Raw genomic sequence first — 72,089 nt, 5'->3', positions numbered from 1 at the left:
GAGATTTTATGCAGTGTACGTAACCCAGTAAAAAGTCTTACTAGAGCTAGAAAGGGACTGAATATTTCTATTTAAAAAAAAAACCTGTTTATTTATACAAAAAGCGGAATTATAGAGACAGAGCTTATATCCATCAGTCTACGCAAATGGTCACAACAGGTGTTGACTGAGTCAAGCGTTAGGCAGGAGCTTTATCTGGATCTCTCACATGGGGACAGAGCCCTGAGCAGTCATGCCATCATACTCTCTTTCTCAGGTACATCAGAAGGGAGCTGCACAAGAAGTAGAGCAGCCAGCACATGAAGTGGTTCTACATTTCATGCCAGAAGCATACACGCACATTTAACACACTGTATCACAAAGCTGGACCCAGGACTGGATTTTTTTTTTAAACAAAATATTCACCAAGAGCAGAACAAGAAGTAGGTTGGTGTACACATGAGTTTACTATAGGCTGGTAGTTCTGCACCTACTAGCCCTGCCTGTGGAAAGAGCTGCCCTCAGGTCTGGGATGTGGGAATACGGAAGTGAGAAGAGCTCCAGTCAGTGTCTGCTGCACCCGTTCCTTCCCAGTCCCCCTGCCACCATGTGCCGACTGACCTGGGAAACCCTGGTTTAGGCATTCTTGCAAAATCCATGGATCTGCTCCTTGTTCCAGTTTGGAGATCAAGCCAGGTTTGGGAATACAGTGCCCTGTTCATGGGAAATAATGCAACATTATCAAATCACTAATTAAGCTTTTTTTTTTCAGATAAGAATTTGATGCAGGAGCTAAGCAATGAAATGTGCCCATGTGAATCTTGTACCAGAACAGATACTCAGATTTTTTTATGCACACAAATTACAAACCCATCCAGCATTAAACCACGTGACTTGTTCACTGGTTTGTATGTAAGAAGAAAATGTTCTCATTTGGAAAGTATGAGGAAAATCACTCACCCACGGATAGCAGGCTGCTGTACATCTCCAGCATCACATCCCTGTACAGGGCCCTCTGATCGTTATTCAGAATCTGCCACTCCTCCCTGGTGAAGTCCACAGCCAGGTCTTCAAATGACAACACCTGTAACAGCATATTGCTGCTCAACATATCATCACTGTTACAGAACAGAAAGACTGGAGTGCATCTTTTTGTGTGTATCTTATTTGCCAAAACATACAGGTAAGTTTATAAATTATGTGGTAACAGAAACCAAAATCATAATAAAATACTAGCTCTATGTTAACTTAAAGCTTCAACATTACTGCAAAGAGTTTTCATCTTTTAGAAGTAAACTTCCTCCTCACGATCCTGAGAGGAGTTTGCACTGTAATCTAGATAGAAGCATATGACTGAATGGAAATGCTGGATAAACAACGCAAGATACATTTTTTCAATATGAGACCAAAATGGAATTATTTTAAAATAATCTTTTTCTATATTATCAGGTTGCAGTTAACTAAAACACTTAGAATATTCACATCTGCTTAGATATGTTTTCATGAACACGATACAACACAAATTAGGCGATAAAAACATTTAAAAACACAGGCCAGATAATGGGGGCTACAAACTGTAACACCTCTAAATGAGTGGCTAGTAATCACGTTCAATGCTGATAATTAAGGTTTGTTTGACTCGCATTCCTGAAATAATTATAGCAATAACAATTTTATATGCTTACTCTTTTTGTGAATGTATCTGGAAAGTATCTGATAAGTAGTTTCATAAACATTTATATTTCCTTCACCAACAAAAATAATTGCTATTTTCACATACAAATAGATACCCATTTCTTAAAACACACAGTATAGATAACAGGAAACCAATGAAATACAGCTGTAGTAACTTGAAAGGTTTTCATTTTCAATGTGATTCATTGTGAGACAGATGGCTAAGAAATAATTGCATAGAGAGGAAAACATAGAAGGAGACATTGTAACTTATCAGAACGCAGGGAAGTAAGGAGACAGAAGAACTCACTGTAAATAAAAACAAAGGAACAGCAAACAAAGAATTCACTATAATTTTTTATATAGAGAGTGAAAATGCAGAACTTGGCTCCTTGCCACTGTACATGAGCTATGGGGTAAATACTGGCAATGCATGCTAAAAATGGGATAAAAGACAACGAATGTGGCAGGAAAGACACTGGCTTTGTTTGACATTTCTGCAAATGTATGCGGATCTCCAAATGCCAACGGCTATCTGATAAATAACTCAGCAGAAAGTGCCAAACCTTAAATGAGTATTTGGCAAGTGGCACCATTCCAGTGATGCCTGAGGCCATCACAGTGAATGCCAGACTCTAAGAGCAGTGAGGAGGCAGCATGCAGAAAATGGAGCAGCACAGATTCTGAGGAAAACCTGACATCCACTCACAGAGGAAAGGAAGGGAATAATATTGGAATGGGATAACAGAGAATGTGCTTTTAAAGCTTGAAGGACATAAGCGTTGGTAGTATAGTGGTGAGCACAGCTGCCTTCCAAAGCTTAAGGGACATGTAACATTTAATAGGCAGTAGTCTACTTGAGATAAGTAAAGGATTTTCTGAAAAAATAACTAACATAACTGAAGGTGCTGAGTGCATCAGTGGACAAGGGAGCTATTCACAAGCCCAGGTGTTCTGGCTTGGAACACTAAGTGGCAGTGCTACCTCCACAGTGCTACCTCTCCTTGGTGCCTCCCTCTGGTTAAAAATAACAGAAGAGAGCATCCCTGGCCTCAATACTATCTCTTCTGATGCCTTCCTTGAGTTGTAAATAACAGACCAAAGCATACCAAGATGCTGTGTTAATGTCTTCTCTCTTGCTTTTTTTAGTTTTACTAACGTAAGAATAATTAGTCTAAGAATTGCTAACTTCACATAAGATAAGAATTAATGAAAGCCCTTGTGTGACATCTACGTTCTTTTGGGGTGTAAAAGTCTTTACTCTCAAATAAATTGCATCATCCTGAAAGTGTTGATGATGGCTGCAGTGTAGAGTAATAGAATCCTTTCTCCGTTAAGCTTCTTCTTGTCTGTTCGATTAATCCTGACACATAATTAATGACATGGGATCTCCACTACAGAATGTTAAAAGAAGCTCTCCACGGTGGATTAAATTATGCAGGAGCATTATCTGTATGCAAAGTAAGGAATCAGAACCACTAAAAACAAACCTTGCCTATGGTCAAATTTGAAAGACTACACATTTTTTCTAATTAACTTCTTTAAAAGAGGAAAGATTTGAAAAAATAGCACATGGTATGCAATAGTCATATGCTGATTCCATATGTATAAGAGGGATAAACAATACAATACACAGGGATCAAAAATGGAACTACCCAACGTGAAAGTCCCTATATATGAGCAATACAACATGTAGCTCCATGTACATTATGACAAATTATTCACTTCATAATTTTTATAGCACCGAATAACAAATAAAAGCATATGATTTTATCAATAAAAGAAAAATGATAGAAAACCATAACACATTTCTTTGCTAATCACAAATAATGTTAGACGAATAATACTCCTTTTAAAGTCACTGATGAAATGAATGTTAAATATAAACATGAATAGTATAGTGACCTAATTCATATTTTAGATCATTCTGCAGAACATTCACCAACACAGAAGATGTGCTGAGCATAAATCAAGATACGACTAAAATTGTAAGATTATTTTTTCTTCTGACCAGATGGAATTAAATTAGAAATCAATAAAAAATCCCAAATCTCCAATATTTAGAAGTAATATATTTCTAAATAATGAGTCAAAGAAAAAAAATCTCAAGGTAAATTAGAAAATGGAAAAATTATTCTAAGAATTAAATTGCCTCCTTTTTCTTAGAGATGGAATCTAATGCACAGGAACTGGTTAACTATTGTACTTAGGACAAAAATAATAATACTAGGTTGAGATTAATATTGGAAATATATGGCATGTAACGAAATCTTGGAACTCAAAAGTAATAAAAATAGATTTCAAAAAAGCAATGAATGAAACACTTTTCCACATAGGCTGGTGTGGTGGCACAGTGGTTTAATCTGTGATTTGGATGCTGGCAACCCACACTGGAGTGACAGTTCAAGTTTTACTTAGTCTGCTTCTGAGCACACAAGCTGGGGCTGGAGGCTGGCCAGGCCAGGCAGGGATTTGGCACTCGTCAGCATCTGGGTGGGCCGGGTCTGGGGACAGACTGGGATGTTCTAGGTTGCATAACCTGCTGGTATGTGAAAGATTCAGGATAGAGTCGGGCTGTGCCTGGCTGGGCTGGGGTGCAAAACTAGCAAGAGCTGAGACTGTAGGTGAGCCATGCCAGACTGGGTTGAAGCACCAACTAGCACACCTAAGATGTGGGGTTGGGAACAGGACTGGTAGAGAAACTCTGGGAACTCCACTGCTAGGCTGCAGCTCCCACTAGTGAGTGACACAGCCAGAGCTGGTGGAAAGTAGGTTGGCCAAGGTTGTTGCACCCAATGACATGTGTAGGGTGGGTTTGGGAAAGGACCAAACTAGGGTAGGCCCCAGCACCTGTTGGTACTTATGAAAGCCAAAGGAGTATGGATGGTCAGGCTAGGTCACAGTACCCAGTTCACATGAGAGCCAGTTTTGGGGGTTGCCCAGGCTGGGCTAGGCTATAGCACCCATCAATGAGAGAGCCAGGAAGGGTATAAGCCAGTTGCGCTTGGCTGCAGCACCCACCAGAGTGCTAGGACTGGGGGCAGGCCATCTCACTCTGAGATGCAGCATCAGCAGGCACAAATCAGATCTGGGTTGGAGGGGACCTGGTAAGGGAACTTGTGGAACTCCCCCGCTAGGCTGCAGCTCCCTCCAGTAAGCACAAGATCTGGTGCTGAGGCAGACCAGATCAGGTTGGGCTGCAGCACCCACTGGTGTATGTGTGAGCTAGGTCTAGGGGCGAGCTGGACTGGGCCAGTCCACAGCACATATTGGCATGACCAAGAGCCAGGATGGGGTGCAGGCCAGGCTGGGTTGTACCACAACATCCGACAGTTCATTCATATGAGGGTTGGGGAAGGACCAGGCTGGGATAGGCTGCTGTTCCTGCTGGTGATAGTTGGAGCTTGGAGCTGGTAGAGGCTGGGTTGAGCCAGGTTGTCATATTTGCTGGTGAATAACTAGACTGGAGGTAGGCCATTTCAGAATGGGCCACACACCTACTGGCACCTGCAAGACCTGGCATGGGAATGAGCCTGGTAAAAGAACTTCATGCATTTCCTTATGTGGCTGCTGCTTTCATGGGTGAGCATGAGAGCTGGGATTGAGGGAGATGTCAGGGGTACGTTGCTGCACCTGTTGGCATGTGTATGAGCCAGAATGAGTGTGGGTCAGCTGGTCTAGCCCACAACACCTGCTAGCAAGTGCCAGGACTGGGTGTGATCATGTCAAGTTAGACCACAGTACCCCTGACAGGTGCAAGATCTGGGTCTGGGACTTCACCTGGTAGAGGAAATGTGGGCATCTCCCTATTGGGCTGCAATTTCCAGTGGTGATAATGAGAGCCAGGGCTGGGGGTGGGCCAAGCTGGAAAATGCAGCAGCACTCAGCATACCTTCTGGCAGAATGTGGGAACAGTTCAGGCTGAGCTAAACTGCAGCATTTATGACTTGTGAAAACTGGGCCAGAGGCGAGCTGCATTAAGCTGCAGGTATAATGAGAGATTGCACTGAGGTGAAACTGACCAGGCAGCTGCAACCACTGCTATGTGCTTTGGCTGGTGCATGTGACAGATGGAACCTGACCCTGCGGTAGCTGGTGCACATAGAGTAAAATCTAAGAATTCTCCAGGTGAGGTTTCTTGGGAGACTCCCCAACTAGACCACTAGACTGAAATCCCATCACAGGGAAAACCATAGGGTGTGTGACACATCCTAGGGAGCAAGTATCAGGATGGGGCTTCCTTGGTAGATGATGTATCTGCACTGGGAAGCATGCCCAGAAGCACAGGGGACATGACAGATCATCTAGGGCAGCAGAGGATGATGACCACTGCAACAAAGGATGGAAAGCAGAACAGGTCAGACCATTTTCCTGGCCACGCTTTGCACCATGTTCCTGGGCCTGGGAACACACCTAAGGTTGACCTAGTCAGCCACCAGACCTTTGGAAGATTTTCTCAACCCTGATGCAATGAAGTGGATGACATCTCAGAACAATCAAAAGCACTCAAATAACACCCTTGGAACAGAACACTCTTCCCCATATCAGAGTCTTTAAGGCGTAATCAAAGAACCATCCCCTATCCCAGGGTGCTGATATAATTTGACAGCATAGGAGTGGCCTCTATCCTTTCCTCAATTGGGGATATAAGAGGAAAAAAAATTGAGATATTTGCCCCATCTACCTCCACACCTTGACCCTCCCCAGCCTAATCAGAAATCCACATGGGCATGCATCCCTCAACTATGTAAATATTAAAAATAAAACTTAAAAGTACTCTGTGAAAAAGATGTACAAATGGCTGATTAGCACATGAAAAAATATTCAGCATTATTTATATTTGGGCAAATGCAAATGACAAATGACAATCACAATGTGATACCACTTTACAACCATTGCCATGTATATTACAGAAGACAATAACCACAGCTGTGAGCAACAACTTTGCCTTATACCTAGTTAAGTATTACTGCTGGGAGAAAACAGCTGGCTGGAATAATGGGCCTAGTTCATGCTAACTCAGCATGCCAGCATAGTTTCCACTTTGCTAACATTACATCTATGGCGGGGGAGAGGGTTAGAGTACCATTACTGCCTATAATCCAGGGTATTTGGGCTGGGCTGGGAGCTCAATGAGGGCTTTTGATGTGGGTAGGGCTGTGGCCAAAGGCCTCTCTGGGCTAGGCTGCACCACCTGCATATAGGAGAGTCACAGCTGGGGGGTGGGCCAGGCAGGGGTGCTTGGAGAACCTCCAGGGTCAGGCTGCCTCGCCCACCAAGGGAGGGCTAGGCAAGGCGCCCAAAGAGTCTGCATGCTGGTGATCTCTGGGCCAGGCCACAACACCTGCTTTGGTGGAGGCCCACCCATGTCTTTTCGCATTGGCAAGCAGCATATCCTTTCATCTCAGGATGGTTAGAAAGCTTGGAATCTCTGATTCAGACACCAGAACTAGCGTCTGTTCATAAGCTACATCATTAGACTACCTACATTGCTGACTCCTTTGCAAAGAAGGCAACAACATCTCAGAGTAATGATGAAGATGCAGAGGACTTAGCCATTAGCACTGAACAGAAATCCCCCTGAGAAGGATCCATTGGATGAGACTAAGATCTCCAAACCTTGAGATAAGCAAGCTCTAAACCCTTAATCTGTGGGAAGTAACCATGACGAATCCGCAACCTTTAGCAACCCTTAAATTAAAAGTCAGAAATCTCTGAGGGGAAAATGAATGCGACAGGCAGGTAGACAGCCTAGGGTCACAAGCTGGAAGCCACAATCGCCCCTCTCCTTGTAAATCCCACGAGTCAAATTATCAATCAAATGATCCCTCCCGCATGACATCCTTCCCCCATCAGAGACCTGGGATAGCATCATGAAAACTATCCTTCCCAAGATCACATAAAGATGGGCAGTTGGCAGGGGTGATATTTCTCTTCCCATGCACACAGGATGGAAGACATTTCCCCTTCTACCACCTCCCCCTGCCCCGACCTACTCCACTCCCGAACATATCCCATACATATCTGTGATCTCCTTTTTAATAAACTTACCCAACTCTAACACATGCTGATATGAATGTAAAATGACAGAATAAATATCGAAGAGTGCTGAGGGTCTATACCTGATGACAGACCCTCAGGCAGCACGGGGAAGCACACGACAAGAAACAAAGAGCCTCCAAACACTCCTGGTCAGTCTTATCTTTTAAAGTCAGTAGTATTTAATGAACCCTGAGGAGCCATCCTAATGACCCCATGCTTCCCTGCTTCTGAAAGCCTCACATCTAACAAACACAGAATGTTTCCATCCTTATCTGCTGCTTCCTGGTGTCTGCATCAACAGGAGGCTGCAATTAAGAGCACAGTTAAGACTCAATTCCATAAAAACCAATATCAGATGTAGGTGAGGTAAAATGAGAGTGAGAGAGAGAGAGGTTTTCTACCTACTGATTCACTTCCCAATTGGCCACAGCTGAGCTGTTCTAAAGCTGGGAACCAGCAACCTCCTCTGGGTCTCCAACTTGGTTGCAGGGTCTCAAGGACTTGGGCCATGCTCCACTGCTTTCCCAGGCCATAAGCAGACAGCAAGATTGAAAGTGGAGAAGCTAGGACAGGAACCAGTGATCACACGGGTGTGATCAAAGAGAAGCCTATTGAGCCATGACTCTGACCCCCATTTTAAAATTCTTAAGTTTGGGCCCGGTACGGTAGCCTAGTGGCTAAAGTCCTCGCCTTGAATGTGGCAGATCCCATATGGGTGCCAGTTCTAATCCTAGCAGCTCCACTTCCCATCCAGGTCCCTGCTTGTGGCCTGGGAAAGCAGTTGAGGACGGCCCAAAGCCTTGGAACCCTGCACCCGTGTGGGAGACCTGGAAGAAGTTCCTGGCTCCGGGCTTTGAATCAGCACAGCATGGGCCATTGTGGTCACTTGAGGAGTGAATCATTGGACAAAAGATCTTTCTCTCTGTCTCTCCTCCTCTCTCTATATCTGAGTTTCCAATAAAAATAAATAAATCTTTAAAAAAATGTCTTAAGTTTTAGATGAGATTTGGACAGCTACCAAAAATATTCAACAGGGAGTAGAAGTGTGGTCTGCAGACTGTGGAGGAGACCGTAACTAGAACAAAATCCGAGTGTCAGCCCACTGGTGGTCAGGTCTGCCAAGGATAACAGAAGGGAAGGATGAATGAGAAAGCACATGGAATACTTGAACGTCTGATATTAAGGACCGGAAACCTTCAGTGAGGTCAGGATAGAATCAATTTTCAGAAGCTCAAAATACTACTTTCAAACACGTAAGAGAAGCTGAAAAGTAGGGAAAGACATTTAACTTTGTGATTTTGACATCATTTATGATTCCTTAACCCAACTTCAAGGTGCAAGGGCTGGATTTTCAACTCCAGCTGTTGAGTCCAGCGTCTTACTAACGCAGACCCCACAAGGCAACAGTGATGACTGGAGCAACCAGGCTTCTGTCGGCCATGTGGAAGATCAGAACTGCATCCTTGTTCCTCAGCTGTGATCCAGTCCTGGATGCTGTGGTTATGTGGGGAGTGAGTCGGTGGATAAGGGCTTTCTCTTCATCTCCGAATCTAAGTATGTGTCTCTCACTATGTTTCTCTCTTTCACATAAATACATATTTTATGGCAAAAGATTCTGGTAAGGTAAATATTAGAAAACAAAACTTGTTTTTGACTATAGATGTTATTGCTAAATGCTTAAGGAAGTGAATTAAGACAACTTTAAGTAAGTTAAGGTTCAAATGATGAATGGAATTATTTGAGTCTACAAATATACATTGAGCTGGAGAGACGTAAGGCTGTTTAAAAACCTGAAGAAAATTCCATATACTTCTTGTCCAATCCATGAATACAATATAGCTCCCCAAAGATATTGAGGGCCACACTATTTAAGCAACTCCAAATAAAATTCATAGTAACTAACTCTGTACTTTAGCACTAGGTAAATTCCATCACTGTTGAATGTTAAGTTTACTTACAAATTGGTGTTAGCCATTGTCTATTACATCATCCACATGATCAATAACAAACTGTTTTGAACTTCATAACCCACAGGAATTCAGCACAGTATCCTCTTAGATTCAGTTTGAATTATGGAACAAATATGTCTTTCTTGTTACAGCATAAGAAAGACCAGAGACTAATTTTCAGCAACCTCAGGTAGTTATCATGTCATGTAATTGTCACAATTTTACTTTGTCTATATATATTCTTTGATGCTGAATTACACTTTTTCATTTTAATTGACAAACTCTCACAAAGCCCCTAAAAACAATATAAAACAAGGTGAGAAATAAATAAGCAACTTACGAGAGATGTACTCATTTTTTTTGTTCTTGCAAAGGTGTAAGGTTCTCTAGAATGAAGTCTGGAAGAAAAGATGAACAGGAGTAGTGAGAAAATAATCTAGTTTGCACCTACATTCTTCTGCGGTAAGAACACAGTGGAAATGAATACCAAATAACAGATTAGCTGGACAACCTGTGCAGGAATAGAGCTTTATATGTGGGAAGGGGCAGAGAAGTCCTAGCAAAGCCCAGCGCTCCCCAGGCCTGTAATATGCTTCTCTACCTCTGGATCCAGGCTTCAAGATTACAGAATCTGTTTGAAGTCCATTGGATAGCACCAGGAGAGCGCCACACTTTGAAATTTTGGGGGAAAAGAGGGAAGGCACATGCTCAGAAAAGGCCCTTCCCCTGATTATGTGTGACGATATCAGGGGAGGAAGACACACCATTTCCACAAGATGTTATACACTTCAAACAGGAAATCAGAATGACATGGGGATTGTGTATTCTAGCCGCATTACCTGGATGTGATACATTAGTGTGATACATTAGACTTGCTCTGTACCCATGGGCAAACTATGTAGAATTCTGATGATAAATCTGAGCTTGACAAATCCACACTTTTAAATAAATATTCTGATACTGGAGAACTTGAAATGTGGACAGAGAATTTTACAAAAATTTTAAGTAATTTATTTTCAATTTCAGTTCGGATCATTACATTGTAGTTATACACATGCTTACTTAAAGGAAAGAGCAATTACTATTTTTCTTTAAAACACTTAAGCTTGAAAGCAATATATTTATGGCAACTCAGGTCCAAACCGTTTTTAAAAATTTACTGTTTTCCATGATACACTATAGAGGTTCATCTCCCCCTGACCCTTTAAAAAACTGCTTGCTCAAAACAATTGGTAATACATTCATGGATCACATTCCATGACAGAAAACAATTTTCTAATGCATACATTGAAATTATATATGTACTAGACACAGGTCTTAAGGTATTTGTACACAAACATAACACTTCCATCGCCTGGAAACCCAAGTGGAGTTAACCGGTTCCTAGTTCCTGCAGCTATTTCCGAAATGCACCAGCAGACACATAAACCCTCTTTGGTGCCTGGTCTTTCAAATAAGTCTCTAAAAAGACTAACCTCACCGAGTAATCCTGCGAGTCTTCGTCAGTCCTATTCTCTGGCGCCTCTCCCTTCATATGAACACATGGATGATTTACTTCTACAAATCCCTGCCATTTGTTCCTTTATTCGTTGCAGTTCAATTACTAGATCTTCCATCACTGAGTCAGTGTTCAAAATCATGCTCTCTAATAATTATATGAACGTATTTCGAAGAAACAGAGAAATGATTTAAGAACAGGCAAGTATCACTAGTGTGATTTTCCCACTTCAACAAGGAATCAAAAGCTTCCGAACAAAAGGTCAACAGCAGATGTCTAAATGACTAAATCCTACCAAACTTTCCAAAACAATCAACACCAATCCTTTTCAAACTATGTCACAAACTTAGAGGAAACTTCCAAAATCATTGTGAGTTGTCCCTGTGTTACCATAAACTTTAGCAAACAGTAAGGCCATCATTAGTGCTGCCCCTCATCCAAGTCCTTGGCCACGATGTCTTTTTATTATTATTGTTGTTCACTCAGTCTATGATACTGCGTTATTAGAAACAGAAGAACGATGATGAGGTCTGGGACATGGGCATGAGTCCATGCTTCACAACTGAGGGGAACCCAGAGCTACTGAGTCACTGACGCCCAACAGGTCAGAGCTTCTTTGCTCATCAAAGCCATATGGATGATTCTCCCTGAGCCCTGTTTAGTCTCTGCACAGATTTGGTGAGACCTGAGGTCCCAGGGCTGAATCAAAATCACTAACCAGAAAAATGAGGTAAGAAGTCCAGAATCCCCACGCCTGACCAGCTCTCATCCTGTAGGGTGTCGATGACGACTGGCCCCACACTCAACCCCTTCCAGCCTCCACAAACGTCTGCATGCACCTGAGGGCTCCTGTGTTGAAGAAAACTCCTGCTGAACCACAAGGCTCCCTTAGAAGAGAGACAGGCTTGGTAACAGCAAAGATCCCACATGCTTCCTCTGAATGGATGGTCCTTGTTGGCTTATGACACTTTGCACAGCCCATAAGCATATGACACCAGAGAATATGCAAACAAGAATCAACACTAGCGTGGGGATGGTAACGTGGGGTTGCGACACGTTGAGAAAATAAGGGTCAAAAATGTAGGCTCAGGTCTGAGGCTGCCTCATTTTCTTGGGGTTTGACTCTTCTGACAGCAGGGGGTGCGGTTGCCTGCTTGATGTCTTCTTCCCAGGATGTCTGTTTCAGCTAGGATCCTATCAGGTGGAACTTGCAATTATCTTCCTTAAATTTACCAAATGCTAATGGATTTTGAGACTTATCTCCATATTCCTCAGTTACTTTTCTGTTTATGTCACTTGACTTCTTAGATTTGAAGACACCACATAGCTTAATATTTATTACAGGTATGCATTTACTAGTCTACATTTTATTCTTTAAAACTTTTTGTTTTTGCTGATAGAGCAACCTCTTGATGGTATTATTTGCTCTTGTATTTGGACATCTTGCTTAATTCTCTCAACAGCTTTTGATTTGGGATTGTTAAATTATCACTGAGTGTGCTAAATTCCTTCCTATTTATTGAATTTTGCTGCATCAAAGTTTATTCTTCTACCAATATTTACTGTCTGTTGTTCAATTTCTGTGGATACAACTCCAGAACAATGTTGAAGATACATAGTAACAGGAGGTACCACTCAGCAGGCCTGTTCCCAGGAAAACAAACTTTGAATACTCTGCGCTAATTATACCATTTGTTGCAAACAGGCTTAAGTATAATAAAGTAATTGTTCGTTTGCATTCTACTAAGTTTATCATTTATGATCTCATTTTTTATTAAATGCTTTAAAACACCTAAACAATTTAGTTTTCTTGTATTGAAATCCACATGAATGATGTACATAATTTTTCTTGGAATATTAACGATATCGTGCTATACTCATTGTATCTACAGTGTTTTTATACTTGGATTACCAATATTTTGCTTAAAATATTTCATTTCTCATTAATAAAAGAGTTGTTCCTTGCATTTCTGCTTATTTCATATCGTGGTCTGGTATCATCAATATAATGTTGGACTGGGCCTGGCTGCGTGGCCTAGCAGCTAAAGTCCTCGCCTTGAACACTCCGGGATCCCATATGGGCGCCGGTTCTAATCCCGGCAGCTCCACTTCCCATCCAGCTCCCTGCTTGTGGCCTGGGAGGGCAGTTCGAGGACGGCCCAATGCATTGGGACCCTGCAACCACGTGGGAGACCTGGAAGAGGTTCCAGGTTTCCGGCTTCAGATCGGCGCACACCAGCCCGTTGCGGCTCACTTGGGGAGTGAATCATCGGACGGAAGATCTTCCTCTGTCTCTCCTCCTCTGTGTATATCTGGCTTTGTAATAAAATGAATAAATCTTTAAAAAAATATATAATGTTGGACTAAGAAAAGAAATTCAAGTGCCCAGCACGATGGCTCAATGGGATAAATCCTTACGATGAATTCATTGAGATCCCATATGGGCATCCTGTCCCAGCTCCTGTCCCAGCTGCTCCACTTCCTATTCAGCTCCCTGCTGATGGCCTGGGAAAAGCAGCAGAAGATGGCCCAAATCCTTGGGCCCTAGGCTATGGCTCCTGTTTCAGCTCTGGCCACTGGAGCCATTTGCGAAGTGAGCCAGCGGATGGCAGATCTTTCTGTATGTCCTTCTTTCTATAAACTTGATCTGCCTTCCCAATGAAAATAAATAAATCTTTTTTAAAAAAAATTCAAACATATTATTTGTTTATTGACACTCTTAAGTCTGGGAAACTTTTTTAGCGTTTTTTTTTTTTTTTTCCTTTAAAATTTGGGATGCATGTTTGGACCTGAACTTCTTTACGTGGAATTTATTTGTCCATTGGCTCTTTTGATTTTTAAAATATTAGTTCAATTTACTAATACTTTACATTAGGTTTCATAAGTTACCATATATTTGTGTTTTGACAAGTTGATTTGCATAATTGTGTGCTTTTGTTCTATCTTTTAACCATTTCCATTTCATTCCTAAAATATCTTGGAGATTTCTGTTCATACCTCATCAAAATTTACAAGCTTTGTAAAAAATTGGTTAAATTTCTGAATCTATTACATAACTTTTTTTTCTTTAATGAATCTTACTGGATTCTATTAATTGTTATAATTGCACAAAATTTTTTTCCTTGTTTTCTTCTTTGGTATAGTTCTGAGTTATTTCATTGGTATCTATTATTATTTTTTTAAAATCTATTTAATTGTTAAGGCGGATCTACAGACAGAAGGAGCTACAAGGAAAAACATCTGTCCGCAGATTCACTCAAGTGGTCACAACAGCCAGAACTGAGCCGATCCAAAGCCAGGATCCAAGAACCTGCTCTAGGTTTCCCACGTGAGCGCAGATCCCCAAGGCTTTGGCCATCCTCTACCGCCCTCCCAGGCCACAAGAGCGGATCTGCCCGGGATCTAGAGCAACAGGGACAGCACATGGGATCATGCAACGTGAGGACTTTAGGCACTAGTCTATTGCACTGGGCCCACCTGCCATTATTTTACCTGCATATTTTATTGCCGATTCTATTTTATAATTCATTTTAGTTCCTAAGAGTAAGGCAAAATCGACTGCATTTCAGTCTTCTAAAATATCCACTGAGACCATGTTTTTGCTAAGCACTGGCTGCATTCTTTCCCTTCAGAAAATCCTGTTACCTCCACACCCTATCTGCTTTCAGTGTGTCCCACACCCTGGCCAGGCTGGGACAGATCTTGTCTCTCTCAAATGTTACTTGTGCTGGCAATCCAAGCATCACCTCTGATTTTACCATCTCATGTGACCCATGTTTATCCTCATACTTATGTTAAAAAAATCTTCCGTGATCCATCCATAGCCACTCTTCAAAGCTATTCCTGTGCCAGCAGATGAGTCTCCATTCATTCAATTTACAGCACATTTCACCTTCAGTAACTCCTTCCCCTCTGCCTGCATCCCATGCTAATCCCAGGTCACGATCTCTTCTCTCTTCAGTGACTTTGCCCACAATCTAGGTTGGCTTTGTTCTGCGAGTTTTAAGCTCAGCACAGCATTTGGTCACCACGATGCCCTTTGCCTAAAGCCATGGATTCCCTTAGCTGCTTCTGTGCTGTTTACCTGTAGCCAACATCTCTTTTCCTCTGGAATCCCTGACTCTACACCATGCCTTTTTTTCTTGTTTCCCTGTGTCCAATTTCTGCACTTCAAGGGCCTCCGTGTCCTCATCTGTCCTGCCTCAAGGTTCCCTACCACTGTGACAGTAGCTATCCAGTCACCTACTACAGGACACCTTGGGTTCACACAGGTTTTAGCCAGAAATGCATAAATACATTGTGTATACTTTAATACAGGATTTATGTGCATATGTGATTTCATGCCAGTTAGATAAATACATAAAGACTCTTGCAGAATGAAATTATTGTAGACTTTATAATAATCTATTCAGATGCTTTGTAAAATGCCACTAAACATTCTGAGAAAACAATGAGACTTATAATAATCATAAATGCATTGTGCATCTATATCATTGCTGCTTTAATCTACATTTCATTAGTGTACAATTCATTCATCTCATAATTCCCAATGTTTGCCATATTTGTAAGCTTATTTCTAATGTGCCTTATACTCATGTAAAAATTATTCTGCATTTAAGTTATTCAGTTTTACGTTAGGGAACTTATCACCTTATGTTGAGTCTTACAAATTATTGAGAAATTCTGTATTTAATTTCTGTAGATAAATGTTTCGTATATAATATCTTTGAGTAAAGGATGTATCTTCTATTGTTTGAACAATGTGTTTTGAACATAGGGCATTTTTATCAAAGTCCACATTATGCATTTTATCAGTCATACATTACGTAAAAGTAATCAAATTTTTAGAACTTTTCTCCTATGCATTCTACTAGAATTGATACTTATTAAAATTTACATAGATGTCTAGTCAGTATTTTAAGAAAGACTGTATGTCAAATAAAGAGAGCCTTTTTTTAAAATATATTTATCAATTTGTACCATCACCATTTGTTGGGAAAACTGTACATTCTGTGAGGAATTACCTGTTGCAGAAAAAAAAAAAAAACAGCTAAATAATTACCTAAATCTATTCATGCCATTCCATTTACCTCCATATGTATTCTTAATTAGCTTAATTATTACAGCTTTATAATAACACATGAAATAAATTCCCCATTTGATCTTAACCCAATATGCGTGTGCAGCATACTTTGCTGAGATTTTATCGGGACTGTACTGAATCCATTGGTCCAGCCTGGAAACCTGATGTCTCCATAGTTTTGTGCTTTTCACTCATTAAAAAGAAAACACATATGTACTTTGAGTTGGGATTCCTTTAGACAGCATGTCATCATTTGCTTCACACACAAGTATATAGATTTTTTTGATACGCACTTCAGTCTTTGCTTCTTCTCCCAACCTTTCGTCTTTCCATTTTATGTATCCCACATTGTTTTAATTTCAAGTTTCAACTGATTTTGCTAGTTTTGCAATAGATTACTTTGCATATGGACATTTTTACTTAGTCTATTATTTTATTGATGTTCATCATGAGGATTCCTTTAATCTTAAAAATGACAACAAAATATCTAAACTTTAATGATTTAATGCAGAGTGTAACATGCCTGTTACTTAACCAGATCCTTTTGTAGTGCTGTGTCGTATGCCGGCACAGGGAGTGCTAGTCCACTCTTTCTGCCTACTGCTGCCTGCGTTGCAGGCACTTGGCATAGAACACTCACCTCTTCTGTAACCTTTGCCAGTTTTCTCTAAGTGGACTAAAGATTTGCATCTGGTTTGCAATTATCATCTCCTTCAGAACTACGTAACAGCAGCAACTGTGAAATTCAGTTTCAGTTTAAGGGCAGGTGCTGTCTTCTTTCCAATTATCAAAAATAAAAACCTAGTAATATGCACAAACTATATCACTATGAATCTACCACTGTGTGGCAAAACTGTGTAAAAGTTAAACCATGGAATTTTGAATGTAAATTTCCATTAGAATGTGCTTTGTAAAGTAACAAATTGTCAGCAGACATGGTAGTTGCGTAGTTAAGTTGTGCATATACACTTAGGTATGAAAATGAACATGACTTTCATAACCCTCATTACTTTCATATTCACAATACTGAAGAATAAAAATAGAAATAAAAATAGCAGAATAAAGTTGGTAATCAGTTATTCCTGTGTCTTTCTGCCATAAAGAGATCTTACATTATCTGGTACATTCTTAAAGTAGCTAAAATAGCCAGAACTGGGCCAGGTCAAAACCAGGAATCACAGGGGATTAAACATTTGAGCCATCAGCACCAGGACAGAGGCCTAACAGGCTGATTCCAGGCCTGAAACATCAGCATTCAAACTGGTGCTGGTTTGTGCCCTGGCTGCTCCACTTCCACTCTGCTGATAATCTGGGAAAGCAGTGGAGGACAGCTGAAGGCCTTGAAACCCTATACTCATGTGGGAGATCCAGAAGCTTCCTGCTTCAGATCAGTTCAGTTCTGGCTGTTGTATAAATCTGCATTTCAAACAAAAATAAATAAATATTTTAAAAAATTACTTGAGACACCATCCACTGCCTTCCTAGATGCATTAGCCGAAGCCTGAATGAAAATAACTTGTTTTGGAACCAGTCTTTTCAACCTCCTGAGTCGTGAGCAGGCAGTCTCAGTTGGGTGTGAGGCTTGCTCAGAACTGTGCCTGCTACTGCACCGTAAGGACCAGAGCCTTGCTGCAGCGAGCTGCCTCTGTGGCGTCGAGGAGACCTGGGGCCCTGTCTGCTGCCCAGAGCGGTGGGACGGCTACTGCACTCTAAGGACCAGAGCCTTGCTGCAGCGAGCTGCCTCTGTGGTGTCGAGGAGACTTGGGGCCATGTCTGCTGGCCAAGGGCCTACTCACAGCTTCTCCTAAATGTTTTTCTTAGGTGGTGAAAAAGGTTCCACTCTCCGGCACATTCATAGATGCAATATTATTACATCTTCACAGGGTGCATCAGCAACACTTACTTTATAAATACACCCAATGTAAGCACAAGAAGCATGATAGGAAACAGCCCAGAATAGGCCATGGAAAGTTTCCCACTGGCATACATTTGGCGTGGGTCGGGAGAAGACCAGGCTGAATCAGTCCACGTCATCCACTGGCAAATCCGAGCACCAGAACAGAGTGTGGGTTGGGCCGGGTTAGGTCGCAACAAAAACCAGTGCACAATGCAGAATGCCAGGGTGAGATTTCCTGTACTGGATGTGACTACAGCGTGCATCCAGTCTGCGTGAGATCCAGGAAGGGAGGGGGGCAGAACCTATAGGGGAATAAGGGGTGTTTCCCTTGCTGGACAGCTAAACCCACTGGAGAGCATGAGCTGGGATGGGGACAGACCAGACTAAGCAGGGCTACTACACCTGTGCTCCTCATGTGGCCTAGATCAGGGAAAAGCCAGGATGGGCGGATTATTCCTACTGGTGCAAACAAAATTAGAGCGGGTGAGGGTTGTTGGGGCTTAGCCACACCATCAGCTGGCAGAAGCTGGCACTGGGGGCTAGTTCTGTCAAGTCAAACCACAGAACCATCTGGAGTGCATAATTTGGGAGTGGGAGAGTCCTGGGAGGGAAACAGTGGGCTCCTCCCTCTTGGGTTACCACACCCATGGGAGGGCACAAAAAACTAGGACGGGCTGGGGTAGCGAGACAGAGGCACTCAACAACATCCGTGAGGGCTGGATAGTTGAGCTGGTTAGATGGAACTAAGCTTTAATACCCATTGACATGTATGAGAGCAGAACGGGATGTGGGGTAGACTGGACTAATCTGCTACACATACTGGCAAACCAGGGTAAGGGCAGGCCTGGTGGGGGTTATTGTGGGTCACACTGACTGGACTGCAGCTCCCACTGGTTGATGTGAGGGCTTTGTATGTGCTGGGCAGAATCAGGCTGGACTGCAACACCCATTGGTTCCAGTACAACTCGGGACTGAAAACAGAACCAACCCAGCAATTGCAACCACCAGCTGATCGTGGCAATGGACTGTGGCGGGCCCTATACTTGCTAGTACATACAAGAATCTGGTCTGGGAACACCTCAAAGTTTCTTTGGGGATGTCCCCAATCGAAATGGCGGACTCAGAACCCTAACCAAGAAAAGACGGAAGACAGCAAAAGTCAATCAACCATCTCAGCTATAAGTTGGCAGCGAAATACTGGGCAAATGGAGACTCTATGATGGACTATGTCAATCAGTGGATTCTTCAATGACCTCATCATGCTTGGAGTGGCAAGACTGGCAGAGATTCATATCTGGTGAACTATGAAAACACTTGAGCAAGTATCTCAGAGCATGCCCCACATCTGGGACCTGGGGTGGGTAGGAAACTGGGTGGGGCTTCTCCCTCAATATTCCCTTTACCTCAGATATATGGAGGAAACAATATGGAAATAACAGTCTTACCCACTTTCCAGTAGCCCTTGTATCTTTTTACCCTAATTAACTATGAAAAGATTGTCAAAAATATAATAATAATAAAATAAAAACACCCAATATTGAGAGATTTTGTATGTACAAGTTACATTCTGAGACAATGTTTTTGAACATTGAGTTGTTTAAGAAAAAAAATCCCAAGATTCATGAAGGTACAAACATATAGTGTGACAGACTACAGAATCCCAGGACTTAGTAATTCTGTATTAGAAGTAGCCCAGAACCAGGTGAGAGGAATGGAGAAAAAGTGACTTTCATGTACATGCCATCATTTATTCTCCTATAAACCTACAAAGCATCTCACCCGCAGAGACCTGGATGAGGCTCCTGTTTTATTTATTTTTTTTTTAAAGATTTATTATTATTATTGGAAAGCTGGATATACAGAGAGGAGGAGAGACAGAGAGGAAGATCCTCCATCCGATGTCTCACTCCCCAAGTGAGCCACAACGGGCCGGTGCGCACCATTCCGATGCCGGGAACCTGGAACCTCTTTCAGGTCTCCCATGTGGGTGCAGGGTCCCAAAGCCTTGGGCCGTCCTCGAACTGCTTTCCCAGGCCACAAGCAGGGAGCTGGATGGGAAGTGGAGCTGCCAGGATTAGAACTGGCGTCCATATGGGATCCCGGGGAGTTCAAGGCGAGGACTTTAGCCGCTAGGCCATGCTGCCGGGCCCCAGGCTCCTGTTTTAACCTGGTCCATTCCTGGCTGGTGGCCACTTGGGGAGTGAAGCAGCCCATCAAAATCGATCTCACCATGAACTCCCTCTTTTTCTGCAAAACTGTATCCCAAATAAACAAACCTTTACCAAAAAAAAAAAAAAAATTGTGGCTTGGGATATCAAACAAAGCCAAAACAAATTACAGAAAAACATCTTTTTAAAACAAAAATGATGAATCTACTTAATGCAGGATTGACAATACTCTTTTATCCAGCTATGGAGTAGGCAGACATTTGGATACACAGGCTCAGGCTTCTAACCAGCAGATGTGCTGAGTAAGAACATGCAACCTTAACAAATATGTAGAACACAAGGTGAATTAGGCAGAAAAATCAGAGGTTGCAACAGAATGTGGATCCAAAATAGGGAAGGGTTCTCTGTGATAAGGCATGTAGAATAGCTGTGTGTATAAGGTTGGTAGTGATTATATATAAAGTTCATGTGTGACTGTACCCCTAAAATTTAACATGACTGCTGCAAAGAAGCAGACATAAATTCTAATTTGTGTCCTATTTTGGCGAAACACAGTTCTTCTCTGGAATTAGGTCATTAGTTCTTAAGTAGCAGGCTAACTTTAAGAACTAAATAAGCAAAAATATGTAAAACTCCAACATAGCCCCAGTTATCGTTTTTCTTTTGGATACTTCAGTATCAAAGGGCTGTTAATTGTCTTGCTTATTATGTCGCATAACTATCACTGAGCTATGCAGTATATTTAATGTAGCAGTTCTGGATTTACGTAGAACTTTAGTTTGTGCTTCGCACAGATGAATATCAATTGCAAGATAACTGATGTTCATAATGATTATAGGACCACATTCCAGCTGTCCTATAGTTTATTAGATGACAGATGGAACCAACTAAATTTCCAAGACTTCTTGTGTATTCTTTGCTGCGTTTCATGGGTCATACAATGCAAATCTAGTCTTAGGGTCTGGGTACATCTGCCCTTCTATTTAAAGAGAATTTAGAGTTAGATTTGACTGTTGGTAAGCTATGAATTTTCCAACATGGTTAACCCTATCATGAAATAAACTCTACAGTTTCCTAGGCATAACTCTAAACACACTGTGGTAGGGAGAGAGACAGTGATCACAGCTGAGAAGTCAATGTCACCTGAATCAGCCCTGTGAAAAACTCAGGAGAGCTAAAGTCATTTGTCCTCATGATCTGAAAGCAGATTAGGGTGAAGAATCTGGAATGGAGCATTATGGGATGCATGATGGAGGGAGTAAAGCCTGGGCACCAAGCCAAGAAACACTCAGTCTGCAGAGAGGTAGAGAATATTGAACACTACTGAACACTGAAGAAAAATTCACATGAAACATTAAATTGCACTTTCTTGCACGGAGATATGGAGGTATTCTATAAGCAGTCATGCCCAATAGCTTCTGATTTTTGACAGTGGGAGGAGAGGGCTCTCCTCTGTTTGCTGCAGCACTGCGCCTGTTCATGTAGGTTGGGCAGAAGTACTTCTGAGGGGATTCATTCTTGGTCTGCCCGGGACCTATGGACAAAGCTGGACCTCAAGCTCTACTCACTGCTCACCTCTGCTTGCTCAATGTTTGAAGTGTCCCAGAATGAGGACGAGAAGGAACACAGGTTGTAACTCAGTTTGTGTTATTGAATCCCCAGAGCTAGAGATCTGTTTTAGATAAAATGTTAACTGTGAGCTCGATATGTGAAATGGATATGCTCCTTCTCCAAACTGGAATCTTCTACTGTTCCCAAGAAACACAAGGATCTGACTTTCTTCAGTCTGTCTGGTGTTTAGTGAGCTCAAAGACACCAGAATTACAATGTAGCAAACATGTCAATGGAAAATTAAGCAAGCATAAGTGTTCTGGTGGTGTCCATATTCTATAATTCCACTTCTGATTGTATAGCCAAAACATTTACCACAGCATAACTCACTATGGCCAAGAGTTGGAGGAAAAATGTAACTCTACAGATAATTTTTTAATTTTTTGTTGGACTGTCAGATATAAAGAGAGGAGGAGAGGCAGAGAAGGTAGATCTTCCATCCACGGATTCATTCCCCAAGCAGCTACAATGGATGGAGCTGAGCCAGTCTGAAACCAGGAGCCTGGAGTTTCTCCATGTCCTCCACGCGGGTACAGGGTTTCTAGGCCTTGGGGCATCCTCAACTGCTTTCCCAGGCCACAAGCAGGAAGCTGGATGGAAAGTGGGGTCATTGGGATTGGAATCGGTGCCCATATGGGATCCCGGTGCATGCAAGGCGAAGACTTCAGCTACTAGACTACTGTGCCAGGCCCAGATGCTTTTTTTTTTTTAAAGAAAATATGATCTATACACACAGTGGTATCTTACAAAGCCATAAAAAACACTGTTAAAAAGATTTGGAAATACTATGCTGAGCAAATTATCTAAGCAAAAATCCTGTAAGTTTTCATTCACACGAAATATTTACGGTAGTCCGACTCCCAGAAACAGCAAGCAGAAATGGCTAACTGATCCAATAGGGCTTTGTTCTTTAAGTAATACAGATAGATGAAAAAGTTCTAGACATTTGTTTAATGTGTCCTTAGTGAACTGTATATTTAGGATGTGTAAGACAGTAAACTGAATCTTACATATTTTTATCACAAAAACAAAGGAGAATATTAATATTTTCTTGTGAGATGTGGTATCCAAGGCCTCTTCTACCTGAATCTGAGAGAGTAAGGACCACCCATTTTGGGTCTTAGGTAACTAAGCAAGTACATGACAGTTCTGCTCATGGAAGATCGGCTCCAGGTGAATGTTTGGACTTGTAGGAAGGACGTGCAGAAATGTTGGAAAGGCTGCAATCCCACACGCCCTTTCTCTCTTTCCAGATTTGTCTATTGTTTGCGGATACGAAAAGACAAGTGTCCACCAAATTCATGAAAATGAACTTAAGAGTTGAGTCATATAAATGAATACCTCACTGTCAGGGCAGGGAAAGCTACAGTTTTCGTATTTTAGCCTGGAACTTCTAACTGCACTCAAGAAATGTTAAGTTCCTACTTTATTTCACTAGGACACTGGTGGAAATACAGCATTGGGTTGCCTAGGCACCTCGATTCCAGCAAGTGCCTTGGAGGCCTCCGGGGGTTTGGAGGCTCACTCTGGGGCCCAATGGAACACAGCAGGCCTGGGTACTCCCATGCGTGTTTGACTCCAGAGCTGGAAGGGAAGGAAAGAATACTAGGACCCATGCTGGCATGCTGGTATGATGTTCAAATGGATTGGGATTGGGGACTCATTCACATGCCTGAATCTCAGCTGAGTGAGGCGTAGCATCCATGGCCGTCTTGTCTGTTGGAGGACTGAATCTTGAGTCCCAGGTGGGCAGGCAGGTCTTCAGGCCATCATGCTACCACACCATGCAAGACGAGGCTGGGGAACCCATGCACTTGCAGGTGGAGGGGCTATGGATTGATCAGCAAAGCTGGTATAGAATGTTGGAGAGTGGGGACCCCTGAGGGAATACTTCACAACTGATGAATGATTTCTGGGAGGCTTTTGCCAACAAGACAACTGTACCTGGAGGTAAGCAAGGAGGCTGAGGCTGCATGGCTTGCAGGGAAGCTAAAGAGCCTTTCTGGGTCAGACTGATGTGCCTGACCTTGTGGGACAACCCAGGTGGGTTATCATTGACCACAGCCAATCACCACCCTCTGGTACACACTAAAGCTACAGCTGGGGGCCTACCTGGCAAAACTAGCTCACAGTATCCACCAGTGAGTGTCAGAACAGGGTATGGCTCACGTGAGGCTGGCCATGACACTAACCAGCAAGCAAGAGAATCAGATCTGGGAGTAAAGTCTGTGGTGGATTTGTAGACTCACCCTGTGGGATTACCATACAGCTGGTTTGCTCAAGAGGTAAGGGGGTGACAGGCTGAGTTAGAAATGACCCTGATGGGCCCGGCGGCGTGGCCTAGCAGCTAAAGTCCTCGCCTTGAACTCCCCGGGATCCCATATGGGCGCCGGTTCTAATCCTGGCAGCACCACTTCCCATCCAGCTCCCTGCTTGTGGCCTGGGAAAGCAGTCGAGGACGGCCCAAGGCTTTGGGACCCTGCAACCACGTGGGAAGAGGTTCCAGGTTCCCAGCTTTGGATCGGCGCGCACCGGCCATTGCAGTTACTTGGGGAGTGAATCATCGGACAGAAGATCTTCCTCTCTGTCTCTCCTCCTCTCTGTATATCTGGCTTTCCAATAATAATAAATCTTTAAAAAAAAAAAAAAAAAGAAATGACCCTGACAACCCTTGACACTCATGGGTATTAGGGCTGGGAGCAGGTTGGGCTGCTCCAGGCTGCGCACTTAGTTACATCTAGGAATATGGTATGTGGTGAGCTGGGTAGCAACATCTACCAGCACACACAGAAGTGGAGACAGAGGGGGCAGACTATGTTGGATAAGGACCTATCCACCTGGTACATGTGAGATCTGGGCCTGGGAGTGGGCCTAGTGGCAGCAGGTTCCCTAGGGGACCGCAGTTCTCATTGGTGAGTATGAAAATCAGGAATGGGTATTGGTCAAACAGGTTAAGGCTGTTCCATCTGTTGGCAAGATTATGGATTGCTTCCTGCGGCAGGGGGTGTGGGAGGGGAGGCTGGGCCAAACCTTAGCACACTGGCACGAGCAGCAGCCAGGATGCCATGTGGGTCATGCTGGGTTAGACTATCACAAGCACTCATTTGCATAAAGACGGGGGTAAACTGAGGCAGGCTAGGCTGCAGCAACCACCAGCCAAGAGTTGGGACTGGGCTTTGCCATACCAGCAGCCGACAAGTGCTGGGAATGAGCACAAGTCCTCTCAAGCTAGACTACAGAGCCATTTGGAAAGTGCAGGATCTGGGGCTGGGAGTAAGCCTAGTACGGAAACTGAGGGCACCCTTCTGATGGGCAGCAGCTCCCACCAGTGAGGATGAGAACTAGGACTGGAGGTGGAACTGGCTGAACAGATGGTAGCACCCACCAGATTAAACGTGGGCTTGATGGTGGGGTTGGTTGGGCTGAGCAAGACTGCAGCACTCATTGATGTACACAAAAGCCAAATGGGATGTGGACAGAATAGACCAATCTGCTGTATTCACCATCATACCCAGGAACCAAGGTTGGGGGCAGGTCTGCTGGAAGTTAACAGGGGTTTCTTTAACTGGGCTGCAGTTCCTACAAGTGTGCGGTGGGTAGGGTTAGGATGGACTACAGTATCCTTTGGTTTGTGCAAGAGATGGGGCTTGAGACAGAACTGACCCAGCGACTGCAGCCACCAGTGTAGGTGTACCCTGATACGGATGACAGACTGAGCCAGACCCCGTACTGGCTGACATACACGAGAGTCAAGTGTGGGACCACCTGAGATGATGTTTTTTAGGGAACCCTCCCAAATGAACTTCTAGACTCAGAACTCCAACCATAGGGAGAACCGCAGGATCTGTGAATTGATCGTGGACCGCACGTGTCAGAACTGGGTCTCCTCAGGGGCTGAAGCCTGGGCAAAGGACAGCATGCCCAGATGCACATGCAGGATATGGCAATTCACTGGGGCCTGCAGAGGATGGCTAGTACCATAGTAGAGGATGGAGGGCAGAATAAATTTGACAACTCTCCCAGCCAAGTGTTGAAGCAAGTTATCTGGGCAAGTAAAGAATCTAAGCTGGACTGTGTCAGTCAATGGATCTTGGAAGGATTTCCTCAACATAGCCACAACGAAATCAACAACACCTCAGAACTACTGAAACCACTTGAGCAGTACCCCTGGAGCATGCGCCGCACCGGGGCCCTGGGATGACACTGTGGCAGCCCCCCATCCCTGAGTACTAAGGTGGTTAAGATGCTGGGTGCAGTTTCTCTCTTTCTCCCAGCTCTTCCCCAAGATACACAAAGAAGAAAAAGAAAACTGGAACCAGTGGTCTCATTTATTCACCTATTTCTTGACCCTTTTCACCCTAACCAACAGTCCACATAGGCTTCAATCCTTCTCAATTATGTAAACATTATAAAAAACAAAATTTAAAAAAAAAAGTTGATTCACTTCATGGCAGGGAATAATCAAGTAAGTGTATTCTTCCCTGTATCAATATTAACTTTTTTCTCCATTAAAGATGTTCTTGCAGAAAAAATGCTGTTTTCTTCTATCCCATGGCACTGGGGAGAAAATATTCTCATTAACCATGAGAGAGTCACAGTGTGTTTACCTGTGTGTGACAGAGGAAAACAGCAAAGAGAGAGGAGCTCTCGGTGCAATGAGGAGGCAATGCTTCCTCAGCAAACTCAACTGATCCACAGTTAGATGTACTAGCAGGGAGGCCATGCAGCACTTACAGGAAAGATAGGAGAGTTAAATTTAGGGCTGAGAAGAAACTATGTGTTTACTTGCAACAACTTTCACTTCACAAAAGATTGCATGGAACACAATGGAACGTTTTGATAAATTCTTAGCCAGCTAAGCTCATCTCACTTGTTTGCAATCAACCAGTGTCCCTCTCAGTAACTGAAGGTTCCCTGACATTTTTAATTCCTCTCCCTCAGGGAGAGAACACATTTTCTGATTGTCTTGCCAAATATCTGGACTGGCCAGGACTGAGCCAATACTGAAGCTGGGAACCAGGAACACAATCAAGGTTTCCCCATGGGAGGCCAGCCCTCAACAACACAGACCATCACTGCTGTTGCCTGAGGCCTGAGTCGGCAGGAAACAGAGTCAGAACCTGAAGATGTCAGGTTCAGGCACTTGGAACACCAGACTAAATGTCTCCCAAAATTACGATACGTAACCATCTGAATAAGAGCTGGGTTGACATTGAGTTTCATATTTCCCATTTAGAAGATGGTAAAATCACATGGAAAAGAAATAACTGAAACTTGGATTTTGAATACCTAACATTTGAGTAGTCCTATCTGATTACCTGTTGGACAAAATCTAGTCTGATTATACCATCATTCAGTTATTGTGGTCAACATTATCAATCAATGCAATTGATGACTATGTAATTGATAACTGACACAGTGTTATTCTTAAAAATTGTTTAGAAATTAGTTCTAAAGTCCTGGCCTATACTTTTGAAATGTGGTTAGGCGTTATATACAGTACTAGGTTAGGTAGATTTTAAGCTTAATGGCCCAGTGCAACAGCCTAGTGCCTAAATCTTCACCTTGCATGAGCCAGGATCCCATAATAGCTGATTTATATCCCAGCTGCTGCACTTCCCATTCAGCTCTCTACTCGTGGCCTGGGATAGCAATGGAGAATGGCCCAACGCCTGGGAACCTGCAACCCTGCAGGAGACCTGGAACAGGCTCTAGGCTCCTGGCTTGGGATCGGCTCAGCTTCGGCCACTGCGGCTGCTTAGGGAGTGAATCTGAGGACAGAAGATAGGTCTCCATCGTATTTTAATTCTCTGCGTAAATTTGCCATTCAAATAAAAAATAAATAAATCTTTAAAAGAAAAAGCTTTGAAACTCACCAGCATTTGACAGCCAGTGCAGCACAACACATTCCTTTTCTTTTCGTTCAATAATCAAAGAGTATCTGCTTTAAATATATACACTGGAATACTCAACTTTAAAATTTATACAAGTCAAGCACTCTTAATGAAAGGTACCTGGATGACAAGTGTTATGACTTCAGATTTTCTCAGTTTGTAACATTTGCAGAGACATAACAACAAATCTTTAGAATGGGACCTAAGTCTAAACCAGAAATGTATTTACATTTCATATAACCTTGTACAAATGTAAAGATATCTTTCAAAACAGCTTCAGTACACTTGTGTTTTAAATATCAGGTCAGGCACACAATTTCTCACTGTGAGTATCATGTCAGTTGTCAAAAGATTTAGACATTTCTAATTTTTATGTTCAAAGTTTAGATGCTCAGCCTGTAAATATTTGCCCACATATACACATACAAAAATATTTCTGCTTGTAAATCCTACTGCCTCTGTGTTGGTTAAGTAAAATAATCATGACTTTTTTACTGAGGACTTCCTTATATTTCTCCAAATTTTTTCCATCTTTTAGTTAGAATTACCAATCAAAGGGTTCAAGGGTTCTGGACAAATACACCCACAGATGGGGTATTTCAAAAATTCAAAATATGCACTTTTTTTTTTCTTTAGTTAAATTTAAGGCAAAATTCCTAAGAAAAGAACATGAACTGTAGTGTGTGTGTATGTGTGTTTATATCTACAGATATATAGTATTGCACAAAAAAATTGGGTTTTAGGAATAGCTATATATTAACTTGTAATAGATAAACACGCAAAAGTTGGAATAGGAAAACGAGGCTTGGCAAAGTTGAAACAGAAACTTTATATTTTATTAAAGCTAGAACACAAATTTAAATATGAATTTCTGTAAGCAAAAAGGGAAACCAGACGCTCATGGTTAGTAGGAGTCATCACAAAACCACACCACACCACACCACACCACTCTCTCACGAAAAGATCTGCCAAGGCCCTTACATGGAAAGAAACATCGCTAAGCCAGTGATGGGGAGCAAAAGTCACAGCCAGAACCCCGTGTTTCAACAAACCTCCCAGGTCAGTCTAAGGTAGGCTATACTCAGAGATACATGGCTTGGGTAAGTCTTACCACACATATCGAAGCTGTTCACAAATCAGCTGCAAAATTTTATGCAACCTCTGGTAGCATTTTCTGGAGCAAGGAGTAAATAAGGTTAACAAGGCCTAGAACCAAGTGACTAAGCAGCTTGAATATGAAATGAAGTATGGGCTACAGGACAGGGCTTCTCTGTGGCTTCTTAACAGGAGCCTCTAAACACTCATGGACAAAGCAGGCTGTGAAAGAAACAACACAGGAATCTCAGCATTTTTAACTAAAACAAACAGTGTCACTTTCCATGAATGGTTTGAAGTATTCCTATTTTATACAGACTTCTACAAACCAACTTGGGTAAACAAATAAGGAATACATGTATGCATGCATGAGATACTCTTTATTATTCATTATGGTTGACTCTGGGGTGCCTCAAAATGTAATTTTCAAAGGATGCTTCAGACATTTTACTTGAGTTTATTTTAGGAGGGTATCACATTTAAAATCAAATATTATGTTTCAAATAAAAAAAAACAGTAAAATGAGAACACTCATTCCAGCTTCTTCAACATACTCCTCTTACTGGATCACTCCAGCATCATTCTGGTATGAGTCTAAAACATATCACAAACAACTTCTCAGATGGAAACTCGCTACAGGAAATGCACATGAGTTTACAAAATCACACCAGCGCTCTGACCCCTGGCCTAACAGTCCTTCCTGTCATTTCGGAAATACCATTGTCTCCTGAACAATGGAGTACATGAAGTCGCTTCTGCCTGTGAACACTCTGCTTCCAACTCGGTATGGATGAGTCTGCTTGTCTTGGGGATGTGGCAGAGAACCCAGAAGTGGCCAGCAAGCAGTAGAGAGAGATGCCTCCTCCCCCTCAGGAAACATACAAGCTCAAAATTAAAACTATTTTGGAAGCTGACTTCTCTTTTTTTTTATTAGCTAAATGTGATTCAAGCAGGTATTAGTGAAAGTCAGGGAGGAGTGTAGGAGTGGGCTGTGGCTCTCAGCAGCACCTCCCAGATGCTGAAATGGGTCTGGGCAGCATTCACCATGGCAGCATTCACCGGGTTAAAGCAGTGCTGCCCCTCGCCATTCTGTGTCCTGTCTACTCCTCATTCCATTCTTAGAAATTCTAACTTTGTCCCCATTCCAAGAGCCCTGGGAGTTTGCTCTGGGGGTCCTCATTGCCTACCTGGGAGGTCTATTATTTATAGCTATTACAACACAGCTACTGGAGTTGGCCTTGATGTACTGAGTTAAGCCACTGCCTGAGATGCTGGCATTCCTTATTTGAGGAGTAAATCAGCAAAGTGATGATCTTTTCCTCTTTTTTTGGTCTCTCTCACTCTGGCTTTCAAACACATCTTCAAAAGCTTCATGGAAATGCATACTGGTTTTAAAAATTATGCATGGGTTTCAATCAACTTTTGAACAAAAATGGCTTTTTCTCCCATTTTCCATGAACCTATTGAAAGATTCAAAGATGTGATGTAATGTCATATAAAATGATCAATATAATCATTGGTATTAATAGTATTAATATTAATAATGGCAACAGTATTAATAGTAATAGTATTTACTCAGTCATGTTCTTTGTAATCCCTGGAATCCTTTACCTGTAACACAGGCATCCCACATGGGCTGCAATTTGTGTCCGGGCAGCTCCATTTTGAACCCAGCTGCTCCTAAGCACCTAGGAAAGCAGCAGCAGATGGCCCAAGACCTTGAGCGCCTGCACCCATGCGTGAGACCCAGAAGAAGTTCCTAGCTTCTGGCTTCAAATCAGCTCAGCTCTGGCCATTGCAGGCATCTGGTTAGTGAACCAGCAGATGGAAGATACATTCATTCACTCATTCATTCTCTCTCTCTCTATCAAGTTAAGCAAATCTCTTCAAAAAGGCACGCTTGTAAATACATAACAGTTCACAACCTACTGACAGGAAATCAAATGGCTGTCCCCAATCCAGATAAAGTCTCATTTTCTTTAGCTTCCAAACTGAGTTTCAGGTAACAGGCAGGGTTATTAACCATGAAATGACTCACATCATATTTCCTATGCGTGACAATCACAGGAGAATCTATTTTCTTTCAGAACTTTCTAATCATCCCATCCCTTGAAGCACTTGTATCCAACATACAGGAAGGAGTTGCTCCATAGTAAGGCACTCTATTGAGTCCCATGGCATTCTAAGAACACCCCAGAACAAGTGCACTAATCCTGGCTTCCTTCTTTAATCACTCTGGGTGCTGGAAGTCCAGCAGAAAGGCACTGGGGAAAGAAAAGTAGATATTCACTTCCTATTTTATTTTAATCCTAAAGTTTTTTTTTTCCATGTTATCCAACAATACACCTCCATTATACAAAGAAAGCAGGTGTGGGCTTTCCTTATGATACGTAAATATTTATTTCTAGGATACACTACAGTTGCTTTGAGTTTGCATGATAATGTGAAGCAGAAAAATGATTTCCTTTACTCAAATCATATTCCTCCCTTTCTCCTTTTGCATAAAATACTTCCATATATAACAGAATATTATGCAGTGTCTGAATGTTATCATTCCTAATAACAGACATGTTCAGGTAAGGTAATAAATTGGTAGGTACGTCGTATAAAACAGCATACTTCTCATACAGCATTGCCAGTAAGTCATTAGCAACGCTAAGGCTGAGGAAGCACCAGCAATATACTTCTATCCTCAATAGTAACAAAAAATGTAAATACCTTGGAGTAAATGCAACCAAAGCTATGAAAGCTCTCTACAATGAAATTACAAAACATTAAGGGAAAAAAAGGACAGAAAACAATGGAAAAATCTTTTATGTTCATGAATTAGAAGTAATATAATTGTCTCTATTAACTAAATCAACGTACATATCCAAAGTGACCACAAACAAAACATCAAGGACATTCTTCTCAGATCTAGAAAAAAAAAATTGACTCTAAAATGGGAAAGAAATGTAGACCAATATCCCTAATGAATATAGATGCACACATCAGAAACTTCATACACTAGGTCAAGTGATACAACAGGGTGAAAAACTATAGAGTGACTGACCAAAGGTCACCATCAGGGTTAGACCACCCCTCCTCCCTGACCAAGGCACCAGAGGCCTGGGAACAGAGCCCCACCAAAAGCAGAACCAATCCCCAAGAGGTTAAACTGTAACAAGATAACTGCTCATCTTGGCTTAACCTTCTTACTGTAGCTTCTGTACTCTTGCCTGCTTGCTTTTCTGCCAGCATAAAGGTCACCATGATAGGTCTATTTTAGTTAGTTAGTTTTTTCCTTTAAAAGCTCACTGCAGGGCTGTCTCCTCAGCCCTGCTCTGAGTGGGGCAGCCACCAGTTGGCAAATGAGGACTCCCCAAATTCTAAACTGGTTTAGTGATTTTTATATGCTGTACCACATAACAATGGGATTTGCCCCTGTTATGCAGATATGGTTTAATACACGCAAATCAAATATGATACATTACGTTAATAAATTGAATAAAAAACACATGATCATCTCAATAGATAGAGAGGAAACAGTTGACAAAATCCAATATTCATTCAAAAAACATTAAGCACATTGGGCATAAAAGTAAAATCCAACACAACCAGGGCAACATGTGACCAACCCATAGCCTAGGAAGGATTTTCAGTAAGATCCAGAACCAGGCCCGGTGCAATAGCATAGTGGTTAAAGTCCTCGCCTTGCATGCGCCAGGATCCCATATGGACACCGGTTCTAATCCCAGCAATCCCACTTCCCATCCTGCTCTCTGCTTGTGTCCTGGGAAAGCAGTTGAGGACGGCCGAAAGCCTTGGGACCCTGCACTCATGTGGGAGACCCGGAAGAGCTCCTGACTTCAGATTGGCTCAGCTCCAGCCGCTGCGGACGCTTGGGGAGTGAATCATCAGACGGAAGATCTTCCTCCATGTGTATCCTCTCTGTATATCTGCCTTTCCAATAAAATAAACAAATAAATAAATCTAAAAAAAAAAAAAAAAGACCCAGAACCAGAGAAGGATGGCCCCTCTCAGCACTGCTATCTAATACAGTCCTGGAATTTTTAGCCAGAGCCAATGGGCAGCAGGTTTCTGGACTGACTTGCTTTTAATTCTCATCTTAATAAAAAGATTGGATTTCATTGCAGCTGATATGCTTAGCTTAAGGAGGAAACGGAGTCCCTGGGATGAAATCAGAGGATAGATTTTATGGGATACTGGAGATTAACCATGGAACTTGTGTGTGAAACAGTCACAAAATATAGTTCATCACGCCCTCCCGCGGGACTAGTGACCCAGGAAGGGGGAACCCACTTTTTCCCTCCCAGGTCTCTCTCGGTCCCGATTTATGCACTCTTTAGGTGGTTCTGTGATTTGACTTGACAGAATTAGTCCCCAGTGCCAGCTTCTGCCAGCTGATGCTGCGGCCAAGCCCAAACATCCCTCACCCACTCTAATTTATGCTTGCACCCACAGGAATAATCAGCCCAGCCTGGCTTTTCCCTGATCTAGTCCACATGCAGTGCACAGGTGTTGCAGCCTTGCATAGTCTGGTCTGTCCCCATCCCAGCCCATGCTCTCCAGTGAGAGTAGCTGTCCGGCAACATCTGTGAGGCCTGGATGGTTGAGTTGGTTAGATGGAACTAAGCTTTAATACCCATTGACAAGTACAAGAGCCAAATGGGATGTGGGACAAACTGGTCTACTGCTACACATACTGGCAAACCAGGGTAGGGGGTGGGCCTGATGGGGGTTATTGTGGGTCGCCCCGACTAGGCTGCAGCTCCCACTGGTTGATGTAAGGGCCGAGTATGTGCTGGGCAGAACCAGACTGGACTGCAACACCCATTGGTTCCAGTGCAACTCGGGACCGAAAACAGAACCAACCCAGCAACTGAAACCACCAGCTGATCGGGGTGATGGACTGTGCTGGGCCCTGTGCTTGCTAGAACATACAAGAATCTGGTCTGGGAATACCTCAAGGTTTCTTTGGAGATCTCCCCAATCGAACTGCTGAACTCAAACTCTAACCAAGAAAAGAAAGAAGACAGAACAGGTCAATCATTCATCTCAGCTATATGTTGGCTGCAAAATTTGGGGCAAATGGAGACTTTATGATGGACCATATCAATCAGTGGACGATCTCATCGAGCGAAACTGGCAGCGATTCATAACTTGAGAACTATTAAAACCACTTGAGCAAATATCTCAGAGCATGCCCCACATCCGGGACTTGGGGTGGGTGGGAAACCGGGTGGGGCTTCTCCCTCAATATCCCCCTTTACCTCAGATACATGATGGAAACAATATGGACATAATAGTATTACCCACTTCCCTATACCCCCTGAACCCTTTTTCTTTAACCGCAATTAACTATGTAAAGATTGTCAACAGTACAATAAAATAAAAAAAAAAAACAAAATGTAGTTCATCATACAAGAAAAGCCTTCTCTAAATGTTTGCTCTTGCTAATTCTGACCCAGTCTTAATGTTTGAATATCTGTGCTAAAAGACAAGCTCTTTTAAAGCTTTACAAAATCAGACATGGCCTCCTCATCTCATCACAGGGGCCAGCACAGAGCACAGCTATGCTTGCAGCCCAGGAAAAATCTTTCGGACAGAACTCTCTTCATCTGAACTCAGACCACACCACAGAGCCAGAATGTTTCCCTCCACAGCAAGGAAAGGGGGTCACTGGTCCAGGACACAGAAAAATAAAGGTGCTTTGATTTCTGTGTAGGAGAAAGACAAAGGATGAATTCGTTTCCAGAGGGATCTGCTAAGTAAAATGTCAGCTGAAAAGCCACAGAACAAGGTAGACCAGCCTTTGCTCACAAAGTCTGCAGAAGTTGAGTAAACTTTGCCCCAAACCAACCTGGGGAGGAATGCTGCAGTCAGCATCATGGAACAGACTCTGTTGTACCCTGTTCCAAGGGATCAGTTGCATGCAAGAGGGGCACCCCATCAAGCTGTGAAGTCGGGTATTTCATAAGCTATTGTAGTTCCCCAATGTTGGTTTGTTCTTTACACAAACATTTCTGCATCTCTGTGTGTATTCATATCCCTACATGAAGTGTATGGACACTTACAAGGTTACCTTTACATTGCAAAACCCATGTGTTATCTTTTCCAACTCAATAACCCGGTAAGGTATGGCAACAATTTACTGCCCCTCATTTTATATATTAAGACTAAAAAAGTGACTGAGTCACACAGCTAGTAACTGACAAGACCCCAGTTTCTGATTTTGTGACCCTGTCCCTGAATCAAGCCCCTCCTCCCAGGCATCACTTTCTACTTGTCTGTGTGCTAGAGGGAACCCAGACCTGTGGCTCATCCCTTGGCAGAGTGTGAATCCTTCACAATATGTGAACATGAGTGGCAACATCTGGCGACTCTCAGCAGAACCAGCAGCGCCAAGAGTGAGGTGGGCTTCATTTATCCTCACAACCACTACCTCCTGACCTAGCTAGTACCTGAGGTGACACAATGGAGTCACACAAGCAGATCAAGAATCATGAGAGGAAAAATTAAACATAATCACAATAAAATGTGTCAGGTGTTTTAAAGTGTAACAAAAAATATGAGGAAATATACCCTCAAGTCTAGAAGTGAGTTGGATAGAGCATCCCCTGGTATACAGGAACCTAAAGCCACCAGAAGCTCCCACTGAGCCCCTTTCTGCACCTCATTTAGACTACCCCCAGAAAAGCCAAAGTTTGAAGCAGAAATCCAATCTGTGTGAGAGCTGCTTCTAACTTCCTTTATTTCTTTACAAATGAGCACTGGAAAACAGACTGGCAAAGAGAAGGTGGGCAAGCCTTCCACCCTCAACACTTCCTGGCAGCAAGAAGACTGAGCTGGTATGAGCCCAAGACACGCCAAGGTGTGCCCGGCCTCCCCCAGACCTGGTGCAGTACTGCAGGCCCCTCCAGGGGACCACTCCCAGCCACAGCTGTTTTAACTGTGAAGGAGTGGTTGGAGTATGCTCAGGCATTTGGTCAGCAATGTGACAAGGAAAGGGAACTGTCCCTGTCGGAACAAAGGCCACAAGTCAGGGCGCAGGGCAGTCAGACAGCTCCTCCCCAGGACAGCGGGCTGCCTGCGAAACACACTGTGTTGGGAACACACCTGTGTCTTCACTCCTACCCTTCCCACTTCTTGGCACAATGGCATCCTTTTCCTCTCTCCTGTCCTATCCAAACTCCCAATCCCTCAGGGTCAAACATCTGTGCAGAATCTTTTCTTCCATACTTGCATCGTGCAGAAACTACAAGAGCCAGAAGCATCACTCCAGGAGGTGTGCACTAAGCCAGAATCCCAGGCCTCGTTCTCTAGGACTCCGCCTAGCAGGGTGAGTGCAGGCGCAGGGAATCTGCACTATATGTAGCCATGTGCACACTCACACCCTAACACTATAGTTACACATGTTCTGAAGTCAGCAGTCCTGCATCACAGGAAAACTCCTGTATGTGACTGTTTCTTCTTCACATCTACATCCCAACCACTCATCCTGACCAGCAGGCTCCCAGGAAGGGCACTGTCTCGTCTGCCCAGGAAATGTCAGTGCAGGTAGAGATGGAGAAGCAGCAAGAGAAGGAATCTACGATGATGATGGTACAGTCCAGGGACCTCAGCTAGAATCACCTGTTCTTAGTATGCCTCGGTGTTCCGATCAGGTGAAATGGTCTCATACGCCTTCTGCTTTTCCTTCTTGAATATTCCTGGCACTGCCCAACCAATAACTTTCATGAAAGTCTAGGCTGAGCAATTCTCATGGGCCTGGCAGCTCTGGAGTTCTATCATTCAGGTATGATGTGTTGCCCAAAATTACAAAACTATCATGCCTAAAACTCTTTTGAGTAAATAACTCCTTGTGAAGTCTTAGATATCCCCTCCATTCTCCAGGAATGATCCATGATTCTTAAACAGGACTAGATGCTCATACATTCTAATCCCCTGCTCTTCTATACTTCCCACACACCCAGTACTTGATATTTCCCATATCAGGGCACTTTTGCAACACTGTCCAACTCCTAATTCAGTTTAAGGTCCAGGTAATAAGAAGTGCAATCTGACTTGCTCAGCATCCTATCAGTACTTGACCCAGTGCCTGGAACATGGCAGGTTCTCAGTGTATCTGTGCTAAAATTAACTCAGTAGTGCATCACATCCACCAAGGATCAGACTGAGTGATGCGCTGTGGCTTGCTTCATCCACCACCACAAATCAACCTCTGAGACGAAACAGGGCGACCAAACAGCGCTACAAATATGCAGCCACATTATCTCAAAGACACAGAACTGCAGCTCACAGGAGTGCACTATGCCGCTTCCAGGGGCATTTACTGTTATCAAAGCCCATATAAAATCTTCAAAAGCATGAGATCTATATTGGCCAGGAGTCATAATGCCAGCTCTGTCTCAGACACGCCACTCAACTTCTCCTAACCAGATCTGTAATAAAGAAGGTGTTTTTTGCACATAAAAACAACAATAACAAACACCAATACCAGGGCCTGGTGCAATACTCTAGTGGCTAAATTCTCCCTTGCATCCACCGGGATCGCATATGGGATCCAGTTCATGTCCTGGCAGCTCCACGCCCCATCCAGCACCCAGTTTGTGGCCTCAGAAAGCAGTGGAAGATGACCAAAAGCTTTGAGATTCTGCACCCACAGGGAGAACTGGAAGAAGTTCCTGGCTCCTGGATTCAGATCAGCTTAGCTCAGGCCCTGGCAGTCACGAGTCCAGCAGAAGGAAGATCTTTCTCTCTGTAGAACTGCCTTTCCAGTAACTAAATAAATAAATCTTCAAGAAAAGCCCCCACACCAAGCTGAGAAGTAAGGAGGAAGCAGCATTTTTAATAAGGTTGTCAGTGAAGGTTAAGGCCACTTGTCTGCCTTCTTTGATGCATAAAGAGCTCAGACCATGCCTCAGCCTGAATAAAGTCCCCAAGGGACTGCCCAGGTAGAAAGAAACCCAAGCACCTAGCCTTGTTATTTAAGGTTGTTAATCTCACTGCTCAGGAAGGAAGCTGAGGCCTCACGCAGAACTTCAGTCTTGCTGCCCCTTCTACAAGCCTGGGCTGCAGCCCCCACTTGCCAGGCATCTCTCCCCCAACTCTATCTACAAGTCATTCTTCTCTGTGATTGTGGCATTTGGCCTTGCATCTCAAGTTCCCTGTCTCCATGCCTGCCTCCCACACACCTTTGTGACAGGATAGGGGTGGGACAGGATAGGGAGAGCAGAATTGGGTGCTCCATGATTGGTCAGTATCTCCTGCCCAACACAGACCTCAATCCCATGACCGTACAGTGAGCCAGGAAGGGTCAGCAGGAACAGAAGCATCAGGCACCTGACTTTCCAAGGCTGTTTCAGCTACAAACACAAGTCAATGTAAAACTTCAAACAGGAGCCTATTTCAGTGAGCTATTTAATAGCAGGTCAGCAGGCAGAGGGCCTCCCCCTGACAGAGAGCTCCTCTGGTATTCCCAAGCCCAAGGGCTCTTTCTGTGATGACAGACCCTGGGGTGGGGAAGGGGGTTGGGCCCTCGGGGTTGGACAATGAGAGGCTTCTAACCCCTGCTTAGATGCCCCTATTAATGCACCAGGTATTTCTCTTCTGACCTACAAGGCCCCTACAAATACAATACGCAGAGACGATCCCTGGTATTGCGGCCTGTGACACACACGAGGGGAGACTTGCACACAGATCTCAGCCAGGCAAGAAGGAAGTGTCTCTGGTGCTCACAGTGGAAGCACACACTGGAAACTCTAGGACTCGACATGAACACAGCTCAAATAGTACAGCCAATCTGATTCTCTGTCACCCAGATCTCCATGACCCACAAATCCTAGTACTTTGCTTCTTTCAAATAGTATTTGATAATAGAATAATAAAATATCTTGAGCTTGGGATATCTTTAACCCATATTATCACATACATATCTACCCCTAGTAAAGTCCCCTCCTAAGTTTCTCTGATTCTAGTTATGATTGTGCAGCTCAGTAACGTAGAGAAAGAGATTAGAGGAAGGAAATCAGAGGCTAATCCTGGTAGGTGGGTGATAACAAAGGGAGGAAAAACAGCTGGACCAACAGAGAGAAATTATGAGTATCTTTCCCTTCTTTTTAACATTGCGGTGGGGGAGGTGCTGTGTGGTGGAGCAACTTGTGTCATTTGGATGCAAGATTGCGTTTTGCTTCAAACATCGTAAGACCTCAACATAATACACCTGGAGTCCGTTGACTGGCAAAGTCTCTAGAATGCAGCTGTAGCCCTCAAATGGCAGAGGCAAGTGTGACTAGCAAACTGCACTAACAGTGAATAAATACACCACCGGCCTACCCACAAAACCTGGGCTTGGGAAATGCTGAGTGTTTCACAGCCTTGAAAACAAGACAGGAGCTGCTGTGCCCTGAAAGGACATCATGCAAGTGCCTGCCCACTGGCCCTGGTGCAGGGACTCTGCATGGCCAATCTGGACACAAAGGTGGTTAAAGTATCATCAAAAAATGCACAACAGGACAGAGTGTCCGGGGGGATTAAGGCACCCATAGATGCTAGTCCAAGGTACCAGAAAAGAGCTACACTGAGAGTCAGCAGGAAACACTTAGTCCCTCTCCTTTCAAAGTCCACCAGCACAAGAAAGCATTTTGGCTATTCCCTGAAGCAGAAATCTCAGCTAAAGTGGAGATGAGACAGACCGGTTTAATGCAGTTCAAAGGGAGTTTTCCTTCCAGTATCTGTGACAGATTTCAAGGACTGCATCCAGTTGCTTCCTCATAGGGTACCTTCCCTTAAAGACACTGGATTATCAGGTTTCTAAATATTTCTAAAAACTGTCTTCTCAATTTTAACTAGTGTGCTTACCAACTAAATAGCAACACACGGAGTGAACCGCCAAGGATCGCCAGTCACCCTGACTCCTGCTATGTCCAAGTCAACCCTCACACAACATGGTTCCTCTGAAAGTGGGCCCAGGGAAGTTTCTAGGGTTTGAACAGCTCTTCAGAGTGAATGCCACAGAGCTACTTCTCCAGCCCCAGGCACTAGGACAGTAAGCATGCTAAAGGACAGGAATGACTCCCTGGGGCATGGGGCGGAGACTGAAGGCTGCTACCCTAACACTCTCCCTACCAGGAGTCACTGTCTGCTTTTACTTCTAAGGGACCTCATTTCACCAGTAAGCTTCAAAACTTGGTAATCCACTGACAGCCTCAAACAGTTGCATGGCCACATGAGGCCCTGGAGCCTCGAGATTCATCTGAAGGCCTTATCAAGCTGAAAACCAGTTCACAGCAGTTTCCAAGGCCACATCTCAATCACCCCATTGTGTGAGCTGCTCCCTGGGAGAAGGGCACTTTCTCCTCTTGCCTTTTCTTTCTTCTGCCCTCCTCACACTTCTACAGACTCCAGCAAACCGGTTATTGTAGAAATCCAGAGCTGATATGCTCCCAATACCCAAAATGTCAGTTTGTAACCAGGGAAACTCAGTTGGCCCTCTTGATTAAAACAACATGTATTGTCACAACATCCGTGCACCACTGAGGTGACTGTAAAGAACCAGAAAAAGCGAAGTTACTTTTGTCTATTCCTGTGGTTTAGCACTGCAGGCAAATCTAGATGAACGCAGCTCCAACCACCCTCCAAGCGGTAGACCTACATTAACTTCAGCTGACATTTTCACTTTGCAAAGAAACAACAGCAAATCATAAGAGTTGGGATTCCTGATAAAAGAGATTGAAGACAAAACTCGAAAAAGGCCAAACAAATCGCCAGCTATTTCCCCACAAGTCGCAGGTGCTTTAAGGTCGTGGAGAAGACAACCCGAGGCCAGAAGCAGCCAGCCAAGCTCCTAAGGTCCCAGCTGCCCAGCGTGACCACAGCTTCGCCTCTGGCCAGCAGCATACTGCGTGGGGCTGCGGGGCACCCTCTCCTGGCATCACCTCTCCACCCCAGCAGGCCACCTGAGCCTCCCACTGAGCCCACGACCCAGCTGGAAGTCCAGCGCATACCCTGGGGAAGGCGGGCCTTACTGCAAACACCAGGTGGGCCTGGACTTACTAAACAAGAGCAGGAGTCCAGCGGTTTTCCAGGGCTGGCCTTTAGCTTGCCCTGCTAGTCCTGTTCCTACGTGGGTTCCCTCCCAGCGTGAACCCCTAAGTAGAACACATACAGGGGCGCTGGAGCGAGGCGCATGGGCCCGGCGGGCACATGGAGGCTTGGGGGCGTCGGTCAGGGACCAGAAGGCCGGGGTCCCTGTCCCCGCCTCGACCCCTCCCCGGTTCCCTATCCCTGTTCCCGCCCCGACCCCTCCCCGGGTCCCTGTCCCTGTTCCCGCCCCGACCCCTCCCCGGGTCCCTGTCCCTGTTCCCGCCCCGACCCCTCCCCAAGTCCCTATCCCTGTTCCAGCCCCGACCCCTCCCCGGGTCCCTGCCCCCGCTCCCGCCCCGACCCCTCCCCAGGTCCCTGCCCCGCTCAGGCCCCGACCCCTCCCCAGGTCCCTGTCCCTGTTCCCGCCCCGACCCCTCCCCGGGTCCCTGCCCCCGCCTGGGGGCATCAGCCCGGATCCCCAGGAAACGCGCCCAGAAAGTACAGTAGGGTCCCATCCGACAGCCGTCCCAGCACCCCCTCCTCTCCGCACACGCCCATGGCCCTGCACCCGCGCCCCTGCCTGCTCTGTACTTGCCGTTCAGTCCCCGGGCCCCGCGGCCGCTCTCCTCCACGCACCAGCGAAGCAAGGTGCAGCGCAAGCGGCAGGGCAGCTCCAGGCGCGGGCTCGTCGGCGGAAGCGGAAGCTGCGGAGGGGCGGCCAGATCCCTGCGAGGCCCGCGCTTGCCGGGGAGGGCGGGGCGCCGTCTCTGCCCCGGCTCTGGTGGGCGGTGACCCGTCCACACGCCGCCTCGGAGCGCGCACAGGCACACGTAGGGCACGGAGCGCTGGAGGGCACGCGGGAACTCTGGGAAATGAAGTCCACGCCCAGGGCGCTCAGCTAACAGACCTGCTGCTGCTCCCCAAGCCTAGGAAGTTTCCAGTGGAAAGGGGCGGGGGAGACAATTAGAAGGTGTTTGTTTTTATTTACAATCCCCCACCCCCGCCCTAGCCCCACCTGCAAATCCCAAGGATCCTTTCTGACTCTTTTCCTTTACAAAACAAATAACTGTAGGAGCAACAGCTGCTACTTCTGACTGAGGACCACATCGTGGCTCCCACATAACCTGCTCTATTCCTGTAAAGCAACTCTGTATCTTTACCTGTAAGAATCAACTAATGAGTCAACTTATAAACTCATGGTGAATGAATGCACTAACAATTCTGGAGGGGTTGTAAGGGCACAGATTAGCATCCGTATGTGAAAATGATTTTTTTTATTCTTGTTTGTAGTTCTTTTAAAATACCTTTATGTCATCCTTTATTTCACCAAGTGTGGAATCATAAACAGGACAATTATAGAGAGAACTAGCATTCCTGAGTGTCTTCTGGAAGCCAGGTTAGTGGAATAAATGCATTGTTTCATCTCATTAAACCTTAGACTGTGATGGAAAGAGTTTTGCAATTTCCCCGTGGCAATAGGAGAAAGGCAAACCAAAAGTTTAGAAGTTGAAGAAGTAACTTTCATTTTGTGACCCAGGTGTCTCACCTGGGGGTGGGGGTGGGGCTGGGGAGGGAATGTGAGATGAAGAATACTGTGAGTGATTATCCGCACCACAGAGAATCACAAAGACTAACGGTTTGAGTAAGAAGGGAGGAGATTGAAAACTTCATTTAAAAATATATATTTTTATCTGAAAGGCATATTTTACAGCAAAAAATGTACAGAGGGAGGGAGAAGGTTGACTGCTCAAATGGCCACAATGGTCAGGAGCCAGGAGCTTTTTCCAAGTCTCCCAAGGTGCTGCAGGGTCTCGGTCCATCCTCCACTGCTCTCCCAGGCCATCAACAGAGAGCTGGATAGGAAGTGGAGCAGCCAAAATACAAGCCAGCATCATGGAGGGTGTTGGCACCACAGGAAGGAGGACAGAGGATGCCACTACACCAGCCCCAAAACTTCATTCTTGCTATTATTCCACAGTTATACTTTCTTGCATTAAATATCAAGTTGGCATCTAACTGTCACATATTCTTAGCTATATGCAAACTGTATTTTGAAATTTTACTTAGAAACTCTTTAAACAAATGATTAACTAGATAACATGGAGTTCTGTGTTATGGCTATTGCTGTCTCATAATTCTTGCAATTAGAGCTGCTTGTTTAAAAGTTCAAACCATTATTCATTCACATCACACTAGTATGTACTCTTTTAGGCAATATTATTTAGTTGGGCGAATGGAGTTAGAGGATTTGAGGTGAGGATTTGAGGACTAGAAAGGGAGAATAGGTAGAGTGTGGAGCAGAAGACACAAGAGATTTTTCCAGGGAATGAAGTTCCATTTGGTTTCTGATTTAAAGGGCACAATTAGGAAAATTCTAATTCAAAAAATGAGCAAACTGCATGGGATGTTTCCAGGGACTTCCTGTTGCTGTGACTGACATCCCAGAAAGGCCGTTCGTTCATAAGGAAGGCAGATTTTACAGGCACTCACAGGCTTGTTACAGCACCAATATGCTGTCATAGTTCTTAACAGCTATAACTTCAACAAATCTATTTTAAAACCTGAGAAAATTAACTATGCCAAAGTGGGGGGAGCACAATATCACTCTGTCTTGAGCTACCACAATTTGTCCCTTAGTTCAACCTAAGATGAGGAAGAAGATGAATGGCTCAAGCATGTGGGGAACAGCCCTGGTAGATGAGGAAGAAGGCCCAACCCCTACTGTTACTCAAAACGAAGACTTACAGGGAATAAAATTAGATGTGCAGAGACAGGATGGGGTGGTCATGGTAGAAGGAGGAATTTCTAAGGTCCACTCTGACAGCACCGGGCTAAGCTGCTGCCTTAGCTGGCTATTGCTCCACTTCTGACCCAGTTCTCTGCTAGTATGCCTAGGAAATTAGTGAATAAAATGGCACAAGTGGGAGTCCCAGATGCATCCCTGGCTCCTGGATTCGGCCTGGGCAAGCCCTGACCAAGGCAGTCATTATAAGGGTGCACAAGTAAATGAAAGATTACTTCTTATCTCATTGTGTCTTTCCCTCTCTGTAACTCTGCCTCTCAAATGAAAGAACAAATCTTTAAAAGGGAGGACTTGGAAAGTTACAGAAGGGCGAGAATAATGTTAAAGGTCATGACTTGTAGGTGCTATGTTTATTGCTGATGTGTTTAATCCCTACTGCAAGTAGGCAATAGAGATGGAGAATGTGAACCTCTCAGAATGACTTATGTAGTCACAGAACAAGGACTCAAATATGGACAAGTTTTCTGAGCCCATACTCCTTGTAACTACATTGTGCTCTTACATGGCTTTGGCAGACTGTGGAAGTAACTGACTTTTTGAGTTTTGAGATAAAATGGTTTTGGAAGCCGACTTGATTCTCTTGAAAGTTTCAAATTTGAGGGTCCTAGCCACTGTTCTTTAGTACTGTGGTCACTGCCCTTCAATTGCTGGTCTTATCCAACCCAGCTTTAATAACTACATGCTTTTATTCCTGAGGTTGTGAGGTATAATAATAGAGCTAATTTGGTCCTGTGTGGAGCCGGTAGGAATTGTGTTTACTTAGATTTTTTGTGGAACCACTGTTACGTTCCAACTGATTGCCCTGCCTTTGGTCTTAGATGACAGAGTTTCACACGGGCATAGAAGGAACATGTCAGTGTTCCTCATTCCCAGAGTACCAGTTGGCATCTTCTGCCTCATTTCATCATTGATGTCATCATAGAAGTTTTAAAGTAAATCTGAGCATCTGTCATTGGAAGGTACTGTAGTCTTGAGACAGTGTTCTGCTAGGGTTTGGAAACCTTCATAACACCCTTTTCTGTTTCAGTCTTAGACACTGAAACTTGCTTCCTAATAGTCTCAGCATATTCTCTGTTTTTTCTTATACTATCTCTCCATTGCATGAACATAGCTAAAGCAACCACAGTGTCGCTGGAGGTCTTGGGCTCATGAAAAAAGGTGTCATTGAGAACTTCACAATGGTTTAACTGGCTAATCCTCCATCTGTAAACATCTGAAATGGGCACCTTTGTGTCCTCTTTGCTCTAATGTCTATCCAGCTCCTTTTTTTGTAGCATAGGAAGGCAGTAGATAATGGAATAAATCTTTGGGACCCTGTATTAATGTGGGAGACATGAAGGAGGCTTATGGTTTCTGGCTTTGGTTAAGCTCAGCTCCAGTCATTGTGTCCATTTGGAGACTGAACCAGTGGATGGAAGATCTTTCTGTCTCCCCCCTCTGTAAATCTGCTTTTTAAAGAAAACATTTTTTTAAGTGTGACAATACTTAAGAGGATAGTCCTCACATTCTCAGTAGAATTCTACTGCTCAGAAGGCAGTTCTTCACTCCATGGGTCATCTATGGGTGGATGAAGAATTGAAACACATCTATTTCCTTTCTCCATAGATTGGTCAAGATTCTGAAGGTAGATACGCATTGAAGTAACTGCCGTCAGAAAGGGTGTTGATTGGTTTGAAGACAGCTAATTTGCAGTATAGAGGTTGGACCCATCGGCCAAGCAGAGTGATCTGGAAGAATCCACCTGTTCCTTCTGTAGCAACATCAGTTGAGCATCTGGGCCTCTGTAAGGTGGCCATCTGCTGCTGGGCCACTGAAGCTCCCAGTCCTCAAGCACTGGTCAAGCCTGGACCTTGTCTCTTACCTCCACTCACACTTGATTTGGGCTGTACATGTCAGGTGAGCTTGTAACAGGTCAGCCAGACCAGGCTAAATCTTCTCCTGGACCCTCCTCACACATCACCATCACTGGCCAGGCCCTTTTCATTCCAAGGCCCAATTGGGAAGAGACTGAAGGAGTTAGAGGAATTTTCTGGCCATGTAGGTATTCCTCTGCATTGGTAGCAGATGGAAAGAGCTTTAACTTAGTCTGAATGGAGGGGAAGTGGATGCTAAGGAAAGACAGAGAACAAGTCGTGTTAAAGGGAGAGGACTGAACAAGCCAGGAGTGCTGCACTCACCCTCATTCTCCTCACTTGTTGCCTGGGACACAGTGGGCACAGGACAGAACAGAGCAGGAGGAGATGAGAGAGAGTGCCTCATGCCACAGGAATGACAGAGCTGAGAAGAGAGAGAGATAGGGACCCCAAGGCTGCTTTAAGCCTGGTAATGTACTGGGTGTAATTGTTGCAGTGTGAAGGATATGGAGATAACACGTAGCCTAAAGGTGCTTATGGGAGAGAGATGATAAGGACAAACACACTGACAAAACAGTGTGGCAAAAGTTGTAGGTGTACAATACAGTTATGTCATCTGCTGGTAAGATTAAAGGAATATGTTCAATGTGACGATTACAAACTGTTGACATTTCAGATAGGACCTGTCTGATTTCAGGCTTACTGCTTGGTGTTGGCAATCAGCAGAAAAGGGGGAAGTTAGAGCTAAAAAATGGAACCACTCCATATACTGGAAAATTTTCAGACAGCAGGAGTTATACTTAGAATCTCATAGCTTTTTAAATAGCAAAAGGCCTTAATCCAAGTTCAACCATCAGAAACGCAAAGTAAGTGAGCAGCCTCTCCATAGAACTTCGTAAAGTGTAGCCCACTACTCCCTCCTGTCTGGTGTCCTCGATTAGTGTTGCTTCACCTGTGGCTTTGCAGGTCCTTGTGGAGTGCATATCTCTTTACCATCACTGCAGGAAATGACCCAGATGGTGAACATTAAGTGGATTACTAGAGATTAAGTCATGAGGGGTTGCCAGTGAGGAGTTTCCTTCAGATAGAATTATCACCCTGCTACTGTGATTTCTCCAGTGACGGACTTTGGTGCTTGCAAAATTTCAGTCTGATGTGTGGTTTTGTCCACACCGCCCAGGCTTGACCTGAGTCCAGTTTATTCACTTGATTCTGTTGATTTTTTTTCTTTTCTTTATTACAAACTTTGTTTTTTTACTTTTAAAATTTTATTTATATATTAATTTTAAAAGATTTATTTATTTTGTTTGAAAGGCACAGACTTAGAAAGAGGAGAGGCAGGAAAAGATCTTCTATCCACTGTTTTACTAGAAAAAAAAAATGGCCACAATGACCAAAACTGATCGAAAGCCAGGAGCTTCATTTTGATCTCCCATGTGGGTGCAAGATCTTATGGCTTTGGGACATCCCCCATTGCTTTCCCAGGATATAAACAGGAAGCTGAATGGGAAGTGGAACAGCCAGGACATGAACCAGCATCCACTTGCAGGCAGAGGGTTAGCAAATTGAGCCACCGTTCTAACCTGTAAACTTACTGTTTTACATTTTAAAAAGGCAGCATTCTAATATTTTGCCACATGCTCTTCATATACACACAAATCAAAACAAATACATGTATGCTAATTTTTCTAGAAAAAAAGCATTTCTGTTACATTTGGTTTATTTTGACTCCTTGTTTTAAGCTGTTCTTTCTAAACATTCCTTGAGTAGTCTTGGATTAAAATGATTGCTTTAAATTATTCTAAGTTGTGTCTTATGGCCAAATATACAGGTAAAATTAAAAGGCAGATAATTTTGGGGAGTATCAAAGGGATTGTTGACATCTCAGAATACCACTACTATGTCTGTGCAAACACTGTGCCTGATAACTGAATTTTCTCTATATATATATTTTTAATAATCCACTTAGTTTTCACTTTTGCTAAGAGAATGAAAGCTTAAGTAATAGTATTGACATTTTTATAAAAACAAATCAAGTAGTCTAAATAGGTTAAACTCTCACATTAAAACATCATGTAGGAGCTTGGAGCCAGGTGTGTTGGTCTGTCCTGGGGGCAAGGCTCAAGTCCTGAAGGCTTGGACCCATTGGCCTGCCAGGTGCTTAGAGTCAGAGTGGCCAGCTAGCCCTGGAGTGAGGTCCTGGGTGGGGGGACTTGGATCGGGTGGCCCTGGCACCAGTGGTGCTGGGTGAAGCCCTCAGGCCACCCGGCGGTGGAATCTTGAGGGACAAATGTTAAAACCTTTAAGGGTCATGCTGAAGCACTAGTCATTGTGGGAGAGCAGAGTTGGGATAGTTAGGATTGACCAATGCTGGATACCACTCACTGGTGTGCACTAAAGCTAGGGCTAGGGGCTTACTTGCCAGGGCTAGATCACAGTACCCACCAGTTGGAGCCACCAGTAGTGTTAGGCTGGGACATGGCACTAGCCAGCATGTAAGAGTAACTATGGGGAATATGTGGGCTCAAGCCTGTAGAACTGCAGTTTCAGCTGGTTTGCTTGGAGCTTTGGGTGGTGACAGGCTGATCGAGGCATAACCATGGAACCCTGGGTTTGTTTAGAGGCTGGTTTGGCCAAAGCTGCAAGTACACCCAAGAATATGGTGTGGGATGGAACAGGCCACAATGTCTACTGCTCATACGTAGGTCAGGACGTAGAGGGTAGCCTATGATTGGTAGGGGCCTAGCACCCGCTGGCATGTGAGATCTGTGTCTGGGGATGGGTCTGCTGAGGGAACCTGGGGAACTCCTCTTCTGGGCTGTAGCTCCCACTGGGTTTTGGTCAGACGAGGCAGGGTAGCTCCACATGTCAGCAAGTGTGTGGCTTGGTTTTGGAGGGGGTGGACCAGGCAGGGCAAGGTCTACCTGAGTTCACTGGCTAGTGCAGGAGCCAGGCTGGAATGTAGGGCATGCCAGGCTGTGCTATTATATCTGCTGATTTGCATGAATCAGAGATGGGAGCAAACTGGGCTGGGCCAGGCTACAGCGCTTGCCAGCAGAAGTTGGGACTAGGGGTGGGGCAGGCCAGGCCAGGCTGCAGCATCAGATGGCAAAGGTAAAGCTTGGCAAGACTATACCCAGCTGGGTCACAGCAACCATTGGCAGGTGCAAGATTTGTGGCTGGAAACAGGCTTGGTTGGGAAGCTAAGGATTCCCCGGCTAGGTTGTGGTTCTTTTTTTTTTTTTAAAGATTTATTTTTATTACAAAGCCAGATATACAAAGAGGAGGAGAGACAGAGAGGAAGATCTTCCATCTGATGATTCACTCCCCAAGTGAGCCGCAATGGGCCAATGCGCGCCAATCTGATGCCGGGAACCAGGAACCTCTTCCGGGTCTCCCACGTGGGTGCAGGATCCCAATGCACTGGGCCATCCTCGACTGCTTTCCCAGGCCACAAGCAGGGAGCTGGATGGGAAGTGGAGCTGCCGGGATTAGAACCAGCGCTCATATGGGATCCCGGTGTGTTCAAGGCGAGGACTTTAGCCGCTAGGCCACGCTGCCGGGCCCTAGGTTGTGGTTCTTACTGGTGAGTGCCAGAACCGGAATGGGGGTGTTTGGGCTGGACATGGCTGCAGTGTCCCTTGGTATGGGTGTGGACTGGGTCTGGAGCATACCAGACTTGGCTAGACTCCAACACCCACTGGTGCTCATGATAGCCAGTGTGGCTATAGGACAGATTAGGCTCGGTTCTGGCTCTCACTGGGCTAAATGGAAGCTGCATCAGGGCATGAACCAGATATGGCTAGGTTGTAACACCCAACAACAAAAACAAGATTGGCTGTGGACCAGCTGGGCAAGGCTACTGTTCCTGCCAGGACAGGATGTGGACTAAGTCAGTCTGGGCCAAAGACCCATCAGTGTGTGAGATCTTCCACTGAGAGAGACACAATAGAGGAGTGTAGGTGACTCCTTTAAATGGTGCAGTACCTAAGTGCAAGAACCAACGCAAGGTACAGCCCAGACCAAACCAGGTTACACTACTTGGTGGCATTAGCAAGTCAGGCTGTGCCAGTTCATAACACCCACTGACAGATATAAGAACCAGGATGGGGTGCAGGACAGGCTGAGTCTAGCACCAGCCAGTTTACATTAGGGCCAGGACTTGAGTCTGACTGCGCCAGCTTAGGTGACAGCTCCCACCTGCATGAATTGTAATGGGGGCAGCTGGGCCAGAGCAAGCTACAGCACCCATCAGCAAATGTTGAGGTGATATAGGCCACACCAGACTGGGCTGTAACACCCACCAGCACATCTGAAACTTGGGAGCAGAGTGAAGAGTGGAGGGTGAGCCCAGTAGGGGAGGAGAGGGGACTACCCTGCTGGGCTACTGCACTTGTGATGGTGTGCACAAGAGCTGGTACTATGGGCAGACCATGTCCAGTAGGGCTATACTACCTCTTGGCCTATATGTGAACTTGGATGTGGGAAAGCCAGCTGGACTAACTGATTGTATCCATTGGTACAGGCATGATTATGAGTAAGGGCACGTGGGTTGGATGTTGTTGCAGCATCAGCTGGCAAGTTCTGGGACTAGGGGCATATCCTGTCGAGCTAGACTGCAGAACCACCTGGAGAACGCAATATCCAGGACAGGGAGTGGGTCCAGTGGGAGATCTATGAGCACCTCTCTAATGGGTTGCAATTCTCACTGGAGAACCAGGACTGGGGACAGGCCTGCTGGAGAGGCAGTGGCACCCACCTGCATGGGTGTGGGCTGAAGGGTGGAGTCAGTTGAGTTGACTTAGGCATCAATGCCCAATGATGTATATGAGATCTCAATGATGTGGGACAGATCGGACCAGCCCACTGTGCATGCTGGCAGGTACAGGAACCAGAGTTGGGGACCAGTCCAGTGGGTGTTATTGTGGGTTGTTCTAACTGGGCTGCGGCTATCACTGGTGAATGTGAGGGCAGAGTGTTTTGTGGACAGGGTTGGGCTGGGCCACAGCACCATTGGTTTGCTTAGGAAAGAGGGCAGAACAAATTGATCAGCTATTGGGGTAAAGTTTGACAGCAAACTACTGCGCAAAGGGAAACTCAGGTGGACTATGTCAACCAATTGACTCTGGAAAGATTTCTTCATCCTTGGTGTGGGGGGCATCAATAGCTTCTCAGAACTATCGGAACAACTTCAGCAGAACCTTCAGAACATGCTCCGCCACAGAGACCCTGGATAACACCGGGTATTGAGGCAGTGGGAGGCTGGGTATGGTCTCTCCCGTTGTATCTTCCTCTCCCCCAGATACAGGAAGAAGAAAAAGAAATTGTCTAAATGTCTCTAGAACTGACAAAGACAGGGGAGGGAATTAAAGGGATTGCAGGGTAGGAATCTGGGGAGTGAGGGAAGTGTGATTGCCCCCTCGGAATCGTACATCTCTGTATATTAATAAAATTTTTAAAAGACTCAGAAAACCTAAAATATCATATAAATAGTGCCAAATCAACTGATAAGGATTAACCTAATTTTTGTTTGTTTTTTTATTTTATTTTTAATGTTGTTTACATAGTTGAGAGGGATGCATCCCATGTGAGCCTCTGATTAGGGTGGGGAGGATCAGGTATGAAGGAAGGTGGGTGTACATATTTTAGCCCTTTTTTCCCCATGTCTGCAACAGAGGATGGAGAGGAAGCTGCACCTCTCTATCACTGGGGGACATTTGATAATGTCTTAGAGACCCTGATGGGGGAAGAATGTTATAAGGTTGCTACTTGAGTGGTTTCGATAGCCCTGAAGCATTGTCAGTTTCGATCACTTTCAGGTAAGAGAATGTTTCCAAATTCCATCTTAGTGTGTCCACAAATCCAGGAACATGCTGTAGAGCCTGGCCAGGAGAGTTGTCCAATTTCTTCTGTTTTCCATCCTCTTATAAGGCACTTGATGTTCCTTGCTGACCAAGGCAAGTTGGCCATTATCTCCCCTATGTGCAATTGGAGATGCTGTCTACTGCACAGGTATCACCAACCAGAGGCCCTGACACACACACTCCAAGGTCAGGCCATACATCCTATAATTTTGCCTGTGGCCAGGGAAATCCAGTAGTCCATTGTTGGAATTACCCCCAAAAAGCTTGCATGGGGTGACCTCAGGCTTAACTCATACACAGGCCTGCCAGTGCAGGATCTGGTGTAGTCCTTCACCTGCACTAGACAGTGAAGTTATTGGTGAGTGCAGTTTGGTCAGTTCTGACTTAGACCATATCTCACACAAATCAAGGGGGGTTGTTTCCCAGCCTGAACATGGACCATCCCTGCTCTGGCTCTCGCAGGTGGCTACTGGAGCCTAACACAGCCAGACATGTCACCCCAACCCCACCTTTGCAAGCACCAGGTGGTGGACAATGTATTTAGCTCAGTCTGGGTCTGTCACGTGGGCAGGTGATTTGGTCTGACCCAGGAATGCCCTGTAACCTACTCCATCTCAGCTTCCTTATGTATCTACAAGTGCAGAGCCCTGGTCTGTGGAAGATCCCGGAAATCATTCCTTCCCTGTCAAACGCCATCAGCCATTCCCACTCCAGTAAGTTCTCAGATCCGTTCTTGGGGAGGGGGGATCTGCAGCTCATCCAAGCTGTGAGCCAGAGTGGTACATTGCAGCCTGGGGTTCCCCACCTTCCTTACATATATTGAAAGGGAGAGAGAGAAAGAAAGAGACAGGAGAAGAAGAAGAAGAAGAAGAAGAAGAAGAAGAAGAAAGAGGAGGAGGAGGAGAAGGAAGACGAGGAAGAGGAGGAGGAGGAAGGGAAGGGAAGGGAAAGGAAAGGAAGGGAAGGGAAGGAAGAAAAGAGAAAGAAAGAAAGAAAGAAAGAAAGAAAGAAAGAAAGAAAGAAAGAAAGAAAGAAAGAAAGAAAGAAGGAAAGAAAGAAAGAATAAGAATAAGCAATTACACTGGTCGAATTAACACAAATTTGGCATTTACCATGGCTAGAAGGCCAACCGGATATTGACTTTCTCCCAGGAGTGTGATTCTTGCCTAGGTACAAGGCAACCTAGGTGGTTGCCTACAGTTAGGGCTAATCAAATTATCTTTGCATGAACCAGACTTGAAGTACTGTAGAACTGTGGGCAATGATTGGACATAACAGTTCAAGCATAGTCCCTAACTTAATTCTTTCAGTGGTGTTCAAGGATCATGCCTCTTTCTCACTCTTTCGTCACAGCAGAGTTCAGGAACGGGGAAGTTAGTGTTGCAAAATAATGCCCTAAACTAGTTGGATGTGTTCTTGAAGAACCTCAAGCCTGGGTCAGTTTGCCCAGTGTGCATAAAACCAATCTACACTGAGGTGGTAGAGGAAAGTAGATATATATTGCAAGGTGCATAATTAGGAGCCAGAGGCTATTGTTCAATTGCAGCATTCCTGAGAAGTTGGGGTAAAGATTGTTACTGTTTGACGTTGGTCTGAGAGGTGTGTGTTCAGCTCATTTCCAACCTCCTTGGCCACTGATGCCCATAACCACTCTTTGGTAGCAATGCTGAGCTCTTTACAAGTATTTATGAAGGACAAGTGGGCTCCTGCTGGTTTGGATCATCACATGTAAACAGTAGCATTCTTTCCAGAAAAGAGTGGAAGTAAAATAGTGTATAGCATTTGCCAAGATGAAGATTTGTGGGAAAGAAAATGCTTGAATTTGTGGATGTTCATGAGAGCTGATTGCTAAGCCAGCTCCCCAAAACAATAAATACCATGTTCTCTCTGATATGTGGCAGACTATATAACACACCAAAAGTATAGGAATGAAATGGTCAGTTTGGAATATGATTTTCATTTTTTAATGCATGTTAAATACTTCAGTGAAAATGTAATCTTGTGATCTTTTTACTCATCAAGTGTTATGAGTGAAGCTTATTAGGCCTATGAATGTAGACTGGATGAAAATTATGATTGTACAAATACTGTTGAAGAAAAGGAAGGGATGGAGGGGTGTGGGGGAAGCATAGAAGTAAGGGAAGTGGGTTGCCTTCTTGGAACTGTAACAATGGAACATATAAAATCTGCTCTTTATTAGTTAAAAAAAAAAAGAAGAAGCAAGTTGGCTGTAGTCAGCCTGCCACAACTCCATGGTAACCATGTGCGACTGTAACACAGCTACCAAAAATGAGGACATGTCCGAAGAAATGCAACAGGATTCGGTGGAGTGCGCTACTCACATGCTGGAGAAATACAACATTGAGAAGGATATCGCGGCCCACATTAAGAAGGAGTTTGACAAGAAGTACAACCCCACTTGGCACTGCATTGTGGGGAGAAACTTCGGCAGTTATGTGACACATGAAACCAAACACTTCATTTGCTTCTACCTGGGCCAGGTGGCCATTCTTCTGTTCAAATCTGGTTAAAAGCATGGACTCAGCCACAAACCCGATGATCCATCCAAAAACAAGAACTGCAGCCTAAATTCCACATTATCAGAGACTGCCTTGCCAAGGGAACACCTCAGTCTTTGAACCTTCATTGTGTTTTGTGCAGGGCATTCTGTGTACTAGTTGTGGTTATAAAACAGTTAGCCGACAACAGCTTACATTTGTATTTATTTCATACTTGTCCTCCCCATGTTTTTTTCTCAGTTCATTCCTTTGAAAGAATAAATATTGGAGATGCAAAAAAAAAAAAAAAATAGCAAGTTGGCTGTAGCCTTGCTGTCTCTACTTTGTTAGAAGAGAAGCTGCTCCGCTGGAAATGTGCTGCCGAGAGGCTGCGGGCTGCAGTTATTTTAATCTTCCTGCTTCTTCTTGTGTGTTTGGGGCTGTACATTGTTTCTCTTTAAAATAAAAGGAAAGGAAATTATGAACATAAGGGTGGGTGACTTAGATTTAATTATCACATAAGTTTGGCTATTTTTGTTAATCTAAGTGTGATGTGATTAATAAAAGTAAAAGCATTTGTTCCAAAAATTGACAGTTAAGGTGCTCCTGTGCTTCAGCCAAGTTCCTCGGACAATTCCCTGGTCCAAACAGGACTCCAGCTTTCTGCTAGTGTGTACCCTGGGAGGCAGCAAGTACTCATTCAGAAGGCTGTGTTCCTGCCATGCATGTGGGCTATGAGCACTGTACTCTGGGATTCTAGATTCAACTTGGCTCAGCCAAGACACAGCAGACGTGAGGAATAAACTAGTAGACGGGCGGGCACTCTCTTCTCTCCTTGTGCTGTTCCTCCTTATACTTCCTCTCCATTCTATTCCACACATAATTATGGAGAAGAAAAAACAAACATGAAATAGACCATGTGTAAGGGAGAGAGCTCCAAGCAATAATGCTCCCAAAATGTAGGCTGCCCATTCTCCTTTGGTAGGAGACAGCCATCAAAAGAACTCCCAGAGAAGATTCTCTCTCTCTCTCCGGCTGGGTCAGAGCCCACCTCAATGCCCTCTTCAAGGCATGTCTTGCCACTGTGGAACTCCTCAGGGAACACCTTTGCCCTTCCAGCAGAAGGATCCCACTACTCTTGTTGCCCCAAGGGGGTCTGACCTTTTCCAATGAAGTTACTAATCTTTATTCACAGGTTTGCAGAATTTAAGTCTATAGCTCTAAAATCAACTAGGACTTTTAAAACTACCTGAGGAGCAGAATAAAAAAAACAGCTTATGATTTGGTTTAACTATGTGAGCAACCTGTCACTAGAGACTACAGTTAATATGTGTTTATTCTCAGATATCTTTTTCCTAGAAATTTAAAGGTAATGAGAAATTTATGGAAAGGAGGGACATGAAGGATTCTTTCATCAAAATAAAGAGATCAGCCCTCCCATTTGGAACAGGGGAGGAGTGAACAGGAACTACCAAGGGGCCAGCTGATGTGGGGAACCAGGCGTGTGTCACAGGTCATGAGAGCGGTTTCTGCACAGAATATTTGCACCACAAATCCCACAGTGGCTTTTCTGTAGGCATTACAGTTGGTCAGGTGAATAACTCAAATGCCAAACAACATATTTAGTGGAGAACATATTATGCCTTTGTAGAAATATTAAGTATTTACTTACCCCAGAGACCAGACATGCTTCAAATCACAAGGTTTGTGGAACTACAGAGCAGTCACTGTAATATAAATGAACATTTTATATCCCACATCAATGGATGGGATGAGAAGCAATTATTCCTTAATATGTACACAGGCCAGGGAAGTTTCAACATTAGGTAAAAAGTCCTATCATGAAGCCCATGTTCCACTCCCATGCAACCTCACCACGTGAGTGCTTGGAATAATTGTATCATACCTGGGTTTTCTTTTTCTAAGTTTATTTATGCATGTTCCTCTCCAAAGTTTCATCTGACTATCCTTGTAGTATATAGGCTTCCCCCCGAGGAAGTGATCCAACAAGTAAGTTTAGCTTTGCTTTCAAAGTCACACACAGTTCCCAGGGCAGTGGCTCAATGGCTGATACTCCACCAGCAAGTGCCAGGATTCCATACGGGTTCCAGTTCATGCCTTAACTGCTCCATTTCCCATCCAGCTCCCTGCTTGTGGTCTGGGAAAGCAGAAGAGGATGATCCATAGCCTTGGGATCCTGCACCTAAATTGAAGACCCAGAAAAAGCTCCCGTCTTCTGGCTTCAGTTCAGCTCAGCTCTAGCCATTGAGGCCACCTGGGGAGTGAACCACCATATGGAAAATCTTTCCGTCTCTCCTTTTCTCCATAACTCTGCCTTTACAATAACAATAAATACATTTTTTAAAGAAAAAAAGAAATCCCTCATAATCTCCTCTATGAAGTGTGACTGTTTACGAATGATCCTTCCTGATTCAGTCGGGGACAGAATTTACAAGGGTGTGAATAACAGTGAGGATCACTGGGCATCATTTTGGAGGCTGGCTTCCATAGTACTTCTTAAAATAACACTAAGTATCTTGAGAAAGTATGGGAAAAGGGGAAAAAAAGAATAATGATTGCACAGGAGAAATGTTCTTGTTCCCAAAAACTGAAATCAGAAAGACACAATGTACCCAGTTCTTGCCCTGAGTCTTCTTAGGTTCACCTTACCCTAACATGACTAGAACACATTATGCTTCTAAAGCAGAGACTCCATCCAGCAGAGCCACAGAAGCCAGGGTGCTGTAAAAATGCTCCCCTGGGTTCAAGAAGACAAGACTGGCTTTCTCTCTTTCCTTACCAAGACCACTTTTGCTGAGGATATGCTACACCAGTGGCCAGGGGATGAGTATGTGGCTTTTCACACATGGCTTCAAAATCCAACCCTAAAAAGTAATGAAACCTCTTTGGAAGAAGGATGCTATTGCCACCGTGAATGCATCCAAGTCATGAGTGACCTGATTTCTTCTAGATGTAGAGCGGAAACCTGGATCACTATGTGGAGAAACTTGCTATTGAAAATAAATAGCCCCCAAAGGATGGCCTGAGCCTGCCACAGGAGCCCAAGCAAGAAAAGGTGCCAGACCCCCAGGCTGTGGATGGCCAGGGCGCCGGGGGAGCCGGAGGACCTGGCCCGAGCCCTCAGGTGCCCCCAGCGCAGTTGGGGAGCCAGGAGCGTGACGAGTCCGAGGTGCCTGAGCGGGACCAGCTCGTCATCTGTGATGGGCAGGAGGAGCAGGAGGCTGCTGGGATAGGGGGAAGCCAGCAAATTGCAGGAGATGATGAGTATAACGTGAAGGAAGACGAGGAGAAATCTGAAATAGACAAGCATGCCACTGTGGCTGAGAGTGACAGAGGCTTACATGCTGTTAAAGCTGAAGATGAGAAAAAGAACAATGTAAATTCACTGGATCAGTGTGAAAAGGAGAATCATACACTCTGAGCAGAACTGGAATTGCACTGCATCACATCGGGAGCCAACAGAGACCTCTGCAGGATATCCATGGGACTGAGGACACAGAGCTGTGCAACACATACATTCAACGCTGGGTCCTGTATACCTCATAGACAGCTGTGGGGTACTTTTCTAGCATCCATAATAGCAGGTGCAAATTTGTAAAGAACTGTTTGCTGGTAGGTATTCTGTAAGAGCAACACCAAACGTAGAACAAAAGTTTACTTGCAAGTGTGGCGGCAGCAGCGGACCTTGTGGGAAGTGTGTGTGTGCATGCGGAAGGCCAGTTGCCCCTGAAGGACTGGCTGATGCTGTGGCCCCAGATGCTGACTATCTGAGTCCCTGATCGGGAACACAGATGGTGCCAGGTGCTGGTTCCAGCACATCCTTCTGCACAGCTGATCTGTGGCAGAGTTTTCAGACTATTTCGTCCTGCTTGAACAAGTTGCTGTTAAGTAACTGATAATTTGGCATCTGTGGACTCGTTTACTTCATATGTATGGGAAAAACATATCTTGTCTAGTAAGTATACAGTCCCGAAAGCAGTGAGACTTCTGGCAGAACAGGCCAAGACAGGGCATCAGAGCACAGTGGGGAAGCCTGCCATTTGAGACTCCTGCACATCTCTGTGCCTACTTTATAGAGAGGAAAATTAACTCCTGTTGCACACTAGCAATGTCTAGAAAGGCAGGATAAATGAAATAGCTGTCTTTTACAGGTTACACAGTTTATGCTAAATGACTCAAAAAACTGATTTAAAACTCAAAGCTTAAGTCTGAAAAGGACTAATCATAATTCATAGTAGTTAAGGCATTAGGTTAGCCTGGAGTTGGTTCTTCCTGACAACTAGGCTCTCACTATTTGACAGGCAGAGTCACATGAAGCCTTACTCTTAGACCCAACAGTGAGTGCAGGACTCAAAACTGTCATTCTCATCTAAGATGCTGTTATTGCCATTCGTGGCTTAACCTACTGCACCACAGAGCCATCCCAACTGAGATGTTCATAAACAACTAGAAGTATAAGGGGGTACTTAGCAGTAACTAAACATGGGTTTATATGAAGATCAAATCTTGATAGATCAATCTAATTTCTTGCTGTGACAAAGTGATATAGTTCAATAGATTTAAGGCAAATGATAAATGTACTGTGCCTTGACCTCATTAAGCCTGCACAGTGCTATAAATGGAGGGTGAGAGAAGCTATATTTGTGGTCAGACATCTATGGTTGAATTCTCATCTGATCACCACGGGAAAGAGATGGATAGCTTGAGATCTGTTAGGCAGTAGCTTGGAAGATGAATTCAAGCCGTCAGTCCAAGAAGGGATGGCATCCTTCCAGTGAGGTCATGGTCAGCTAACCTATTGCTTGATGTATTTCCAGTTAATTTGCAAGGCAACTAGCATTAAGTTCTAAATGTCCATGGGGATGTTTCTCTTTGTGCTGAAATCTCGTTTTAACTTACACTGCCCTCTGGGTTTTGCAAGACAATATCTGCAATCATCTCCCTCAGATTATCAGCAACCAGTCTTTAATACCCTGTGTAGTTAGCATTTGCATAGTAAAACTAGGGTAAGGATTACATTGCATGCTTTTTAGTACTGTGATGTTGGTTCTATATTTCTCAGAGACCACCAAAACTAGCATATTATCCATCCTAACCCTGTGGTCAGGAAGTTCTCAATACGGCACATATCAATCAGTAATACATCTCTACTACAATCCTGATTCTACAACTTGAATCAATTTTTTGGAATCTACGTTTGATGGGACAAACAGGAAGATTTTGAAAATGATTTATTTTATTTGATTTTAGAAGGTGTGTGTGTGAGAGAGAGAGAGAGGGGGAGAGAGCGAGAGAATGATCTTTCTTTTTTTAAATTTATTTATTATTTTTAATTCATTAATTACATTGTATTATGTAACACAGTTTCATAGGTACTTGGATTCTCCCCACCCCTCCCCAAACCCTCCCACCATGGTGGATTCCTCCACCTTGTTGCATAACCACAGTTCAAGTTCAGTTGAGATTCCCCCATTGCAAGCATATACCAAACACAGAGTCCAGCATCTTATTGTCCAGTCAAGTTCAACGGCTTCTTATCCTTCTTATCCGCTGAAGGGTTCACACCCCAAATGACTGCAATGGCCAGGACTGGCACAGACAGAAGTTAACACCCCATCCCAGAGCCAGGAGCTTTTTCTAGGCCCTCTAATGAGTCAACATGCCCAAGTACTTGGGTCGTGTTTTGCTACTTTCCCAGGCCACATTAACAAGGACCTGGAGTGGGAGGGAACAGCTGGGACTTGGACTGGTGCCCACATGGGACACCTTCATCACAGGTGGTGGTTTTTGTAGCTATTCCACAATGTAGGGTACCACTAGTCCGGTTTTTTATTTTTTAAGCTTCATTATTATTGGAAAGCCGGATATACAGAGAGGAGGAGAGACAGAGAGAAAGATCTTCCATCCGATGTTTCACTCCCCAAGTGAGCCAAAACGGCCGGTGCACGCCAATCCGATGCTGGGAACCAGGAACCTCTTCCAGGTCTCCCACACGGGTGCAGGGTCCCAAAGCTTTGGGCCGTCCTTGACTGCTTTCCCAGGCCCCAAGCAGGGAGCTGGATGGGAAGTGGAGCTGCCAGGAAAAAGAACCGGTGCCCATATGGGATCCCGGCGCGTTCAAGGCGGGGACTTTTAGCCGCTAGGCCATGCTGCCGGGCCCTACTAGTCAGATTTTAAAGGAATGGGGAATGAACTCTGATGCCGTTTCTTATGGAACTGAGTGATTTGAAGTAGCTACTTAAATCATTTTTTCTGCAAGTTCTACTTCCATAAGTCTGGATTTTAATTTGAGTATGATTACGGAGTGAGGCAGTATAATCAGATCTTGAGTGATTTTATTTCACTCCTCTCCTAGACTGTTCCAGAAATCTCTTTCCAAGACCTCTTTCTGAGTCATGCCACGGGGAGGGAATCCTTGCCTCACTCTCAGTCACATGTTTTTCTGTCTCCCTCTCTACCAACTTTCTGGCGAGGCTGGCCCCAGGTGTTCTGCCTCTTTTATCTGTGGGGTTTAAGTTAAAGGCTCATTGCAGTCTGATATCCTGGGCACTATGTTCGATATTAGTGGGTTGTGTTACCCTGTCTTGTCAGATGTGGAAGTAGATTCCAATGGGCCACTGTGCATGGACTTGAACTCACCAGTTTTGCTGTCCCATGCCTTACTGCCTGCCTGCCATGGTACTCTCCTTTCTGTAGTGTCAGGCCCGTTGGAAACTTACTTGGCACATTTCTCTACAACATTCTGAACATCTCTCATAGTCTCTGTAAGCCAGGCTTTCCCTGGAGCCTTCCACCCATGACCAATGACAAGAACTGATACTCCAAGACAGCGGAAGGAGGACCCCAGGAATACCTGAGGGCAGGGATGGATGCAAGTGAGACTGACTAGCCCCACATGTGTGATGGAGGAGAAGCTTGTGAATGAAGTCTCAGCCCCACATCCCCTATTCCAGGAAGGGGCGATCATCAGTGTTTGGGCTGGGAGCCCCTTTGTTTCACCTAACCCACCCCATGCTCTCTCCTTCACTCTGCGACAGACAACTACAGCTGCACCAGTACATGAAGAGTTTGTGATCATTTGTGAGAATAGCCTAAATTTGAGCAATGATCAAGGCAAAATCTGATGTAGGAAACGTGAAGAATCCTGGCTGCCCCTGACCTTGGGCCTACTGATGCTTCTGCAATTGTTTGCTCTCTCCTGCTTCACCAAGCATGAAAAGTGGTTGCTAAAGGGAAATCTTCAAAGGGTTTCCTGATATATTGTCTAAAATAAACCAGAAATTTATATAGCCAAGAGATTTTTATCATTTAAGATACCATAATAATTCATCCTGGACCCCAGGGTCTCATCATTTTGGTGTCTCTCTTATTTCCCTCTTTTCCAAAGGGTAAAGGGAAGACAGGGTGCATTTGGCACTGGGTAAACATTACTGCACCTCCTCAGACACAAACAGGTTCCCTAGGTTCTGACAGAACTTGATTCATATGTGGACTGATTCCTATTCATGCACTTGTTTAAGGTCATATTTATGTAACTACTAAGCAAATGCCCAAGATGGTCTCTGAAAAAAAATGAGTAAAAGACCACATGCATTTCCTTGATGAGATTACTGAGCTCTTTCTTAATATTATTTATTTTTAACTTAGCTTTTAAACCATCTGATAAATATAAAACCTACAAAATGAGTCTGCCTACATTAAAAGTCATGACACAGAGACTGTGGCATGATAGATTCCAGTGAAGAACCTGCAAATAGAGTTTTTGTTTCTGAGTGATACGCTGAGCTGTTGTGCCCAGGTTGCTTGCACCTTGCTGTAGCCTATAGACTAGAACAGGTTCAATGACTTTATTGAGGGGCTTGACTCTGTAGCCTCAGTCCTTCCAAATGACATTTGGAACAAAGGAGGGCCTCAGATGCTCACATAGGATTCCTTTTGAAATTTTGTGCAACATTTAAGTCCAGCATGCACCACATGCAGGGATGGGGCCTTGGATATGTGCCCTTCCTAGGAGCATGTCGCAGGCTCAGATTTCCATTCTCTTTATACCAGGTAGGCAATCGTGTTTTTATTAATTCAGCAGGGAGAAAACGGTGATGTGATGATTTTGGCTGCAGGGTCCCAAGGCCTTGTTCCATTCTTGACTGCTTTTCCAGGACACAAACAGGGAACAAGATGGGAATCAGGGAAGCTGTGATTAGAATCTGCACCCATGTGGGATTCTGGCACGTGCAAGGCAAGGGCTTTAGCTGCTAGACTACTGCAGATCCCAGAATGAGTGTGATTTAAACTAGAGGTGGCAGCACACAACCTAGAGCTTCATTCAAGCATGTACTGGAAAGTACCAATGATGGCTGAAGTACTTAATTTAATTCCAGGCATGTGTAAGAACCAAGTTGAGGTTTGATCTCTTGGTTTTGGCCTAATCAAGCCTTGACTATGGAAGAAACTTGAGGACTTAGCCAGGGCTGGAATCTGTGTCTTCATCTTCTCTCTCTCCTCTTTCCCTTTTCCAAACATAGATTACATGATTATTTTTATGGAGCAACCAAAGTACTCTACTAACGACTCATAAGAGCGAGCTCAAAAGAGTTTGGTAAAGTTACAGATTTTAAATCAGTGCTCAAAATTCAACAGAATTTATATATAAAAAATTCCAAGGTAGATAATTAACTTGTAAGATTACTGTCATTTAAAACAGCTATCAGCTTCATTCACAATAGCTACAGAAAATATGAATATATTGGGATAAATTATTTAATAAAGACATTCTACAGGATAGCTGTAATAAAAATTCTGAGATGTTTGTATAGGGATGGAGGAGAATGCAGTATGCTGAACAAGGTTAGGGCAGATTTTCAAGGCTAAGGTTAACTCTAGAGCAGAGGAAAGGATGTACCCATATTATCATGGGGATTTATCAAATCTCTTTCTCACTGCTCCAACCTGCAAGCACAGACCAGGGAGCAGTCATATTTTGAAGACAGGGTAGGGCACAGTTTTATTTTTTGTTTGTTTTGTTTTGTTTTCATGCACTAAATGAAACCCAATTCTTTGGGCAGCATTTCTGACAAGGAATCTTACAGATCACAGTGATTTCAGAATCTCATTGGTTAAGGAACGGGATTGAGGAGTTCATAGTGGTGGTAGAACACATTTGTTCCCACAACCAACCTCTTGGAGGACCTGATTAGACTATTATGCCATTAATGTCAGTGAAGGTAGGTGGAAGCTAACATCTGCTCATTGTGTGGCTAAGGAATTTTAAAAGAGGGAGAAGTGGGTACCTCCCATGGGTTTTTAATCTGCTCACATCTTAACAAGGGGCTACATGCTCATTGAGATACAGGCCTACACGTGTGCTCTCTCTGAAGCAGGCTCAGGATTGCAAATATCCAAGAAAAAAAAATAGATAATTGGTGCTGGAAATGCATCTGCTCTCACTATGGGCAGAGCAGGCTGACAGTGATCATTGCATCCTCAGTCATTGGTGACTTTTGGAGTCCTGTGTGCAAAGACTATAGCAATTCTTTCGCTATACAATAATACACAATGTGTAGCTGGGACTCTGGATATTCTATGTGTTTGACATCAGAGACCAAGAGATTCCAAATTATCCAATGTGTATTTCAGCAGTGCTTTGTGAACACTCAGACACCAAAGCAATCCTCAGTGCTGTTCATATGCCACCTTGGGTTGTAGCTACAGTAAGGAAATGTGGACCTTAATTATTACAAATAAGAGGAGGTGAGGGAGTGGTTCTAGTCATGATTACTTCCTCTCTATTATTGACAAACAAGGTGATCTACCACTGCCTACCTGGCTGTTACCCTGGACACTCACCCCCAGTTGAGGACTGGCCACAGTATTATAAGCTCAGCATGAGCATACCTCTGCACTTCCACTGAATAAGCAGGCACCCCACCAAAAGGCAGAGCCTTAATCTAAAGACAAAGACTGACAGTATTCACAGATGGCTAAAACAAATGTGAGAAACAAAAATGAAGACATTAGATCTCCGTCAATGGAACAGAGCAACTCTTCAGTATTATTTGAAAATGAAGAGAATGAAACAGTATCTGAAAATTAATGGGAACATTGGCTACTAAAGCACACAGAAACAAAATCATACGATCTGGATGATAGATTCTGTAAAATTATTGGGATTCTGAAGTAAGGTAAAATGAAAATGCTAAAAAAAACCCACTTTCACCAATAGAAAATATTCTGGAAAGTCTCAACAATAGGCTTGGGGAAGTAGAAGGATATTTAAGACAGAAGATAAAACCTTGGAATTATCTTGGTTTGACAAAAGTCAAGAAGAAAAAAATACAAATCCCAAAGCAGTGTTCAAGATGTATGGGAACCATCAAGTGACCAAACATAAATATTTTAGGTGTTTCTCAATGTATGAAAAAAGAATTGTTAAAAGACTTATTCATAAAATATCAGAAAACCTTTCTAATATATTGAAAGGAACATGATCCATGTTCAGCAAGCATATAGCATTTCTAATAGGCATGCTCAGAAATGATCTTTCATATATCACATTATAGCCAAGCTTTCCACACTAAAATGTAAAGAAAAGAGTAAAATGTGCAGTAGAGAAGCAATAGATTAGCTTTAGAAGATCTTCAATCACACTTATAGCTTATTTCTCATCAGAAAACCTCACAGTTTGGAGAGACATAGACCATGTTCCTAAAAGAAATGGCCAATCCAAGATACTATACACAGCAAAACCTCAATTTATTTATAAAATAAGTAGAAAATTAAAGAATTTGCTACCAGTCACTGAGCTTCAAGAATGATGAGTAAGACTGCATTATACAGAAATAGAGGATAGAAGATGCTCACTACAATGAAAGAATGTGAATGCATACATTAATACCATAAACCAAATTTCAATATATGATAATCGATTGTGATGTCATAAAATATATACCATATTGCCTTAATTAACTTTAAAGTCATAACCTAACCAGTTTACATCATAATTCATTTTGAGACATAAACCACAATATACTGACGCATGAAACATTGTAATGTATTGGTATTTCATAAACGTATAAAGAAAATCTAAAGCAACAAACGAGAATATTTATGAGAAATTGGTAAGCTCCAGTACCTACTTTTTAATAATAACCCTGAATGCAAGTGGCCTAATTCACCAATTAAAAAATAAAGATTGAATGAATATACTAAAAAACAAGAATATACTAAAAATCAAGAATCACACCTCACCAACAAGACATACATACAGACTGAAAGTAAAAAGATTGATAAAGATACTACATGCAAATAGAAAAATAAATCTAACAGGTGCAGCCATTCTAATATTGATCAACATAGACTTATCACAAATGCTATTAAAAGCAAACTAAAAGGGCTACTGTATATTGACCAAGAGATCAGTTCAACAAGAAGTGATGATTTTGAATGTATAGGTGGCTCCAAACATGGTAACTGAATATTTAAAACAATTTTAACAGATATAAAGGGATACAAAGAGTCTAACTCAGAGACAATAAGTAATTTAACACTTCACTCTTAAAATGGACAGATTGTCTACAGACAAAATCTAGATCTACACTATGTACCAAATGGATCTAGTTATATACAGACCATGTCATCCAAAAGATGCAGAATACAAATTCTTTTTCATCAGTCCATTAAACCTATTCTATCATAAGCCACAGGCTAGGCCATAAGGCCATAAGACCATAAGGCAAATGTCAACAAGTTGAAAACAAAAGCTTACCATGTAGCCTTCATGAACATCATAGAATAAAGCTGAATATTTTTGATAAACTGTAGAAAGCATGCAAACACATGAAGACTGAACAATTAATGAACAGTGGTTCACAGAAAAAATTAAAAGGGAAATGACTAAGGATGACAGCATATTTCAAAAACTTAAATGATAAAGAAGCCTTTGTGATGTAGATACATTTTGATGTCATAAACAGATATTGCTTGACATAAAACTGTGACATCATAATCAGCATGTGGCAACTACAGATTAATATCATAAATCAAATTTCAATATATAATAATAAATTGTGATGTCATAAAATATATACCATATTGCCTTAATTAATTTTAAAGTCATAACCTAACCAGTTTACATCATAATTCATTTTGAGACATAAACCACAATATACTGACACATGAAATATTGTAATGTCATAGTGTATTGATTTTTCATAAACTAACCTCTTGTATCATAAACCAACATTTTGGTATCATAACCTATCCATTCTAATATCAAAATTAATCGTGAAAGCTTAAACTGTGGCTCACCAAACTGATCTTCCATTTTCAAGCACCAACATCTCATATGGGAGGATCATAGCTACGTTCTAGTTGCTTGTCTTCCAATCCAACTTTCTGTTTATGTCCTGGAAAACAGTCAAGGAAGACTCAGTACTCTGACCTTTGCACACTCATGAGAGATCTGGAGGAGACTCCTGGCTCCTAGCTCTTGGTTCCTGGCTTTGTATTGTCTCAACAGTGAACCAGCAGATGGAAGATCTTTCCCTCTCTGCCTCTACCTCTCTTTGTAAATCTGCCTTTCAAAAAAAAAAAAAATACCTTTAAAAAATCATTATGATTTTTAAAATAATCATTTGACTATCACAATGAATACTGAGGTCATAAATCATCATTTTATTTCAAAAATTTATGAAACTATAATAAAATGGTACATGATCAACCACATTTCTGCTATGAAACTAATTTGTCCTACCATTATCAACTGTGGTTTCATAAGTCTACCACTGTGTCATTAAAAATAAATTTTGATGTCAAAATTTATAGTTGTCATAAAACACATTGTGATGAATAAACAATTGGTATATGGTAAAGCATTATTCTGATATCATGAATGTTCCACTCTTATGTCATAATCAGTTTCAATGTCAACAAGCAAGAATTTTGTTATTTTAATTAATTTTATTTATTTATTTTTTTTCCAAGTGATCTTTTAAGTAATTTATAGAACACTCTTAGGCCCCTGAAGACAAGACATCTCTCAAGGCTTTCCTTTATTCCATCTGTTGTCTTTTTTTATTATTAATTATTTTGCATTATGTGACAGTTTCATAGGCTCTGGGAATCCCCCAGCCCCTCCCCATGCCCTTCCCCCATGGTGGATTCCTCCACCTTGTTGCAGTATTACAGTTCAAATTCAATCAAGATTCTTTCTTTGCAAACATATACCAAGCTTAGAGTCCAGCATCTTATTGTCCAGACGAGCTGAACAGTTTCTTGGGAAGACTATTTCTGGTCTGAAGGTAGAGCTGACAGAATATGGTAAAGCATTATTTTGATATCATGAATGTTCCACTCTTATGTCATAATAAGTTTCAATGTCAACAAGCAAGAATTTTGTTATTTTAATTAATTTTAACGTCATAAAACTCCAATCTACTCTCACAAAAGCATTTTAAGATCATAATATTTGGCATTATAAGGCCAACATTCTGATATAAGTATATGATTATGACAATCAATTGTTATGTTGTAAACCAACAATTATACAATCATAATTAATCACCATTTTATTGAAAAAAGTATTGCCATATCTTAATGCATATGCAATAATCAACATTCTGATATAATAAAGCTAACATAGTACTGACATCACCAACTGTAGTCATAAGACTCTAATTGTGCACTCACAAAGACTTTGATAACTCACTGTGCACTCATAACAATTTTGATCCCAAATACAATCATTATGTTGTCATAAAGCTGTTGTAGTACAATAATCAATTGTTACATTATAAATCACAATTCTGATGTCATAAACTAGACATCATATCCTCATAACCAATTGCAATGTTATAAACCAAACATTGGACTGTCATAATAAACTGTTATGTCAAAATCCATCATATATTCAAGTCACAATATTCTGATACCATAAACCTACCTTTAAGATATCAATTATAATGTCTTCAACAAAACATTGTGACATCATAGCCAATTTTGATAACATTAACCTGGATTTTTTTCATGAAAACATTGTGAGACTGTAATTATTGTTAATAAAGCAAGATCCAAATATCAAAAGCCTACCATTGTGGTTCCATAATCACTTGCATACTTACGCAATCTATTGTAATTCAAAACTACCATTGTGTCATCGTAATGAATTTCTTGTCATGAACCAACTGGTGTCCTATCACAATGAATTTCAATATCACAAACCATTCTTATAATTACATAAAATAGTGTGATATCATAATTATTAGTTTGTGATTGTGTGTCATAAAATCATCTATATTGCCATCACAGTGAATTTTGGTATAAGAAAAAAGTACACTGTTATTTTATGATCAAATGTAATGTCATAAACCAACCACCATGAAGGTAAAGCATTGGGATTTTATACACCCAGCGCATTGGGATGGTTGGAGGCAGCAGCTCCTCAGTTGGCACATGAATGGTGGGTGCAGTTGAGTGCCTATCATGGAAGGTGTTGAGCTTCTGTACAAAGACAAGGTTAGGGTGATTTGGCAGTCAAAACATTACTGGGTAGGAGTTTCAGGTTGACTTTGTTGGAGCCACTTCCTCTCTGGTCAACTCAGAATGAACTAAAATTGTATTTTTATGAAAGCATTGTTACGTTATGATAAATTTTGCTGTCAACTTTTATGGTATCACAGTCAATTATACTAATAAAACTAGTTTGCCATCATAGCCAGTATTGATGTTGCTAAATAACCACTGCATTATCATCAAATGTGTGTTAATTTGTTATGCCACAAATCATGATTTTAATTCTTTGTTATATTTTTATTTTGAATTTTTAAATTTTGTGGTATGATTTTGTATAGACTGGGATTCCTCCCCTAACTCCCACCACCCAACAGATTTTCCCCATATTGTTAATAGTATGGTTCTTCACAAGGAGTCATTGTAGTTTCAAAGCATTATGTCATAATCAACTGATTTGTGATAAAGTACCACTCTGACGTAATAAGTATAACTTGATTTCATCCACTGTGATCGTTTAGTAAAAATAATGTAATGTCATAATATACTGGTATGATTCTAATATCATAATCTAACAAGGTAATTTTTAAAGCAACTGTGCTTAGTAGCCTGACATTGTAACAACACAATCAATTGTGATATCATCACCACCCACTTTGCTAATGGTTAATGAACTAACCATCATCACGTTAAGGAAATATGCATGTCATGTTCTGCTGGCTTGTGATAAATACCATCCTAATACCGTTATAATACCAATATAATATCAGAGTCAAAGTTTAGTCAAACAATGTTTTCTGACCTCAAAAGTATACAGTTAGCCTATCATAATCCATCATGATGTCATAAATTAAGCATTTTTGCCGTTAGTAGCAATTAAAAGGCATAGATTACAGCTATGATATCACAAACCTACCATTGCACTGTAATAAACAATTATATGTTATACACCACATGTATCATTGTAAAAGGTATTGTAATGCCAAATTGGCTGGTATGTGATAAATAACAATTCTGGTAGTATAACATGGCCATAAACAATCATGAAGTGCTTCAATAGTTTGCGATATAAAAACATTTTAAAATATGATATCGTAACCTATTTTGCTGTAAAATATGACCATTGTGAAAAAACAATATAATCTCATATTTTCCATGAATCACAATTCTGATATCATAAATCTACTATTGTGATGTTGTAGTGATGTCATACAAAGCATTGTAACCTCATAAACATAATATTGTGCCATGATAATCAACTTTGATGTCATAAGCCAATATGTTGTCACAAAAAGCTGTGATATCACCTTCCATTAACTTATTAGAAACTTTGATAAGACATATTCTGATATTCAAAATTACCATTGGAATGTCATAATAATTTCTGATGTCATAAAAATTTTCTTGTGCCATCAAAATCAACTTGAAAATAAAAAAAAAAACCTTTGTCACCCCAGAAACATACAATTGTGCTTCTGTAGATGTTATGTCATAAACAAATAATCATGTCATTCTAGTCAGTTATGCTGTTATAAACCACCACTGTAATGTCATGAAAAATACTGTAACGTGATGATTTAGGCTCTGATAAAACACTACTAAATATCGTAAACATTCCATTGTACTCTCATAATCAACTGAGAGTCATAAGCCAACAACTGCACTGTAATAAAAATATTGTGAGGTCATAATCAAATAGTGTGTGATAAACCATTATTGTGATATAGAAGTGTCATGATAAGTGATAGTCAACTATTACATCACAATTAAATGTGACATCATAAACTTATGATTGTAACATCCCACTGCTATACGGTATTAAAAACATTATAATTCCATAATCAGTTGATTCATAATAAACTACCATTATGATAATATTAACTTCCATAGTGATGTCATGATCATTGTGTGCATATAACCCCTGGTTTCTTCATAAAGGTCATTTTGATGTCATGACATATTGTAATGGCATTAATTTAGAATTGTGCTATCATAATCAATTTTATGCTATAAACCACAATCATAATGTCATTAAAAATATTTTGATGTGAATGACCCAAAGCCTTAGGACCCTGCACCTGTGTGGGAAACCTGGAAAAAGATTCTGGCTCCTGGCTCCTGGCTTCCGATCAGCTCAGCTCTTGCCATTGTGGCCACTTGGGAAGTGAACCAGTGGACAGAAAATCTTTCTCTCCATATCTCCTTCTCTCTGTATATCTGCCTTTCCAATGAAAAAAAAATGAATAAATTAAAAAAAACCAAAAAATTCTGATTGCTAAAATTGGTTTGTGATAAACAACCATTCTGATATCAAACACACATTGTCATAAAAGAATTATGTTTTCATAATAAATTTGATTGTTTTAAATCACCACATGGTATGATAAATATACCATTATTATAGCATAATCAGTTGCACAATCCATTTTGATGCTATAAATATTGTTACATCATAATAAATTTTGATGTCATTAGTTGCAATAGTATTGTCATGAAAAGTTTTCATTTAATAATCAATTGATTTGTGGTAAACTACCATTTTGTTATAAATGTATGTAATGTAATACTGAATTGTGAAATTAAATACTCCAGTGCACAATAAAAAACCTGCTATAGTAAAGTCATGATTCTTTTTCGAGATATACCAGCTCTTAAATGGAATTAAATCATTGTGATGACACAATCCATTGGTTTGTGATACACAGCATACTAGAATCATAATTCCAGTAGTCTGATGTCATAAATAATTGGGATATCAAAAAAATCTATAGCAACCTCATAAACCCACCATTGTTCCACAAGAAGTGATGGTGATGTTATAAACCAAATGTGCCATTTTAATAAATTTTGATAAGTCAAATATTTTAAAAAGCAAGTATTTGCCTGTCATAAAAATCATTTCTGATATCATTAAGCAAACATCCGATCATATTGAATTTCATGTCATAAGTCACCATTTTGAAATAAATGAGTCTAATACTGTGATGTAGTTGTTATTTCTGATGTTGGAATGACTACAATATAAGCAAAATTGAAAGATTTATTTAGTTTTCTTTAAAAAGTAGATTTACAGAGCGAAGTAGAGACACAGAGAAACATCTTCCATGTGCTGGTTCATTCCCCAAATGGCTGCAATGGCCAGAGATGAGCTGATCATAAGGTAGGAGCCAATAGCTTCCTTCAGGTCTCCCATGGGGGTGCAGGGTCCCCAGGCTTTGGGCCATCTCTTCTGCATTCTCAGGCCACAAGCAGGGATCTGGAATGGAAGTGGGGCCACCAAGGCACAAACCGACATCCATATGGGACCCCAGCATATGCAAGAGGAAGACTTTAGCCTCTAGGCCTCTGTGCTGGAACTGAAACAGATTACTTTAATAAAGAAATCCATACATTCTATGGGTGACATATTTGTCAAAACAATTGCAATTCTGAATCAAAATCAAATGGAAGTGCTGGAAAGGAAGAATTCAACATCCCCAATAGAAAATATGGTGGTGAACCATAACAGCAGTCTTTGGGAGTGAGACATATAGAAATACACACACAGGTGGCACAGTGAGCCTGTGGGTTT

At 42.8% G+C, this 72,089-nt stretch overlaps 1 protein-coding gene and 1 pseudogene across 1 annotated transcript in view; both read right to left on the bottom strand.

Annotated features, from left to right (window-relative positions):
* The window catches only part of LOC131481493 (zinc finger protein 883-like), a 19,164-nt gene extending 9,123 nt beyond the window's left edge, over positions 1 to 10,041 (bottom strand). Inside the window, exons 1-3 of the mRNA XM_058670489.1 lie at positions 9,985 to 10,041; positions 940 to 1,063; positions 601 to 693 (exon numbers count right to left, since the gene is read on the bottom strand). Of these exons, the coding sequence (XP_058526472.1) occupies positions 601 to 693; positions 940 to 1,063; positions 9,985 to 9,999 (232 nt within the window). The 5' untranslated portion in view covers positions 10,000 to 10,041. The remainder of the gene's footprint in view (positions 1 to 600; positions 694 to 939; positions 1,064 to 9,984) is intronic.
* Positions 10,042 to 44,633: 34,592 nt separating this feature from the next.
* LOC131481470 (ubiquitin-conjugating enzyme E2 R2-like) lies at positions 44,634 to 45,576 on the bottom strand (annotated as a pseudogene).
* Positions 45,577 to 72,089: the final 26,513 nt, after the last annotated feature.

Source organism: Ochotona princeps, chromosome 11, assembly GCF_030435755.1.
Source record: "Ochotona princeps isolate mOchPri1 chromosome 11, mOchPri1.hap1, whole genome shotgun sequence".
NCBI classification, from domain to species: Eukaryota; Metazoa; Chordata; class Mammalia; order Lagomorpha; family Ochotonidae; genus Ochotona; species Ochotona princeps.
Note: the sequence above shows the minus strand (reverse complement) of the source record. Positions and strands in the feature narration are given on the sequence as shown.